Source organism: Rutilus rutilus (genome assembly GCF_951802725.1).
Source record: "Rutilus rutilus genome assembly, chromosome: 11".
NCBI classification, from domain to species: domain Eukaryota; kingdom Metazoa; phylum Chordata; class Actinopteri; order Cypriniformes; family Leuciscidae; genus Rutilus; species Rutilus rutilus.
This window is the reverse complement of record NC_140216.1, coordinates 33,617,072-33,689,160: the sequence shown is the minus strand read 5'-3', so window position 1 is coordinate 33,689,160 and position 72,089 is coordinate 33,617,072. Positions and strand designations below refer to the sequence as shown.

At 37.0% G+C, this 72,089-nt stretch overlaps 3 protein-coding genes across 6 annotated transcripts in view; all 3 read left to right on the top strand.

Moving 5' to 3' along the window:
• The window catches only part of cdk12 (cyclin dependent kinase 12), a 40,228-nt gene extending 7,264 nt beyond the window's left edge, over nucleotides 1-32,964 (top strand). The window contains exons 2-14 of the mRNA XM_084424224.1: nucleotides 307-972; nucleotides 16,383-16,583; nucleotides 17,541-17,680; nucleotides 17,930-18,100; nucleotides 18,565-18,754; nucleotides 19,638-19,694; nucleotides 19,854-19,955; nucleotides 20,051-20,128; nucleotides 20,214-20,330; nucleotides 20,963-21,094; nucleotides 21,585-21,805; nucleotides 23,772-24,176; nucleotides 32,021-32,964. Of these exons, the coding sequence (XP_084280350.1) occupies nucleotides 307-972; nucleotides 16,383-16,583; nucleotides 17,541-17,680; nucleotides 17,930-18,100; nucleotides 18,565-18,754; nucleotides 19,638-19,694; nucleotides 19,854-19,955; nucleotides 20,051-20,128; nucleotides 20,214-20,330; nucleotides 20,963-21,094; nucleotides 21,585-21,805; nucleotides 23,772-24,176; nucleotides 32,021-32,235 (2,695 nt within the window). The 3' untranslated portion in view covers nucleotides 32,236-32,964. The remainder of the gene's footprint in view (nucleotides 1-306; nucleotides 973-16,382; nucleotides 16,584-17,540; nucleotides 17,681-17,929; nucleotides 18,101-18,564; nucleotides 18,755-19,637; nucleotides 19,695-19,853; nucleotides 19,956-20,050; nucleotides 20,129-20,213; nucleotides 20,331-20,962; nucleotides 21,095-21,584; nucleotides 21,806-23,771; nucleotides 24,177-32,020) is intronic.
• A 1,407-nt stretch (nucleotides 32,965-34,371) lies between these two features.
• Nucleotides 34,372-58,183, top strand: ppp1r1b (protein phosphatase 1, regulatory (inhibitor) subunit 1B). Of its 3 annotated transcripts, none has more exons than XM_084424227.1 (5): nucleotides 34,372-34,444; nucleotides 35,931-36,499; nucleotides 51,333-51,416; nucleotides 53,316-53,391; nucleotides 56,440-58,183. In XM_084424227.1, the coding sequence occupies exons 2-5, from the start codon at nucleotides 36,386-36,388 to the stop codon at nucleotides 56,607-56,609; spliced, it is 444 nt and encodes a 147-aa protein (XP_084280353.1). In that variant the 5' UTR covers nucleotides 34,372-34,444; nucleotides 35,931-36,385; the 3' UTR covers nucleotides 56,610-58,183. The 3 variants fall into 3 exon arrangements, with proteins under 3 accessions (XP_084280353.1, XP_084280351.1, XP_084280352.1); XM_084424225.1 differs by lacking the exon at nucleotides 34,372-34,444 and adding an exon at nucleotides 54,394-54,513 and having other exon boundaries at nucleotides 36,120-36,499; XM_084424226.1 differs by lacking the exon at nucleotides 34,372-34,444 and adding an exon at nucleotides 54,394-54,572 and having other exon boundaries at nucleotides 36,122-36,499.
• Nucleotides 58,184-58,865: 682 nt separating this feature from the next.
• Nucleotides 58,866-70,446, top strand: stard3 (StAR related lipid transfer domain containing 3). 2 transcript variants are annotated; one of them, XM_084423509.1, is made up of 15 exons: nucleotides 58,866-58,996; nucleotides 60,395-60,642; nucleotides 61,068-61,145; nucleotides 61,666-61,743; nucleotides 62,559-62,612; nucleotides 63,177-63,294; nucleotides 63,970-64,071; nucleotides 64,156-64,211; nucleotides 67,042-67,134; nucleotides 67,215-67,277; nucleotides 67,371-67,466; nucleotides 68,014-68,093; nucleotides 68,269-68,373; nucleotides 68,463-68,556; nucleotides 68,866-70,446. In XM_084423509.1, exons 2-15 carry the CDS (start codon nucleotides 60,421-60,423, stop codon nucleotides 68,971-68,973), a joined length of 1,347 nt encoding a protein of 448 aa, XP_084279635.1. In that variant the 5' UTR covers nucleotides 58,866-58,996; nucleotides 60,395-60,420; the 3' UTR covers nucleotides 68,974-70,446. The 2 variants fall into 2 exon arrangements, with proteins under 2 accessions (XP_084279635.1, XP_084279636.1); XM_084423510.1 differs by having other exon boundaries at nucleotides 58,952-59,116.
• The last annotated feature ends 1,643 nt before the right edge of the window (nucleotides 70,447-72,089 follow it).

Genomic DNA, 72,089 nt, shown 5'->3' with positions numbered 1-72,089 from the left:
CATGTTGTGTGCATGAAATAGACACTGAACCATCAAAACAAAGAATTTCATCGGAGAAGCGCTAATTAAACGTCCGTCCGGTCACTGATTTCAGCCCTGCAAAACATTTCTGTTGCGTCTTCTGTATTAACCCGGTGTAATTAGACTGGTTGAGGGTCATGCTCTTAAACAGATGAATTTAGAGATGTTTGGATTCTGACTGCATCATTTGGACAAAGTTTGCATTTATTGTCTGTCGTCATGAAGTTGATTTGAGCAAGTTCACATGTCTGATTTTAAAACATTTCTCTTGTTTCTCCTCCCCAGGCCTTCTCTGCGTTCCCGGAGCCGTTCTCCTCACTACTCCTCTCGCCGCTCTTCTTCCCGTTCTCGCACTAAGAAACATTCTTTATATTCCGGAGGATCCGGCGGAGGCTCCTCCCACAGCGGTCACCCAGGCAGCCGCTCCCCTTCGTCTTCACGTTTGCCGATCACGTCCAGCCTTGGAGCCGAGCTCACGCGAAGAAAGAAAGAGCGTCAGGCGGCCGCCGCCAAGAACTCGCCCTCCCTCCGCCTGAACACTTCCAATGTGGCAAATGCACCGGTGAAAATCACTGAGCCGCCACTAGAGACGGCCCCGCCCCCTGAGCCTCAGAGACCGCCCTCCCCACCTCCAGACATTGTTACTGCGGAGGAGCCCGCTGTGGTTCCTCCACCCCCTCTCCCGTTATCCAGTCCTCCTCCGCTGCCTCTCTCATCTCCTCCTCCTCTCCCGGCGCACTCTCCTCCTCCTCTTCCTCTCTCATCCCCTCCTCCTCTTCCTCTAAACAGCCCCCCGCCAGCTCCTCCACCCTCAGCGACTGTGACGCCTGTTTCTTCTCGCTCCAAAAGCCCCACGCAGAAATCTACACAAAGTCCCGCACACGTGATGAAGACATCAACACTTCCACCTCTTCCCTTGCCGCCGGTTCTTCTGGGAGACTGCAGGGACAGGTGAGTCCTACAAATGCAGACATGCGTAATTGGCCAACACATTGCAAATGCATTATGCCATGCTCTCGCATTGCTCTGTAAACGCTACGCAATGGCAAGTGGAAATATTGGTCTAATTCAGTCATATATGTTTGAACCAGAACCTGATTCAGAAAAAGATGAAGAGAGAATTATATAGGCTCGTCTACAAGTCGATGTATCAGAAGAATGCTAATGCTTTTTCATATATCTCTCTACAATGTCGGACACATAACAGTAATTGATATGATTAGCCTTTGGCTTGACTACGTTGTCAAACAGCTAATCATTTGATGCTAATGTTACACAAACCATGATAACGTTCGCCACTCGAGTCAGTCAGCTGCCTACTAAAAATCAGCATTCTTAGAAATGCTTTGAAAATCATGTTACATGTTTGTTTTGGTGGGAAAGTGGGCGATATGACAAAAATCTTATTTCACAATATGATACATTTTATTTCACAATAAAGATATATATGACGATATAGTTATTTTTGTATTGAAAATAAGAACAAATATGTAAATTACAAACAATAGGACAAATTCAATATAACAAAATATGAATTCCTCAATTTTTCAGATACTTAATGTCAACTTAACTTCATGTTAAATTAAATCAAGTTCAATTTATTTAACATAGTTAGAAATGGAACAAAAATGGAATAATCAAATGTAAAAAATAAAATACTGCATGTATTCTTCACTATATGAATTAAATATAAATGTATTCTTATTAGAGCTACAAAAGCTCTTTTTTTCTCTTTTGTTTAGGGCTGGGTACCGAGTTCAATACTTTTTAGGTACCGACCGAATTGTCTCGATACTATCGAGTATCGAAAAATTACTTGTTGTTCGGTACCAGATTTCGCTACCTAAGGGGTTAACTCGTCAACGTCAGTGCTCAAACAAATACATATGAAATGCACAACGCAACACAATCGCTCACGCACATACACGCAAACTCTACACACGAGACGCGCGGAACTCTCCGCGCACATGCTCATACGAGACGCGCGCACACAAACTCTCCGCGCACATACTCAATGAGACGCGAGCGCACACACACACACACACACACACACACACACACAAACTCTCCGCGCACATACTCATATGAGACGCGACCACACACACACACAATACCCTAAAGATGTGGAAAAGTCGATCAAAAGTGTGGCTACATTTCTCCAGGCTCGATGCCAACAGCGCGTGATGCAGTATTTGCGGTAAAATAATTGCTGCAAAGACCGGTACCACGACAGATATGATGAAGACCTTGACAGTGCACGATAAGAGCAGAAAGTTGCTCCGTCTTCGACGGGTAAATGAAGAGATACCTTGTTGATCACTCTGACTGACAGTAATTATATTGCAATAATAACCTACTGAATGTACACTGCCGTTCATAAATGTGTTGGTTAGTCAGGATTGTTTTTTAGTAAGGATGCATTTAAGTGATCAAAAGTGACATTAAAACATGTGTAATGTTACAAAAGATTTCTGTTTCAAATAAATGCTGTTCTTTTGAAATTTTTATTCATCAAAGAATCATGAAAAAAATGTATCAGTTTCCAAAATATTAAGCAGCAAACTGTTTTCATATTTCTGAAGGATCATGTGACACTGAAGTAATGATTTTGAAAATTTAGCAATTAAATAAATTACTAAATTACATTTTAAAATATATTCAAATAAGATTTTAAATTGTAATACACAATGTTACAAGTTTTACTGTATTTTTGATCAAACAAATTCAGCTTTGGTGAGCATTTATAAAAAAAATTGTTCCTTTGTGCACTGGCTAAGGAGCATGAGTCAAACTGAAAAAATAAAACCAAAGTTTTTCTGAGGTAATGTGTTATGTAATCTTGTGAAAATGGATTTCATAAAATTGGTATCGAAAAAAGTATCGTTCAGGAACCGGTATCGAAATCAAGGTATCGGTGTCAATTTTTTGAACGATACCCAGCCCTACTTTTGTTTGATTAGACACAGACTGGTCAAATCAGGTTAATTAGGCTTCTGTCACTTTAAGACCAAACGCACAAATCCATTATGCTGATACACATCCGGTTTATACCCAACTGTTTACTTTCACCAGACATTAGGGCTGGCCGGTATATCAAGTTTGTACGACATATCGATATTTTTTTTTTTAAACGATATGGAATGAGGCAATACTGTTTATATCGATACAGTAGTTTGATACGACCACGTCTGAAAAATAGCTGAGGACGCAGTGTGAGCTCCTGCAGTGAAAGTACATGACATAAGCTTTATATTAGGGCTTCAAAATAACTGATAAGATATAGTTAACAAGTTTTAAGCAGCTTGCCCTGTCAGATGCTCTAACAGATACCGTTGCTGACTGACTGATAAATACTTGCACTGTTTAATGCGTTTGAGATGTGGTGCTTTCCTCAGAGCTTAACTTACATTTCACAGGTATATTCTCCATCTGTAAATGTTAGAGAGTCAAACAGATATGTCCATTTCACTGTCAGGAGAGGACGAGCCTTCTGCAAGTGAAGTTTACATGAATGAGCGCCAAACAGACGGAGCACAATAGAATAATAGCGCAATAATTCTGACTAAAATATACATATTGCTAAAATATTTGTTGTTGGAGACAATAAATGTGCCATATGTGGAATTTTAAACCTACAAGTATATTTTTATGAAAGTGACCATTATAATGGGGTAATCAAATGCAGGCTAATATAATTAATTTGTGCTTTTGTTTTTATTTTAATTTTTAGCTTAGCCTTTAGTCAATTTAAAATCAAAAGCATTATTTTTGTTTTTAGATTGTAATGTTACAATGTTAGAATGTAATGTGATTTTAACCACCTTTTTGCACATAATATATTGCATAGCCTACATTACATTCACTTTATTTGTTTCCATATCCTTCAATATCAACATTGTTTGTAGGATATCATTGGGCAGGATGTGAAATATATATTTTTAAAATAAATACAGATTTTCTTTATCCAAATAGAAAAACGTAGAAAGTACCGAGATATATTGTATATCGCCATTTAACCAAAAAAAATACCGAGATATGAATTTTTTGGCCATATCGCCCAGCCCTACTAGACATACATGAATACATGACTGTTGCATACATGCATACATGACTGTTACATGAATACTTCACATGATACCACATGACTGTGTATGTATTCGACCATGCAAGTGCAATAAGATTTGAAAGAGATGGTGAGAGATCGCATGCTGAGACGCTGATTTCTGTGCACGTACTTCAGCTGTGTGTCAGTCAGCGTGACCAGTGAGCACCGCATTGAGATCTTTTGCACAGTTTATTACGTTTAATAACTAACCCTTCTGCCATACATGGGTGTCTAATAGGGCTGGGACGATACACCCATCTCCCAATTCGATACTATCACAATACTTAGTTGCCAATACGATGTGTATTGCGATTTATTTATTTTTTAAAATATTTTTTTTTAAGTATTGCGATTCTATATTGCAATTTTTTTTTAACATTAGACCATCGGGAAAAGTTAAATCATACACTTATACAGACTGTACATGATGTATAAGATGATCATATTTACAAAAACAAATCATCACATCACATCACATGCTTATTTCAGAAGCATCATACAGTACTACATTCTCTTTAATAAATGATTCAATAACAAATACATTTTTTAACAGTCACTTGTTGCAACATAGTGGCGAAAACAATGTAATCGATAAATGCGTTATTTTAAGCACCAAGTTTCTATCAAAAGCTGATTTTGATCGCTATCGTAGACATCAGTGTTCATATTTGAACTTTAAACTTTTATCCAAGATTTTCTATGATAATTTGAACTATTGCATCACAGAAATAATGATACTATAAGGTTGAAAAGACTGTTTGTGAAGCTGTTTCATGACGACTCTCTCTGGGTCAGCGCCAGCGCCAACGCAGCTTTGAATGTGGCGATATGATTTTGTCAAAGGTTTAATAGACAGACAAATTGGAAGAAGATCGCATTGGATGTTTGAATGGAGATCAGTCTCTTAAAGATGAGTCGTGCAGCTCTACTGTCTTATCTCTCTCTCAGCATAGGGCGAGGGGTTTTCAGCGCTTTCAGTTGGGATATTACGTCACTCAACACTCATAGATAACGACACATTTCATCCTCTGTTGGAACGAAAGTGGCTAACTTCTGTTAGCTAACCTCATCTACAAGCAAGGACAAAAATAGTCTATTCTAAATCTATTTTAGAAATGTAAAAAAAAAAAAAAAACGCGATAGCTAGGTGATTAGATTATTTTTCTCCCAGCCCTAGTGTCTAAATGTAAAAATAATAATAGCCAAATAAAACATCTGATCTCATCTTACCATTAAATATTCATATCCAGTTGGGCTCAACTGATGGAATATGATTTTTTTTTTTTTTATTCTGACACGCCACTGCTTTGGCTCTCGGGGCCCAATATCCTCATCTTTGATGAATATTTTGTTTAGGTTTTTTTAATTTTCACTTCCAAAGTGCTACTGCTGCCCAGATGGAAAAGAGTTCCAATAAAACTATTGTCCGGACCTCAGCTGGGAAGGAAATACAGAGATCGAACCTCTCGTAGAATTTGAATTGAATACCCCCTGAATATACTGATACATATCTGGTTTTTGCCCAACTGTTTGTGTTCATTTAAGACAATGGGCATTTTAACATAAGTGTGTGCGTATTTCACCATTTAAGTGCAATAAGCCATCAAAGAGAGCTGAATTTGGGATTTGGTGCTGTCTGAAGGCCCTTTCACACTGAGCATGACACGACGAAGTTAAGCGAATCGCTGACAAACGGAGCGTTCACACTGAACATGAAATGATTGATTGCCTTCAGCTAATTCAAGCCTGCACAATAGAAGCTGACCGAGAGTGGATTTTTCCTCATGTACAGTTGTAGTCAGAATTATTGGCACCCCTGTTAAATATGATCAAAGATGGCTGTAAAAAATTCTTTCATTTTAAAAAAAAAAAAAAAAAAAAAAAACCCAAAAACCTTTTCATTGAAGTAAAATATTTAAAAGTGGGGGGTAAATTACATTATGAAATAAATGCTTTTCTCCAAAACATGTTGGCCATAATTATCACCCTTTTATTCCATACTTTTTGCGACCTCCTTTTCCCAAGATAACAGCTCTGAGTCTTCTCCTATAATGCCTGATGAGTTTGGAGAACACCCGACAAGAGATCAGAGACCATTCCTCCATACAGAATCTCTCCAGATTCCCAGATCTCATTTTCTGCAGGGTTCAGGTCTGGGGACTGGGACGGTCATGGCAGAAGCTTCATTTTATGCTCAATGACACATTTTTGTGTTGAGTTTGATGTTTGTTTTGGATTGTTGTCCTGATGGAAGATCCAAGCACGGCCCATTATAAGATTTCTTGCAGAGGCCGTCAGGTTTTGATTTTTTTTCTAATTTATTGGTATTTGCTAGAATCCATGATACCATGTATCTGAACAAGATGTCCAGGACCTCCAGCAGAAAAATAGGCCCACAACATTAAAGATCCAGTTGTATATCTATCTTTGGCCACTCGAACTTTCCTCCTCGCTGTGCATTAAGACAATATAGACACACGTCCTCTTCCTGGCAGATTCGTAACATCTTTCGTTTATTGTAACTTCTTAATTATTACCCTGATGGTGGAAATGGGAATTTTCTATTCTTTAGCTATTTTCTTACAGCCACTTTATATTTTGTAAAGCTCAATCTTTTTATGCACATCAGAACTATATTCTTTGGTTTTACTCATTGTGATGGATGATTAAGGGAATTTGGCTTTTGTGTTTCTTCATATTTATACTTCACCCTGGTGTGCTAGAAAATGTCAATATCAATGGGAATGTACTTCAGAAATATTTTGCTGATAAAAAAATCTAGGGGTGCCAATAATCGTGGCCAACGTGTTTTGGAGAACATTTGTTTTCATAATGTGTTTTTTATTTTATTTTTTACTTTCAATTCTTTTACATCAATGGAAGGTTAGATTTTTGCCAACTTTTTGAATGGAAAAAACAAAAGGATAAACAATGTAGATTCATTTTTACAGCCATCTTGGATCATATTTACCAGGGGTGTATGTATCTTGTAGTTCCCATTTGGCTTTATTCTCGTTCGCTGGGCAGACATGCATTATTTGTAGCATTTTATAATAAACTGAATGCTACACCTGCTTAGCATGTCTCATGTACACATTTCTCATTCTTTATTGTTAAAGAAATACCCAGAGCCACATGAAAAACACATACATAGCATATATCGTTGTAATCATATATTTGGCTTCATGTTTCATCTGTAGAAACGGTTCTCTCAGTTGTTTGTGCGGAAATGAACACAACGTCCTCATTTGGAAGGGCAGGAATTATAATTGCATAATATGATTGACAGCTCTAAAGCAAATGAGCTCTCTGACTCATAACAGACACGCACGGAAGAAAACAGCGCTCTGTACGCTGGTTCAAGCTCTTCAGACCGCATAATTCAGTGGAAAATGAATAGAAATGATCACCTGTATAAAAAACATGTAAGACTAAATCTGTTCTCAGACACCAATAACACCCAACATCCATTCTCTTCTCTCTTCCGGAATACTTTTCTTCAGGTTTTCAAAACAGCGCCACCACTCTCACACTTTTGTGCAACAGCAGCGGCTCGGGTAAGCTCAAATCTAATTGGACTGCTCATGTCATCAATGGGGGAAAAATTTTACACTATGGTCGAAAACAAAAATCTCGCTTTGTCGCGCTGCGATTGATCGCGCCCGGTGTGAATAGCTCCATAGGGATCTATTGTGTCTATTCAGGAATGTTATCGCAACGTACATTCGCGTTGCTTTAATGCGCTCAGTGTGAAAGGCCCTTGAGAGAGGCGGATTTCTGTGCACACACTTCATGTGTGTGAGTCAGCGTGAGTGTGCATTGAGATTTTTAATCATGGCTTATTGTGCTTAACTCTTTTTAACATCAGTCACGTCCCTCTTTTTATCTGCTACGATATAAGCTACGTTCGCAATGTACATTTTTGGGATTAACAACCTCATTTACTTACAGATCTGAGTCTCGAAATGTCCCGTTCACACAGCAACTTATAGCAGCGTCTCGAATACTTTGTATAAGCGTGCAATGAGAGTCGAGCCTATATTCTCTTACCAGTAACCATAGTGGTAAGTGTACCAGTGTAAGATCAATATCAGAGTAATATCAAAGTTGGCGACGTCCATAAAACTGGAAAGTCTTATCACTTTTGACATGACAAGAGTCCAATTGAGCCCCAAGTTTATCCGTCAAATCTTAATTAACTGACAGAAGCTTCAATGCGCAAACACGATAGCCGTACCCTTTACCGTGTTTCCGGTGGAGAAAAGTGACTGGATCTAAAACCTTCAGATGAGAAAGGTCATATCTCCATCTCTGTAAGTTACCGAAAGCAAAACCACACACAAAACCCCTTAGCAGAGCGGCTCTCTCGCCCTGTATGACGTGACGGACAACTAGTTGTCCAGTGCGGTGGCGTTCACACAGCGCGGGTTTGCTGAGAATGCGGTTGTGAGTCCTGAAAATATACGGGTGTGAGTTCGGTTATAGAATGCGGTTGTCACTCCCATAAATAACCGTGCTGTGTGTGAACGTAACCATATTAAGGATTCAAATACAGAACTGACAACCGTATTCTGCTGCTGTGTGAACGTGGCCAAATACTCTTCATATCATTGGCAAAATATATATTGTTATACCGCCCATCCCAAATTTAGCCTGCTTAAACCCGCCCCTTATTAGAAAACTTAAACTAAATAAAAAATATAAATGTTGTCTTTACAACTCACTGAAATAAGTTTAGATTTAAACATTAAAATGAACTGAAAATAAATTAAAAGCAATTCAATTTTTTTTTTAAATAAATTAAACTTAAAGGTATAGCGGAGGATCTTTCCGAATTTTAGAAAAGAACCGCCCTCTCCACTTTTTGAAAAAATGCACATGCGCAACACTCTACCTGCTCCCGAGAGGGAACGCCTATTAAACGTATGCGAGGTTCTCCTCGTGCACGCTCTGTTTACAAGTTGCTGTCGGCATCGCTCATACAAGATTACTTTCCAAAAGAAGATTTGCACTTTTTCTCCAAATAGCATGCCAAACTTTACCTGTCGAGTAGAAACTTCGCAACTGAGGCATCAGTGGGAAGCCCAACCTGTGTTTTCAGCGCACGCCATCGTGTGAAACAATCTCCCAAAAACACTCTGATCTTGTTTCTCTCTTCTGAGGCCTTTCTCTTCTTCTCATACAGTTCGTACAAACTTTTTCTCTTGCGACCCTCAGACATTTTCAAAGGACCCGGTGAAACGGCGAGCTTCAATGAATGGCTTAGCTCTAGCTCACCACACATAAACACCTGAAAGTGCGCATGCGCAGAAAGCGAAAACTAAGGGACGAGCACGTACGACGGCCTTACGTAAACATATCACCAGAATGATTGACACTTAGGTGGACCAATAGTTTACACTACCCACCCGGAAAAAGAAAATCCTCCGCTATACCTTTAACAGTAATACTAAAAGAAATGGCAAGCTCGTAACACAAATATTAAAAAAATTACTAAAATGAAATAAAAATTTAAACTAATTGTATAGATATAACCTATATAAAAACAACTTTAACTAACTTTGAACTGACCATAGTTTGCCAAGAAAAGAGTTTGTCACTTGTGGTAACAGTGATTTTACAACTGTATTTGTGTTGCAAATCTGATCATATTTGAAATGCAGTAATGCAGAAAATCAAGCTTAGTTTGGGCCTTAGACCTTTATTTGTTCACACCTGGGGTGCTGGCTTGGCCTGTTCCTCAGGTTTTGCGTCACGCAGAATATTATTAGGATTGTCATTAATCTTTCTTTTTCTATGCGTTTCACTTAGTGTGTTTGTGCTACCTTTTAAAATGAATGGCATTTGCTTTGATATTTCATTAAATGCAACATAATGTATACACTCCCAAAATTGTTTCCATTTGTACTTGAATGCTCTGTCACATGATCAAAGCATATGTGCTTGGCCATTTATATATTTTTCCCAGATGCACGTGGGCATGTTTGGGCTGTAGAGAATGTAAGCTGAGAACAAACTGTTATTTTCTGGTGGTGTCTGTTTACACTAAATGCAAATAGCTTTGTTGACTACGGCTGTTGTCGCTAACTACACCCACCATTTTGCAGACCATTCACTGTTAGCAATCATATTACTTCTATTTACATGAGGTGAATATAGTTCAAGTTCACTTTATTTGAATAGCACATTTACAACAGCCACTAGGCTGACCAAAGTGCTTTACAAAACAAGCAGATTAAAATATAGTAAGACCTGCATAACAACACATAAAACACAAATAAGAGCAGCAAAGCTAAGCGAAACCTTAAAAATGGAGTGATAAAACAGGATCAGACTCAAATATAAAATAGTAAAACAGGAGTAGCAAAGCAGTATCAGACTCAAATATAAAATAGTAAAACAGGAGTAGCAAAGCAGTATCAGACTCAAATATAGAATGTAAAAACAGGAGTGGCAAAATAGTATCAAACTCAAATATAAAATAGTAGAAACAACCATTAGAGAATAGATCAATATACTAAAGAAAACAGGTAGGTTTTTAACAGAGACTTGAAAACAGACAGAAAGTCGTTCTAATCTCAAGGGGCGGGTGTTCCAGAGCCCTGGCCCTGCCACCGCAAGTGCACGCTCCCCTCTACGCTTGAGTCTAACGCGAGGGACTACCAGCAGAGCCTGGTCGTTGGATCTTAGGCTTCTGGAAGGAGTGTAGGGATGAACAATTTCAGAGAGATAGGCAGGAGCTAAGTTATGAAGAGATTTAAAAACAGAGTAGAATTTTGAAATCTGTTCTCTGTCGAACTGGCAGCCAGTGTAGAGATTTGAGAATCGGAGAAAATGTGGTCATATGCGACACTTAAGGCCTGTTCACACCGGGACGAATTTCGCGCGCGATATTCGCCGACGTTTAACGCCTCGTGACTAAACAAAGGGCGCCAATGTGAGTGTGCACACCGACGCGAAAAACGCCACGCGTAAAAGCGTCATTTTTAAAAAAACGCCTCGGGTTCGTTTTTTTGGTTTGACGTGCCGCGTCAAAAACTATCCGACCAATGAGATTGGCGCTTTTGCTCACGTGTCTGGAGCTTCTGAAGTTACAGTAAAACACAACTTGGGGGCGCTCAAACACAAAACGGTCTTGCCGAGCACACATACAGGCGAAGAAGATAGCGTCTACACTGCTGGGAAGAAATAAGACGAGGAAGATGCAAGGCAAGATGAATGTAGAGCTGCTGGCCTCGTTGGTGTCGGAACATAAAGAACTAACGTTATATGACAAACGCGACTACAAAAATCTTGATAAAAGAGAACTGTTATGGAGTGGTATTGCAGAGTAAATGGGCCTTGATGGTGAGTTTCATTTTACTTCATTGTCTTTCATGTACATAGGCTTGTAACTTTTTCCCACGAACGTTTGACAATCGCGCCATCTAATGTCAGGGAATGAATTTACATGTTCACTCGGCTCATCGTCAGCGAAAATCGTTTGGGTGTGAACACAAAAAACGCGTTGAAAAACGCTGGCGAATAACGCGCGCCGATATTCGTCCCGGTGTGTACGGCCCTTTATGTAGAAGTCTGGCCGCAGCATTTTGGACTAACTGAAGACGAGCTGTTTGAAAACTTGATATACCGCAATATAAGCAATTGCAGTAATCGAGCCGACACGTAATAAATGCATGAACAGCCATTTCCAGAGTTTTCGGAGTGAGAAAGCCTTTGATTTTAGCCAATAGACGAAGTTGGTAGAAACTGGAACAGATTACGGATGAGATCTGTTTGTCAAATTTTAAAGGCTGGTCTACAAGAACACCTAAGTTCCACAACCCTGGGGATTCAAAAGCCGATAGACTCTCTAACTTTGGACTTATGCACTGAGAGTTTTCATTTGGGCCGTAAACAATGACCTCAGTCTTGTCTTCATTTAAGAAGAGGAAATGTTGGGCTAGCCATGCTTTACCCTCCTCTAAGCATCACAGAAGAGAATTCATCGCTGCAAGGTTGTTTCTCTTGATTAGAATATAAATTTGAGTGTAGTCCGTGTAAAAATGAAAGGATACGCCATAACTCCTTAGAATAGCGCCCAGAGGTAGCGTGTAGAGAGAAAATAGAGGAGCCGCCAAAATCGAGCCCTGTGGAAGACCACAGGTCAGCGGTGCCATAGAGCTGGAGAAATTAACCATCTTTACTCTAAACCTTCTGTCAGACAGGTATGACTGAAACCATTTCAGAACAGAAGCTTTTAGACCCACCCAAGACTCAAGTCTAGATAAAAGAGTAGGGTGGTCAGTGGTATCAAAAGCTGATGAAAGATCTAAGAGAACAAGAACCACAGTATCTCCGGAATCAGTAGAGAGATAAATATCGTTTAGCACTCTCAGGAGGGCGGACTCAGTGCTGTGAGCAGACCTAAAACCAGATTGTGTCAAATAATTGTTTATGAGGTTTTTCAAAGTGTTGGAGTTGATCCAGCACAATTTTCTCCAATTGCTTAGAAATGAAAGGCAAGACAGAGAGAGGCCGAAATGTTTTTAAAACTGAAGGATCTAGTGAAGGCTTCTTGAGTAGAGGAGTGACCGTAGCCATTGGCAGGAACAGAGCCCGTTTTGAGACACTTACAGTGCTATGCATAAGTTTAGCCTTCACCATACCTAGAGATTGGCATGGAGTACTTTCCATAAGATCATCTCTCAATGCAAATCAAACCAGCTATTAGGCTAACTGAAATAAAACCATGCCAATCTCTAGGTATGGTGAAGGCTATATGATGATGTGGGGCTATTTTAATTCCAAAGGCCAAGGGAACTTTATCAGGATGCATAGTATCCTGGATCCATGAAGTAACTGGCCTTTAAAAATAAAAATCTGCCTGCCTCTTTGGGAATTTAACATAGGGGTGTCCAGACTTATGCACCCTGTATTTTGAGGAAGAACATTTATTTATTTACGATACATTATTCATTCACAAAGAAAATTGGTGTCCTTAAAGGTTGGATTTTTCCAATTTTTTTTAATTAAGGCATTAAGTTCAATTTCCAAAAGAAGAATTTGTATTCCTCTTTTTAGTCAACTTTAGCATGGGTGTCTAAACTTATGCATAGCACTGTACCTGGCCCAACCGAATCAATGATTAATTTGAAACATCTCGGGTAAGTGATATCATTAGGACAAAATGAAGGTTTGAGCTTGACAATCACATCCTTCAGTGTCTGGAGGTTGATAGGATCAAAAACCAGAAGCAGGTGTCATTGGGGGGACAGTTAAATTAGGGCAGACACCAAGTCGTAAGTTAGTGATTTTGTTAATAAAAAATCTTTGGAAGTCTTCACATAGAGCATCTGAGGCAACAGACAGTGTGTTAACAGAAGGATTAACAACAGACTGAATGACAGACACCAGAACCTTTGGGTTAGAGTGATTGGATTCAATTAAGTTTGAGAAATAAGCAGCTTTCGCAGACTTCTGATATGATGTTAGAGTCTTTGAACATTTGGAATGACAGAAGTAGCCTGTCCCTTTTTCATCTGCGTTCTGCCATTCTACAAATTTGCCTTTGGTGACGAGTGTCGGTTTTGCCACAGTTTCGATTTAGGTTTGCACTTGTGAGGCTTAAGGGGAGCAGTATAATATAGCAGCTACAATATAATGTAGCAGAATTTTCCCTTTGTGAACAAGATGCTAGTTATTGTTGCTAGATACTTCTGCAAACTGTATCTACTATTATCTGTATCCACCATTATTGTTATTCTAAATAATATGTATTATTAGGGCTGCGCGATATGGCAAAAAAATATTTATGACAATATTCGTTTACCATTAATGGGGAAGGAAATGCTTTCCACATATTTGTTAGACCTTGAGAATAGGGATGGGACGGTATGAAAATTTCATATCACGATAATAGTGATCAAAATTATCGTGATTATCAATATTATCACGGTTTTGTTAAAACGAGATGAAAGTGTTAAAAAATAACATGATCACACTGAAAACATTTCAACAAGTTTTATATTTGAAAATCAACAAACAACAAATAAAACAAGCAGCTCTATGCACTTTTTTTAAGCAAGATTATATTCTGTGGCATTTCCTTCCTTATAACGACCGTCGTCAATAGCAACACATTATAACACAGCGCACATGCATCACAACGCACGCGCTCTCTCGTTTCATTCAAATACAACTTGCCGTCTTGCGTCTCCGTTTTCGATTGTATTGAAAATGAAATCAGAGTTGATTTATTGTTTACTGAGTTTGATAATATTTTTGTGATCATGTAAGATTTAAAACATTAATCTGCCTTCCGCTATTCCTTCTCGAATAAAAAAACAACAACATTGCGCGCTGCGCCTGCGTCGGCCTGTTGCTGGACAGGATTTACAGTGAGTTATTAAAATCGAGATAATCAAACACTGTTTTAATGATAATTCAATTTTAAACGATAATACTAACCGTCAGTACATTTTATCGTGGTTTATAGTGAAACCGGTAATCGTCCCATCCCTACTTGAGAATGAATGTAAACTTGTTTGTTTACAATTAAACTCAACAGAATCAACCTTTTAATTTCGGGACCCTTGAAATCCATTATATTTTTCCCAAAATTCAGCTTTTTCCATTTGATTTCTTTGAGATTCTGTGTTTAATGATTTAATACAAATTTATGTAAACTTTGAACAATTTTATCAAGCTTTTAAAATGTAATCAAGTTAAAACATTACATTTAATTTACAACAAAACATAGCAATTTTTATTTTTTGTCAAATAAGATGCTGCACAACAGAACTATATAAATTTAAAACATGGATCCTTAGTGGTTGAGTGATATTCCTTAGAAATAATAATAATACTATTATTATTACTTTAAGTATATTTTATATACAGTAATGATATATTGCTGTCATAATTTCTTGTCTGTACCTGATTACTGTTTTAAAGTTATTTAGATTTAGTGATTTAAGTGAAAAACATAAAGCACTGCTTATTTCATTTGTATCTTTGTTCTGTTGTATTTCTCTATGCTTGTAATTTGTTTATTATTTTGATAATAAATAATAAATGCACTCTCAGATGCACTCTCCTACAAAATTAGCCCAATCATTTTAGAATGATTAATTATTTACAAACGGAGCTATTCAAATCATCTGGTGAAATTGTTTTCATATCACAATTTATATCACAGCAAAACAAAATATCGCAATGTCAGTTCTTTCCAATATCGTGCAGTCCTAGTAGTTACTGCATTTTACAGATATTTTCTGACATTTACTACTAGTGTTATTCCGCGTTCATCTCTTACTTTCACAGTTACGTTTAGCTACAGCTATGCTTTAAGTTTTGGACCCTTTATTTTAAACTTTTTTTTTTTTTTTTTTTGCTTTAAATAAGGTTTTCTTATCGTTCAAAATGTTGATACCATTAAAAATTCATAATTCTTCAATTTAAATTTCACAAAAAAACTAACACTAGCCTATGTAAAAAAAATTATAAAAAAACTCAATCTTACTGAAGTAAATAGTCATTGATAAAATAAATAGACCTACCTGAAAAAACGTCAAGCACTAGAAATAAGAAATAGTAGCCTACATGCATCGTGTAAAGTAATCACATGTATAAAAACACTGCATATCTTCACTGTGTAAATTAAATATATATTTATTCTTATTAAAGCAAGACAAAAGTCAGTCAAGAAGAGCATTGAGAGATTTTCTTTTTTTGTTGTTTGATTAACATTACTGCTACGCATGTGTTTTCTTTCTCAGCGGTTTAAGTTAACTTAAGACTGTGTTTATGAGGATACTTGCAAAGACAGGCATTTTAATTCAAGTATGTGTATTTAACCGTTCAAGTCTAATTAGGCAGCAAAAAGAACTCCGTATTCATGCGCTCTCTGAGCGGCGGCTTCGTGTGGGCATCTCTCAGACAGCGTGCGCATGTAGCGAAATTAGTTCTCTTTCGCTGCTTATTGCGTTTCAGCAGTTTACCATCACTTGTTTTCAAACCGCAATGCAGATGATAAGCTTTTGTGACCACACAGCACACCAATGTCACGTGAGCATAACCACGATAGTCCAAAATCTCTACTGGTTGACACATTTCTACTGGTTAAGCGTGTCTACACTTATATCGCCCACCCCTAGTAACTATGGTTACTGGGATTTATTGCTCCATTTGAATGAAATAATAATGACAGACAAATGTGATTGTTTTGGCTACTGGTTGAAGGGTTTTTTTTCTTTTTTTTTCTTCTTTTTTTCAGTCCAAAGAAGAGCAGTCTTTCCCATAGGTCATCACGAAAGGACAGGGAGAAGGAGAAAGAAAAGGAAAGAGAAGGCAGGACACGCCTTCTCAGTGAGTTGCCCCTCCCTCCGGTACTTTCTGGAGGAGACCCCTCCCCCCCACAGTCCCCTGCCCGAGCTTCCCCGCCGCTTCTGCAGCCAACCTTCAAGAAGAGACCAAAGTAAGTGTCACTGTTCATCATTCATTCAGGGCATTTCTCAGGACGATTAGGGAAAATTAATATTCTGCTACTCTACCCTTCAAAAGTTTGGGGTCTGTAAGATTTAGTTTTTTTAAAGTAGTCTCTTATGCAATAGGGCTGCACGATTCAGCGAAATGAAACCGAAATCGCGTTTTGGCTTAGTGCGATTATGAAATCGCAGAGGCTGTGAAATTATAACTTTTTTTTCATTAAATAAATATATGCACAGCATGTTAGTGAAGAGCGTGGTTAATAACATTTATAAACCTGTTGTCATAATAAAGTTTTTACTCATTTTAACTAATTTCATAACGTCAGTGGAGTGTTTGAAATAACTTCCTTTTGTGAGCTGATGTAGCCTCTTATCATAGAATGAGGAAGGCAATATATTATTTTATGTTATTCTGTACAGTGATAAAGGCTATGTCGAAATAGCATTGCATTATAAATATAGTTTATTATTAGGAAAATACCCCGAGAAGGCTTGAAGAACTAGGATAAACCATATATTGTGGCAGTCGTGTGTTTATTGTCTCTATAGCGTTTTTATCTTGTTTTTGTTCAGCTACAGCGATAGCTAGATGCTTTTGTCCATATTAGAGATTTTCTGGAATGTCATAAGTATATTACTTCTGTGAGGCATATTTGGAGTTTCTGCAGGAGGGCGCCCTCTGGCTTGTGTTTAGCTCTCAGTAATGCTTACTCCTTCCTATTTTGGGTAAAAAATGGGAAAAATAATACTTCTCTAGTAAGAAAATGTACTATAATTTTATATATATAAAAATGTATGTGCATTTTGAATCACAAATAGAACCCTAATAGTTATTACTGAAGTCATGGATGCTTGAATTCTTCGTCAGGTTTTGGTAAATAGCAGAATAAGAGAAAGTGATGATCAGGGAAGGTTTTCCTCAAGACTCTGTCAAATGTGTGCAGGATTTGCTGTCCGAGATATGGAGAGAGGAAGCAGACTCAAACTGACTGGGGAAAGCGCTGTGTGGATAAGTTTGACATCATCGGCATCATTGGAGAAGGAACCTACGGTCAGGTGTACAAGGCAAAAGACAAAGACACAGGTGTGTTGTTTATCTGTAGTCTGCTTAATAGCTATGTTTCCTTCACTGTAAATGCAGAATCATTTAGTTTTGCTCTGCTTATGTTTGCCCTCTAAGTAATTACACCAATGTTTTTGCCATGGCACAAACCCAACACTGTGGGGCTTCTTTTTAAACGGGAATGCCTAAATCAACTCTCACTTCCTGTCACAGTGTTTGAAAAGAGAAGACGTGCTGAAAGCCTGCTGTTGTTTTTTTTGGTTTCTAAAGGAGAGCTGGTGGCATTGAAGAAGGTTCGATTAGATAATGAAAAGGAGGGTTTCCCCATCACTGCCATCAGAGAGATCAAGATCCTGAGACAACTGAACCATCGCAGCGTTGTCAACATGAAAGAGATCGTCACTGATAAACAAGACGCACTTGACTTTAAAAAGGACAAAGGTCTGTTTATGTGCATTTGCATGTTTACACATTTATGCATGTTTTTCAGGCTTAGTAGTGAACATGGGACGTGTTTCATAAGCCATTCCTCCTCCTCTTACAATTTGTGGCAGTAATTCCCGGTTCCACAGACAAGGTTTAAGCCTAGTCCCAGACTAAAATGCACGTTTGAGCTGTTTTAACTGAAAGTAACTTGCACTGGCATATCGTGAAATTTGTCAGTGCCATTGTTTTGTCTCAAGAATGCACATCAGTGATGTTTATTTCTAAGGCAGGTTTATAAAAGCTAATTATATATCCAAATTAAACTAAGGCATAATCCTGGTTTATTTCTGTGAAACCAGGCCAAAGAGTTTTTAATCAGACATGGGCGATAGAAAACCATCCGTTTAGACTTACCTGAAACATTTTTTGCATGCCCATATCATTTTCTAAGGCTTGACTCAGTGTCTGTTGTGTATTAGGTGCATTTTACCTGGTGTTTGAGTACATGGACCATGACCTGATGGGGCTGCTGGAATCAGGACTGGTGTCTTTCTCCCATGAGCATGTGCAGAGTTTCATGCGTCAGCTGATGGAGGGATTAGATTATTGCCACAAGAAGAACTTCCTACACAGAGACATCAAGTGTTCCAATATCCTGCTAAACAACAGGTACTAGCCTGTGTTTTTAAACATGGCACGAAGACGGTCTGTGTCCATCAGTGTCGTAGTGATTTACATGTTCTTTGTTCAGTTACACTACTGTTCAAAAGTTTGGGGTCAGCAAGAATTTTATTTAATTTTTTTAATTAAATTGATAAAAAGTGTCAGTAAGAAGATTTCTATTTCAAATAAATGCTGTTCTTTTGAACGTTTGAAGAATCTTGAAAAAATTGATCATGGTTTCCACAGAAATATTAAGCAGCATAATTGTTTCTAACATTGATAATAATAAAATAAAAAAATTCTTGAGCAGCAAATCAGCATATTAGAATGATTTCTGAAGGATCATGTGACACTGAAGACTGGAGTGATGATGCTGAAAATTCAGCTTTGCATCACAGGAATAAATTACATTTAAAAATATATTCAAATTGAAAACAGTTATTTTAAAGTGTAATCCAATTTCATAATATTACTGTTTTAATTGTAGTTTGATCTAATAAATCAATCTTTGGTGAGCATGAGAGACTTTTCAATAACAGAACAAAATTTCAAAGTGTGTGCAATGATTTCGTTCATCAATTTTGCATTCTTACCTAACCTTGCACTCTCTGAAATAAACTCACAAGTAGTGAATCTCCTTCAGTTAACTTAATCATGTGTTTTCCTTTCATAAACTCTTTTGCAGTAAATAATTAATGTTATGTACTGGCATTTAAGCAATACTTGCAAATACCTGCATCTCAAATTCTGAAATATGGCCCTGACCTCATATTTGTAGGTTTCAGTGTACAAAATAAAAATGTTTTTAAAACTTATATTATAAAAGGTTTAGGGCTTTTTGGAAATTGCAATTGTCTTACAACCGTTTTTTTTGTTTTGTTTTTTTCAGTGGTCAGATCAAGCTTGCAGATTTTGGTTTGGCTCGTCTCTATAACTCTGAGGAAAGGTAAGTCAAATGTTAGCATTTGTATTTCTCAGTCTTACTGCAGGCTGTGCCAAACAGCTTTAACTTCAACTTTAAAGTTCCACGTGATTTCAACAACAGTAAACATAATTGATACTGCAAAGCTCTGGTGAATAATTCTAACTTCATGGTTGTTCGCAGTCGGCCATACACTAATAAGGTGATCACTCTGTGGTACCGCCCACCTGAGCTGCTACTGGGGGAGGAGAGATACTCACCCGCCATTGATGTCTGGAGTTGTGGGTAAGATGTCCTGTCTGTTTTCCATCTCACTACATTTACACACCAGCTGCTGTTAATGTAATAATGCCGTGGTTTGTTTTTGTTGTTGTGTAAAGGTGTATTTTGGGAGAACTCTTCACTAAGAAACCAATTTTCCAGGCCAACCAAGAGCTTCTACAGCTTGAGCTGATCAGGTATGCTGCTCACGATCTGTGAATGTGTGTGTGTAGTGTAGCTCCAATGCCGTTACACTCCAGTGTTGTCTTTTGTTTCGGTCAGTCGTTTGTGTGGTAGTCCGTGTCCTGCTGCTTGGCCAGACGTCATTAAGCTGCCGTACTTCAATACCATGAGACCCAAGAAACAGTACAGACGACGCTTACGAGAGGAATTTTCCTTGTAAGTTCAACCTGTTTCCTCTGACAGTTTTTAATGTTTTTGAAAGAAGTCTCTCATGCTCACCTATGCTGCTTTTATTTGATCAGAAATACGGTAAAAACTGTCAAATTGTAATGTATATTATTACCATTTAAAATAACTGTTCTCTATTGAAATATATTTTAAATGGTAATTTATTCCTGTGATCAAAGCTGAATTTTCAGCATCATTACTCCGGTCTTCAGTGTCACATGATCCTTCAGAAATCATTCTAATATGATGATTTGCTGCTCAAGAAACATTTCTTATCAATGTTGAAAACAGTTGTGCTGCTTAATTATTTTTTTTTTTATCTGTAGTAAAAAGAAATTAGGATTTTTTGATGAATTGAAAGTTCACAAGAACAGCATTTATTTGAAGTAGTAAATGCATTCATGTTACAAAAGTACTTTTGATCAATTTAATGCATCTTTGCTGAATAAAAGTATTAATTTCTTTAAAAAAATGTATCTTATTGACCCCAAACTTTTGAACGGAACGCTAGTTCCTGAATATTAAAGTCTCTTTGCATAAAAACATCTGCCAAATGCATAAATGTATTTATCTTTTTCAGTAATAATTTACATAAGTATAATCCAAATGTCTCTTTCCAGTCTGCCCACGTCTGCTCTTGACCTGCTGGACCACATGTTGACGCTGGACCCCTCGAGACGCTGCACTGCTGAACAGGCCCTGGCCAGCCACTTTCTGTGTGATGTGGAGCCCAACAAGATGCCGCCACCAGAGTCAGTGCACACATAAAACCACATCTTATGTCATTGAAATCTTATTTTGTTATGTTAAAAGGAAAATGATGTTATCATTTACTCACCCTAAGTTGTTCTAAACTTGTAGAAATGACTTTGTTGTGCTGAACACAAGGGAAGATATTTTGAAGAATGTTTGTAACCAAACAGTTGTGAGGCACCATTGACTTCCATGGTATTTATATATATATTTTTCTCAATGCTATGGAAATCACTGTTTCCCCACAATTGTTTGGTTGCAAACAATCTTCCCTTGTGTTCAGATTTTTTTTTTTAATCATCCCTTTAATGACACTACACTCATAGATTGAGTAGTGAGATCACACAGACTTTTAAATGCTGCTGTAATTAAATGTTCTTAGGCTATTTAATATAAGTCTTATCAGTGGAATAATGACCGGCTGTTTGTACTTGTAATTACACATTCCTAACTGTTTTGTAATTGTGACCTTTCTGACCTTTCTTTTAGTTTGCCTCATTGGCAAGACTGTCATGAGCTCTGGAGCAAGAAGCGGCGGAGGCAGAGGCAAAGCGGAGTGTCTGAGGATGTCCCTGTTGCCAAAGTTACCCGAAAGGAACCCGCAGGAGCTTCTGCAGGGGAGAACAGCCGCCCGCCACCGAGCCCACCCCCACCACCGCCCCCATCGGCCCATCCTGCACCGGCAAACATCACAGCCACTGAGCTGGAAGGTGGGCCATGAGTTGACAGGAACCTTTGTGTTCTCTTCACCTGAGAAATACAGGCAGGTAGTTAGAGGAGCTGAACTACTCAGGTAGGTAGCGGGACAGAGTGACCAGCTTTAAACTTCAACCAGACATGGTCATGTACGACAAAATTAGGTGTTTTCTAAGGTGAATACGGCTTAATAGAGGAGCTTGGCCTCATCTGCATATTTCAGTGGTTTTCAGTTCTGGTCCTGAGGATTTACCGCTCTGCACATTTCGTATGTCTCTCTATTCTGACACAGTCAGTCGAGTTCATGGAGCTCTCACCTAATGAGCTGATGATCTGAATCAGGTGTGTTATACAAAATATGCAGAGCTGGGGGGATTATTCAGGATGAATAATGAAGATTTCTTGAACCAGAATAGTCATAATGGATTTTACACCCTCTTACTAACCCTTTTAGGCCTTGTTTATACACCAGGTATTAAGATGTGTTTTGGTCGATTGGATCACAAGTAGACTAGAGAGACGCATACCCATTTACACTTGGGGCCCTATTTTAATGATCTAAGCGCATGGTCTAAAGAGCACGTTCACTTAGGCCGTGTTCGAATCCACTTTTGCTAGTTTAATGATGGGAAAAATGGTCGGCGCGCCAGACGCATGGTCTAAATAGACGCAGTCTATTTCTGTTGCCTCAAAACAGCAATGCGCCAACAATGCTCCAGAACACACCTCGTTTTCAGACCAGCAGCCCATGGGCGCACAAATGGGCGCAAATGCATTTGCTCTTTAAACAACATGGTGCAGGACGTGAAAATGATAACTGCGTCAGGCTGAAACTAGCAGAAATTATGGACGGGTGTAAGATAGGGCCCTTGGTGTTTTAATCTGTCTCTTTTGTCCACTTTCAACCACTTCTGTCCTGATTTCTTCAAGGGGAGGGTCTATGGGCAGGGGAAATTTATGGGTTTGCATAATTTACATAGGATCACGCCCGGAGACAATGGAAAAACATACAGAGAACAGCAGCTTTAGTTTCTGACCTGGCAGCAGCAAGACCAGGCAAACGCTGTGAGTGTGTGTTAGAAATCTGGAGTGGTGAGAGAACATTGTGCTTGGTACACTTTTCGTCTTCAAACTAAATTTGGGTCTCTAGCCGACAAAGTTTAAATCCCGTCAGGCTAGCGCGCTTCCTGTAATGTTTACGCATTAGAGTAGCGTCTTTTGTGGCTGTTAATTCGACCACATTTACACTACGAAAGCGATCCGGTCTAATTAAAGTGGACAAGCTCAAAATGTTTTAGATCCCGTTTACACCTGTATTTAGCGTCGTTCACTTGCGATCCGATCGACCAAAACGCATCTTAATACCAGGTGTAAACAGAGCCTTTGCTACTTTACCATTAAGATTATGCAAATGATCGGCTCCCAGGCAAACTCTCGCCTCTGAAAGAAGTGATGATTGCTTATAGGTCGCAGTTTTATTGTTGCAGTCAGTGTTGCGTCTTCGTTTTTTTTAAATAAAAGCCTCTTTGCAAAGCCTGCAGTAGATGGACCCTTTTCACAGACTGTGATGGCTCTCCTCCAGTATAATTGCATTGTAATTGCAGTTAAATTTAACATTAACATTTAAGATTATACTTAGCTTTATCACTTTGACATTAAATTACAGAAAACTGTGTGAATGTTTATAAATCAACAGCTTTTCTTTTGCTATTGGGGTAGTTTCCCTTCACCACTATAGAAGTTCACCTAACTATGACGACTTCTGCTTCTGAGAACCCGGAAGTGTGAAAGTGTCTACTCTGTGTGACAGGTTCAATATCCTTTTCTGGTGTTTTTGGAATAATACTCTCTCCACAAGCTTTCTCATTGCTTCAAAACTGTGCAGCCCAATTAGCTGAATACTGCGATATGTAAATGGAAAGGCGAAGAACATTCTGTTTTCCGTAAATGGCAATCAAATGTAAGTGTTTCTATGCACAGGTCTGGGAGCCGCAGCGGAGCAGTTGAACCAGACTGAGCTGGCGGTGCTGCTGAACCTGCTCCAGGGCCAAACAGACAATCTGACCATCCCACAGATGGCGGAGTATCTCCGCAGCACCTCCTCTGAAGCCTCTACATCAGTGCTGTCCCGCACCCCTGAACCTGACGCCGCACAGCAGCTCGAACTGCTCAGCCAGCTCTCCACCCTAATCCAGTCCTCTAGTGTCCCGCAGCAGTCACAAGTCCCGCAGGAAGACCAGACCGGGCTGCTTGCGCTCCTGTTAGAGCAGCTGATAAAGGCCCCGGCGCCAGGGGCGGAGCGGGCAGACGAAAGCAACGGAGTGCGGTCGGACGAGGGCACGGCGCGGGCCGGCTCCGCTTCTGTCATGAGCGGCGATCGCGAGGGCAAGTGTTAGTTAAGTTTATGGGGGCGGGGCCTGAGTAGTCGAATGCTGTGATTGGCCACAGCTAAAAAGACGTGGCGTGGAATGTCTCAATAGCGTGCTGGTTATGTGGGACCCACCCGCATCAAAGAAACGCTACGCTTTTTTTGCAGAGATGTCTCTTTTTTTTGTTGTTGTTGTTTTCTTCCTAAAATCTTACAAAGGGGGAAACACTGAATTAGTTGGAAGACTGCAAGCTAACGAATAGAGAAATAAATTGTCATGCTTTTTTGAAAATCCAGATGTTTATTTTCTGTTTTCGTGAACTTCCTCTTGAGTTTTATAGTCTTGCAGTATTTAGGTTTATTTTCATAGGAGCAAAATCCCCCAGAGCACCATCTGCGTGTCATTCATTCACTCACACACACACACACACACACACACACACACACACACACACACTGCGTCGGTGCCCAGCGGACCTTATGCTCTCAGGCAATGTGGGAGCTCCTCATCTATTGGCACACACTGAGAGTCCTTGAGAGATGGTTACAGTGTTTGCGTTAAATTCTGTCACTCTTTTAAATCCAGATTAAACAGTCCTGAAATAAAGAGCCGTTTTGGACACACCTCTACTTATGTGTCTCTGTTTTAGTACACTCAGAAAACGACACTTAACCGGAGGAAGCGAAGTAACATTTTTCGACCGCTGACTTTCACGCATCATCATCATGCCCCTCATACTGAATTGGTTTAGCACGGTTGGGTGAATCTTAACATCCAAGAACTTGCCTGTGTCATATTTCACCCTAAAATTGAACATTTATATTTTGCAGTAAGAAAATATTTAAAATAATTAGGACCCTGAGGTTTTTTTTTTTTTTTTTTTTTTGTGCATTGAGACATTATTTTCATGACAATTAATTTTAATTACTGTAATAGAAAGAAAATATTCTTAATACTGTAATGCAGTAATGCAATTTATTATATATGATAAAAATTATAATAAAATAAAAACATTTAATAATAACAAATATAATAAAACATAAAATATACATAAGAATTATACAAAATAAAATTAAAATATATTATATATTATAAAAATAAAGTATAAGAAACTCAATATATAATTATATTGATTTATACTATATATATATATATATATATATATATATATATATATATATATAATTAATTGCATCTAACAAAAGTTTAACATATGTTTGTGTCAGTATGTGTGAATATCTACTGTATATACACATTATATACATGTATCTATATATGTGTATATGTACACAAAGACATGTAAACAAACTTATGTTAGATGAGATTAATCGTGATTAATTTGACAGCTCATATATATATATATATATATATATATATATATATATATATAACTTGTAGTATTACAGTAGTTTATACATCACGATAGCATTTGCTGTATCACCTTAAATTTGTTCATTTAAAACACATTTTCATTACATTTTACAGAGTGTCTCCATTGAGAAATATGGAAATGACAAAAAGAAAGTGAAACGTCAAGACGCGTTACGGTAATGAGGCAGAAAATGTGCTTATTTTTATTTATTTTTTTATAGCTATTTAAATTCAGTTTATTTGATTTTATTATGATGTCATCACATGCAATAAATCTTGTAAAAATAGACCTATTTCATGCAAAATGTAATGAATTGATTATTTGGGTGAAATATGAAGCGAACATGTTCTTGGCACATGTTTATAAGATGCATCCATTTGTGAAAGCTACTGGTGAATGCTAAGAGAGATGTTGCTTTTGCCGGTTCATGAAGTCTAATTAAGTTTAGCTGACCTTATCCTGCCAAATGAAACCCTCCAGCTCACACGCTTTTTGTCCTCACTCTCAGCTCCTCATTGGTCGTTTTCTTTTGTCTCTGCCCTCTTCCTCTATCACATGGTCTTTGGGTTTTAATCTGTGAACACACAGGAATACACACTGTAATAAAAGCCTTATTGTGAGTGTCAAATAAATTATAGCTATACTGCATATTTTGTCCTCACCCTTATCAATCCTGTGTTCATTCATGGAGAAGGAGCTTTGTTTTGGGACTTTTTTTAATTTAATTTTAGTTTCTGTATCAGGTCAGATCTCTCCAACACATTGATGAAAGTGTCCAAACTGTTGTAGTTATTTATTGTGTGTGTATGTGAACTTAATGCTCACTGGTGCAGAGGGAACACATGTAGCATGACATAGTTTGTAATAATAATATTAGGCAGACTCAAATTTAGACAAACTACAACATCACATGCACACCCAGTTTTAATAAATTACATTTTAGTATTTCTTGGTGTAAAAGGGCATTTTGCGCAAGCTAATTCACTTCCACAAACCCATATGTCATGCATCTTTAGGTTTAAACTCTCCTATCGCGATTTTATAGACCGTTTCTTCTCTCGCCTTGACCGTACAAACTGATTTCAGGTGTCTAGGATTTGGTTAATCAGTGTCGTATTGGAGCACAGATTTCTCCAGCACTGGGCATAAACAATTGCCTTATTTTAGTTTATGAATAAAGTTTGCTGAGATTAACTACACTGGTCAGATTTGCAGGTGCATGTGTTGTTGTTTTTTTTTTTTGTTGTTTTTTATGGATGACACTGACATCGCTCAGCTATCTAATTGTTTTTTTTTAATAGTAATATTATTTTAATATTTTTGTCATAGCCAGCGAATAACCTTATTAAAAACGTCTCAAATATATAGTGATGGCCCCTTTATCTTTTAGATTAACAACTTGGATGTTTAAAAACTAAAAAGCGTCACCGTCTACAGTCAGTCAGGTCTAAATACTTAAAGGGATAGTTCACCCATAAATAAAAAATGAAGTCATCACTTACTTTCCCTCAAGTTGTTCCAAACCTGTATGAGTTTCATTCCTCAATTGAACACACACACAAAAGAGGATATTTTCAATAATGTTGGTAAAGCAGCCATTGATTTCCTAACGTCAACTGTTTAATTACCGACATTCTTTCAAATATTTGTGTGTGTGTGTGTGTGTGTTCAGCAGAAGAGAGAAACTCATACAGGTTTGGAACAACTTGAGGGTGAGTGTGATGACTTAATTTTCATTTTAGGGTGAACTATCCCTTTAAGGCAAAGAAAACTAAATTCTATATAATTACACAAAGTCTAAAATTAGAATAAAATTAAAAACCTTTCCCACTTTCCTTAAAACCGAGGCGTTTGTTAGATCAGAATCTTGTTTAACGTTTGAAATGTATGGATTATAATAAGGCTATTAATACCATAACCAAAATATTAATGAATTTAGAAAATTCGTGAATAAGACGCGTGGATGTCCCATAAACAACCCCACAAAAGAAATATGCAATCTGACCATTCAAGTTTCGGACAGTGCTGCAAATGAAGTTCACCATTCCTGTCGTGAATGTACTATTAGTATCATTAGAGATATTTAAATATGATGCAAGATTTATTATTATTATTAGGCAAAATTATCAAACATTTGTAATGTATTTTTTTAAATTTAGTTTTAAAAACCACTTTCAGTGACTGTAGGTCAATGCGTTTATTGAAAAGCAGTGTGGAGGAGGTTTATCCCACATCTCCTGCAGGACTGCCTCATTGTCAAGCATGGATTCATTTTAGGATGACTTCTCTATTAGCTTAGAGACAGTCCAACTGCTCATAAAGTCATTTTAGCCACACAGACGTGGGTGTTTGCTCATCATATTAGTGCATTTCTTAACTCAGCTGGAGGCCATTGAAAGAGATGCAGATCAAAACTCAACTTTACTCAGGGATGATAAATCATGAATGCCTTACTGACTAATAAAAGCAAATGACATCCATTTAAAGTTGACACAGACATCACACTCCCTGTATCAAGTTTACAGTAAATAAATGAAAAACAACTGAAGCATTAGACGTATAATCCGGTGAACAGTCACATAATGCTGTATTAATCTCTGAACACCAATTATAACCACTGTAAAGCAGCTAATTTACTATGCTAATTTTACTATTATTATTTGCTATTAATATTACTAATTATATACTTATTAAAATAACACTTACAATGTATTAAATAAAAGGTTATATCTGTACACTTTAAATTTGACCGTAAAGATTTAAAATATTTTCAGAAATACTTTCAAACATTTTTTAAACATATTTAACAGAATTACTTTAGAAATTTAACCATAAAGATTTAAAATACTTTAAAATGTTGCACATATTTAACAGAATTACATAAAATAAAATGTGCTAAGAGGAAATAAAGCTGATATTTGCTTGTTGTGAGTGAAAAATAACTCCTCCATGCAAATTCATAGTTTGATATGCGTTTAATAATGCTCCAGAATTAGAATTCTAAGATTTTTTTAATTTTATTTTTAAGTACAGCCGTGGCCAAAAGTATTGGCAGTGACAAATTTTGTTTTGCAAAGTTTGCTTCATTATTTTTAGATGATTTTTTCACGTTTCTGTGGTACAGTGGAAAACAGTGATAAGCATTTTATATGTTTTAAATTGGCAGAAACATTCAAAATATGCAAAAGTAGATATTTACAGCGTTGAGGTTTCTTCTTCATAACCTGTTCAATTCTCTCTGGTATGCTGGATATCAGCTTCTGGGCCTTATTAGTGCTCGGAGTTTCACAATTTGTGGACTTCTGCTTGTCCACTCGCCTTTTGAGGACTGACCACAGGTTCTTTATGGGATTAAGATCAGGGGAGTTGCCTGGTCACGGATCCAAAATTTCAATGTAATGATATCCGAGCCACTTCATTATCACTCTTGCCTTGTGACATGGTGCTCCATCATGCTGGAAATGCACGGATCATCACCAAATTTCTCCTGGGTCGTTGGAAGAAGTTCCTCTTTCAGGGCGTTTTGATACCATTCTCTATTCATGGCAGTGTTTAGGGCAGAATTGTGAGAGAGTTCACTGTTTTGGATGAAAAGCAACCCCACACATGAATGTTCTCAGGATGCTTCGCTGTTGGCACGACACAGGACTCACCATTTCTCCTCCGGACAATCGATTTCCCAGATATCCCAAACAGTCGTAAGCGAGCGTCATCAGAGAAAATACCTTTGCACCAGTCTTCAGCTGTCCAATCCTTGTACTTGCTGCAGAATTTCAGTCTGTCCTTGATGTTTTCCTTGGAGAGACGTGGCTTCCTTGCTTCCCTTCTTGACACCGGGCCGTTTTCCAAAAGTCTGGGCCTCACTGTGTGCGCAGATGTACTCGCATCATGTGCTGCCAATATTGAGCAGCACAGGAGACGGTCCTGGCGCTTGCCAGACACTCCGGGATGTCCTGAAGCCTTCTGCAGTTGAACCTCGCTCCTTGAAGGTCTTGATCCAGTAAATTATACTTTATGTGCAATATTCTTTGCAGCAATTTCCTTAGAAGCGAGGCCATTTTGATGCAAAGTGTTGATCGCTGCATATCTTTCTTTGGAGGCAACAATTGCTAACACAAGAACACAATAGGAAGCGCTTCTTCCCTCCTTTCATAGCAATCAGTCTGCTCTTATAATCCAATCAGTATAAAGAGTGAATTCACCTGACTAGTCCTTGATCACATTTCCCATGTGCTGATGATGGTTTTTGTGATGAAGTAAAAAAAAAAAATTGGCCAATGAAGCTTTTTGCAATTATTTAAATTCAGGGCTGTCAAAATTAACGTTAACACATTCGATCATTTGTTTTAGTTTAACGCATCATTTTTTTTACGGCAATTAAAGGGTTAGTTCACCCAAAACCTGCAAGACTTTCATTCATCTTCAGAAACACAAATGAAGATCTTTTTGATGTAATCTGAGAGATTTCCGTCCCTCCATTAACAGCTACGCAACTGACACTTTAATGCTTCAAAAAGCTCATAAAGATTGTAAAACTAATCCATATGAATCAAGCGGTTTAGTCCAACATTTTCTGAAGAGACTCGATCGCTTTATACGATGAACAGACTGAATTTACTTTTATTCACATATAGAATATTTGGACTAAACCGCTCAATTCATACGGATTAGTTTTACTATTAGCTTTCAGTGGAGGGATAGAAATCTCTCGGATTTAATCAAAAAGATATTTATTTTTGTACCGAAGATGAACGAAAGTCTTACGTGTTTGGAACGACATGAGGGTGAGTAATTAATGACAGAATTAAAATTTTGGGTGAACTAACCCTTTAACGCTGCGTCATCCTTTAGCTAGCGTTACTTTATATCAAGCTCTTACTCATGCAAATGATTTTAAATCATTCAAGTGCGATAAGACACAAACTCAGTGCGTTACTAGCACGCGTCTGTCGATCTCATTCGTACAGAAAGCTGCTTCAGGTCAGGTCTTAAAGTGACAGCAGCCTAATACACCTGCTGCTGTCTGTGTCAATGTTAATCACAGAACAAAAGAAAAAGAGAAAATCACTCATTGCTCTTGACTAAATCACTTTTGTTGCTTTATGTTTAGTGTTTATTCAATTTCTGTATAGATCAAATATATAAAATATAGTCTGTTTTTTCTACATTAATTTGGAGATTAAATGTGAAATTACAATATAAAAATATATATTGAAAACTTTAATGTTAGGTGCGAGTAATTACAGAAAGATGTTTGGTTAATTGTTTTAAATGACTGACAGCATGTTTTGGAATGCATCTGATCACTCTCTGCACGACAAAACCGTGTGAATCAACACCACAACAACTAAAGCAGCAAACTTTGAAACAAAATTTGTCACTGCCAACACTTTTGTCCACGGCAGTACATTTTAGTCCTTTTAAAAATTAATAGTTTTATATTAATAATCTTAAGTTGTTTATCACATGAAATTGTATGATTTTGCTTTCTCAATATTTCAAGTTAAGTGTAATTAAAGGTAGGGTAGGCAATTTTAGGAGCTGCTAGCAATAGCGAGCTAGCTTTGAGAGCATAAGATCCCACCCTCCCTTCAGAGCGTCTCCAAAGCCATGCCTCCTTCAGAACACATGAACACACACAGCAGGGAGCAAAACAAAAGCGTCATGAGAGATGGCATTAAACTACCTCAAAACATAACATTACAATAATAATGAACATAAGCTCTGACCTGTACCACCTGACTGCTGCAGATTCATTTCGGAGTTGATAGTTTTGCCATTGCAATGCGTAAATTCAAGTCGCGAACCGCTCCGAGTTTAATGTCACAGGTTTCCATCTCTTACAAATTACAGTAGTTATGGTGTGAACGCAGCATAAGCTGGTTGTTTTGGTTCAGGAGGAACTGTAAAAGGTGGCTGCTGTTTCTGTTGTGGCGCTCAGTGACTGACGTCTGTCTAACCCTGCATAGCATAAAACACGCTGATGATGTGTGACGTCTGCGTGAGCAGGGTGCGGAAGTATGAAAATACATACGTTGACAGGCAGGTAGGACATCGTATCATTGGATTCGGACCTAATGCAATGATTGGACGAACATTGTATGGGTCCTATATGCCTTCCACAGACGAGATATATACATATAAATTCATTTAGACCACTTAGTGAATGCTATCAGGATGTGAAGAGACTTTCAACCAGCATAACAAAAAACGTTTCTGGAACAAATCACCTACCCTGCCTTTAACACTCCTTTGTAGTTTAAGGTCTAAAGTTCTACTTAATATTAGAGTTAAAAATAAGTTTGTAATTACCTCAAATTTGAGTCATGCTTACTTGTTAAGGTTTACGATTTACTAATATTATTTATTGCTTAATAGTAGTATTAATATTGACTTATTGCTGTAGCTCATGTGTCTGTGCTTGAAATGCTGTGAATTTGTTGATTGACCATAATAGTGTCTTGTGTCTGTCTTTTTGTCCTGCACAGATGCTGCAAAACACGCTCACGGTGTTACTTCAGACGTAGCGGCGACCCTTCTCCAGCTCATCTCCCATCAGGCCTCGGACAGCAGACGTGCTCCCTCCTCTCCTCTGAGCGCCACCCCCCCGCCAGCCCCCTCGCCCGCCGCTGCTACGGAAACTCAGTTCACCCAGGACCAAGACCTGCGGTACACCCTGGGAGGAGCCGCTGGCCCTTCCTGAAACGTTGCTCTGAACTTTATCTTTTGGTTGTTGTCTTTTTTTTTTTTACTCAATGTGCTTTACCCATTTACTACTCATTAATGTGTTTCTTTCTTCCGTTAAAGGAAAAAGTGAATGTTAAAGGAACTGTTCTTGAATGCGAATGGATGATGTTCATCCCTCCCAGCGATGTACAGCATTATTTGAGGGCCGTCTTTTCGCACGTCTCTGACTGCAACAGTCTGTGAGTTTTAGCCAAGTGTGATTTTCTTTAGGACTGCGTAAGTGTGTCTAAATCAATCTACTTTCCCTGAAAGACGTCTCTTCCTTTAGTGCTGATATGAAGCAAGGGATTCGATCCGGCTTGCGCTACTTGTCATTCTTTCCGATTCAGTACAAAGGCAGAAGGAAAACTAGGAGAAGTAATTTGCAGTACTTGAGTGAGGCCTTAGTTTTCAACTCTTCATATAAGCTTGTGCAAAAGACATGTTTTTATTTAGATTTTTGGTGGGGGAAAGCGTGTGTCCTTATCCAAATATTGTCGTCAGGACCACATGGTTGAGTAAAGTTCGTTTAATTCAAAGGCATCTTCGGAAAGACACTGAACTGAATAAAATTTTAGCAGCAGAATTGCCCTTTTGATTTGACACCGCCAAATGTACATGTTGTAAAATGATAATAAATGAAAAATGTGGCTGAGTAAAGTGTGCCTGCTACATTTTATGTAAATGTTATAAATATATGCATGCCAGTGTTGTCGTTCACTTGTACTATTACATTATGTACATTTCTGAAGTACAAGCTCATGCAAAACATGCTGCCATAATACTTGCCATAAGACATGGTTTGAAGCACAGCGAAAGGAAAAATTTAAGGTAAATTTTAAGAATTGCTTTTTTCTTTTGCAAGTTTTTGTAGTTTCTATGTAAATCTTAACAGCTATAAAGGTAAATAAAAATACTTTAATGAATCAAAGTTAGAGGTAAATCTAACCTGTTTACTGTTGAGTATTTTATAATAAAGTAACAATCATTTTTACTTGCCACTAAAAGAGTAAAACCATTAATTTTTATTTCAAAGTTAAATCTAAGGAGTTTGTTTTAATCAAAAAGGTTATTTTCCTGTTCTTTCAGGCTGTTTCCCATGGATGCCAAATGGAGATTTAGGACTCTGGCATTAAGTGCATGGCTCAAATGGTCGCGGGGATTTAGGAAGGTCGAGACGTGCACTTGTCAGATTGCATCTGTGAGCTAATGCTGACAGATGCATAAATATGTGAGTGAGAAAATGTGAGTGTTAAACCATCTGCAGAATGTGGCATTAAAAAAACAAGCTCAGTCTGAGTGATCCACAGCTGCTGACAAGGCCATTAGAATTCATACTGAATTTTTGGCTTGATTCCCACCGAACTTCAGGATTTGGGGAAGAAATTAAGTAGGAGAGCAAGGTATATATGTAACATGTAGTTTTTTTGGTTTTTTTTTTTTTAGTCCGAAAATATTGAGGGCAAAGCTTTGAAATTTATTTTGTTAGTTAAATTAGAATTGACTGAAAAACTGAACTGAATCTAACTTTTGTGGTGAGTTAGATTTTATTTTATTTTTTTAAGTTTTTAAAAGACGGAGAACATTATGAATTGTGATCGTATTAAACAGCTTCAAAAGGTAAATAGAAATGCCTAAGTAAATATAATTGTATATTTCAAAACTTTATTTTATTCAGAGTAGCTTTTTCTTTTAGCAGAAATAACAAACCGAATCCATGTGAAGCTTCTGTTCATGTTTAAGTGTTTATATATCTGAAATGTAGCAGTTTCACTCGTATCCTTTGGTCTCAGTAAAGAGAGATTAGAAGCAGGCCTAAAGTTGCGATGCCAGTTTGATTAAAGCCATTTTTAGTCACTATTTTTGGTGCTCCGAGTAAATTTCAACTCTTAAATGAACAGTCATGCTGAGATAAACCAGATGAGCAGGCAGTGAGGAGATAAAAAAAAATCATAAAATGTATAAAAGCTTGATTGGGGATTGAAAAGTTTGGAAAGTTTCACATTTATTTGATCAATGTCTGAGCACTAAATAAGGTTAGGTTTATGTTTTATTATTTTTTCCATCCGTAGTTGTACTCTAAAGTAAACCGTGTTTTTTTTTTTTCCACTAGGTGTCGCTAGTGAGTTTCTGTGCGGTGTACCTGTTTGTCATTGCAGTGTGAGAAGATCATCTTCTGCAGGACGGTTTGTATAACTTTTGGACGTACAGTATGACTTGCAAAGGGTTGTTTTGCAATTATTATTTTGAAAAGAAATACTTCAGGGACAGGCTACATAAACTGCTAAGACTAGTCTCACAAGTTAGTCATCTATTTTTTTCTTTTCTTTTAGAAGTCAGTTACATAAAAATGTAGATTTGTCAAATTTAACTTTTTATTAAGACTGGCTAACTGCTAGTTGGTTGCACTAGTTGTTAAAAACAGTCTTAAAGGTGCAGTAAGCAATTACACTGTTGATATTTGAAATCAACCCACACACACACACACACACACATCCCTCCCTTCATTGCTCCACCCCCTAAATACACAAACACACAATGCAAGCGTGGATGTCTCTTTATCATATCAAAATAAAGCGAAGATGTTGAATGAACCGTAAGGAAAAACAAAAAATGAGCATACATTACACAAGAGTATATACACGCAAGAGATGGTTGTCCGTTGTCAGCAACTCCAGACAAAAAATATCACTCAAAACTGTCCTGTTACTATAGTTAACATCACAACAACAGCATATCTTGATTCTGTGAAACAGAAAAACAGCAAAAACAATGCTACTTCCGTATGGACCAGAAGCAATGCAAACCTCTGTGTCTGCATCCGTTTTCAGGGCTTCCCGCTCAGGTCTCTTCAGCGCTGGAAAGCTTTTCTAATATTTACGTTGGTCCTAAAACTCTTGCCTGATCATTACCTTTCTTTTTCCAGTGATATTCCTCTGACCTTTTCTCTTTTGTAATGTCTCTCAGCTATCTCTCTTTCTACAGTCTTTCTTCAAATCTCCCCCTTGCTCACTCTCTTTCCTCCTCCATCATGAGTGGACACGCCCCCTACTGCTGATTGGCTCACACTCTCTCCTCCCCCATCATGACTGGACACGCCCCCTGCTGCTGACTGGCTGATCCACTTTCAACAGCATTTCTCAGAAATTACTTTCTGCACCTTTAATGTCTGTGTTTGAGCAGCTGGCCCAAGATGTGCATCTACATCACAAATCATTCATGTGTTGCTTCTGATGCTTGATGCCCTGTGTTATTTAGTGCTATTTATAGACTATTATAGTATTTATTTATATTTTGAATTCCAGTTCATTTTAATTTTAAAGTATTTAGACACAAAAGCTACATTTAAAAAAATAAATCTGATTGGCATCATATTAGATACAATTATAAAACCAATTTATCTTCTTGAAGAAAGAGAGAAAGTCATAGAGGTTTGGAACGACATGAGGGTGAGTAAATAAATGACAGGATTTTTATTTTTGGGTGAACTATCTCTTTAAGTTGGGGTCACTGTAGTTGTGTTTGATGTTTTACTAAGCTTCAAATGAGTGTCACTCCTGATTATTTTCAACATCAACACAGCTATTCAGATGTGGAAAACTGAAGTATGCATTGAAATAGGTAGCTGACATGAATTATTTGCCCTCTCTATATATTTCTCTTTCTCTCTAGTAATCTCCTATTCACAAATAGAGGCCAAAAGAGGCTCAGCCAGCTGGATGAGATTATCTTTTTTTTCTGATTAGAAATCAACGTCAGCACACCCCCTAAAACACGCAAGTGTACCATCCTCTCTCTGAGCTCCGCCTCTCTCTCTCTCCTTCCCTACGGCTGATATAAGGACGCCCACACCGACTCCAAACACTCTGAGAGGGAGAAAACCAGAGGTCACTGATAAGAGAAGGCAGAAAACAGGCCACCGGCATATCTGAGAGGCTCAGCAGAGAGACAAATCAGAGAAGACTACTATCAGTCAAGGAGAGTGGAGACAACACCACGAGCATTGAAGAAAGCTGTCTGGAGGACGCCACGTGTGTGTGTGTGTGTGTGTGTGCATATGTATGTTGAGACAGGCATAGGTAGATTCCAGGGATATTTGTGAGACTGACAGAGGACACAAGCAGATCATGGATCCCTCGAGTCCCTCAGAGGGCCCCGTGGAACCCAAAGAAAGAAGGAAAATCCAGTTCGCCGTCCAAGCAACAGAACCGACCCAGCTGGACCCTCGGCAGGTTGAGATGGTACGACTTTCACACACACACGCACACACACACAGATACTGACTGGTAGCAAAGACCCTTCTGAGGTACTTTATCCTGATGACGCTGTTTAAAGTGACTTTAAAGTGTTAGTTTGTGTGATGGAGACTTTTGAAAATTATTATTTAATTATTATTATTATTATCTTGAACCTGTCAACAACATTTCCGGGTCATTTTTCAAGCCAAAATCAGATGAAAAAAAAATAAGAAATTAGGTTGTACTTTTTTTTTTTTTTTTTTAATGAAGCTTACTTTTTGTCTTTACGTTTTTGTTTTTTTTTATACATTGTGACGTTAGTTTTCTTGCTCTCATGACGTTAATGCAAAAATGTTTACTGCTGTGATGTGAAAGAAATTATATAGTATTTAATTAGGGCAGTGACTATTTGCACTAAGTGAAATTAGCGATAGATTCTATTTATCCTATGTAAAAATAGCAGTGTTTTTTATTTGCAATAAGTGAAAAATGTAGTGGCAGATACTATTTGCTCCCCAGTGTTGTTGTACATTAAATGATATGCAATAATATTTATATTAAATGGATGCCGGAAAATAAAGCCCTCTCTACCTAACCCTAACCCTACCTGATAAATACTAAATTATTAAACACTAGTTAGAAACTTTATTTCCACTTTCCAATTATTTTCTTCATTTTTATTGAAAATAAATCCCTTTCCGATCTGATATGTGATGGGGGGGGGGGGAAGAAGTAGAGCGAGTTCGGCAAAAGGCGGATTCGAACTCGGGACGATTTGCATCAAAACTTTCTGCCAAGCGTCTTACCTCTACACTATTTCTACTGTTCACAATCCAGCGTCTTCTGTAATTTTGTCTGGCCCAACCAGACGTCAGTGGGCGGAGTTAGTGTAAATAGCCTCTGCCAACAAGGCTGATTACAAGGCCATTACATTTTAGAAGAGTTTTAGAAGAATAATTTAATTTGAAATATATTTAGTTTTTCAGTGTTTTTTATTTATTTATGCCATTTAAATTTAAAAAAAGCAACAAACAAAAAATGTAAAACATGATATGATGATAAAATACTTTTTAAAAACAAATTAAAATGAATAAAAAAGTGTTAAAGTAATGAGAATCTTATGATAATAATGGAAATGACAAAAAAAATTAACACAAATACAGAAGAAATCTGTTACTTATTTTTTAAAGTAAAATGATAAATAGAAAAAACTTATTTTACAGGAATGAGAAACTGAGCTTATTAAAACAATGTCCAGATGCAAACCAATCTTAATGGTAAAAAAAATAGGCTTCATTTTCTTCATGTAAAATTAAAATTTTGCGGTCAAATGTGACCTGGAGACATGTTTGCCCTACACACTTCACTGAGCATGCTCATTAAATGTGAAGTTTTAAGGCTATAAATTTGTCCTGGAAATGGTAAACAGTGTGTGACCTGGACTGGGGTGAGTTGATGTTCTGGATACCATGACGTGGTTTTATTGCCTCTGCATGCACTGGGTAAATTGCACTGTGGTCATGTGCATGTTTCTAAGTCCGCTATTGATTTTAGCCTTCAGTTGTGTTGCACATACATTTTTTAGATAAAGAGGTGAAACGATGGCTGTGAATTCGTCTTTTTCTGGATCTCTGATGTGTGTGTGTGTGTGTCTCGTCCTGGACCAGTTCCCCGTCCTGTTGGTGTTGTAATTTTAGTCTTAACAAAGTGGGTCGAGGAGCTGTTCTGTACTGCGCTGCAGCAGAGATAGGCCAGCGATTCTTCCTCAGGAGACACGAGTTAAAAAAAGTGAGAGTGAGGAAGAGAAAGACTGACGCTTCTGTGCTTCATAGCTGTTCACAAACATTTATGAACATGTTTAGATGGCAAAGGTATCGACTGTACAAAAATGAAGATTCCTTCATCATTCACTCACCCTCACTGCGATTTATTCCAAACAAATGTGACTTTCTGTCTTCTGTGAAACACAAGAAGTTAAAAAGAAAAATGTCCTGGCCACTTCAATCTTCAATCCACTCCGACTGCTAAAAACGACTTGCTGTGCTATATTCTTTCAGCAAAACAGATGAGAAGTTGTCATTAAAATCATATGAATGTTCTTTTGAGTCTGTTGATCATCTTCACAAAATTGGCCTGAATGATTTGTTTACAAACTGGACTGTTCATACGAGTTTGAAAATTATGACGTTCACATTTTTGCAGACTCGTTCAGTAATATAACACAATAACTCCATTTATTGTGCACTTTGATACTTTGCAGACCTTTTACATTCACATACAGCTAATTACACACTACATGAAAGGCAATATTGGGAAAAGGATAATAGGGGCACTTTAACTGGACTAGCATGTGTTGTGCCTGTTGGTGTCAGACTGAATGGATGGGTTGTATTTGGTTCTAGTCCTGGCAGGATATAGATCCATCTGATCATTTTGTCTTCTCCATTTTTAATCATATTTTGTAGCGAATGGAAACAGCCCAGCAGCGTCTGTGGGAACAGCTTTTTGTTCTGGCTCTCTTCTAACTGAATCTTCTGGCAATGTTTCGAATATATCATTCATAGTTAATCAGATGGTCTCTATATTTTCTGTTTTGATCAAAAGTGATTCCATGTCAAACAATAGTGACAGTTAAGACAAAAGAATCACTTTCAAATAAATGCTGTTCTTTTGAACTTTTGAAGAATCTTGAAAAAATACATCATGGTTTCCACAGAAATATGAAGCAGCACAACTGTTTTCAACATGAATAATAATAAATGTTTATTGAGCAGTAAATCAGCATATGAGAATGATTTCTGAAGGATCATGTGACACTGAAGACTGGAGTAATGATGCTGAAAATTCAGCTTTGAATCACAGGCATAAATTACATTTTAAAATATTAAAATAGAATACGGTTATTTTAAATTGTATACTGTTTTTGCTGTATTTTGATCAATACATGCTGCCTTGGTGAGACTTCAAAACACACATATACACACACACACACACACACACACACATATATATACACTCACCTAAAGGATTATTAGGAACACCTGTTCAATTTCTCATTAATGCAATTATCTAATCAACCAATCACATGGCAGTTGCTTCAATGCATTTAGGGGTGTGGTCCTGGTCAAGACAATCTCCTGAACTCCAAACTGAATGTCAGAATGGGAAAGAAAGGTGATTTAAGCAATTTTGAGCGTGGCATGGTTGTTGGTGCCAGACGGGCCGGTCTGAGTATTTCACAATCTGCTCAGTTACTGGGATTTTCACGCACAACCATTTCTAGGGTTTACAAAGAATGGTGTGAAAAGGGAAAAACATCCAGTATGCGGCAGTCCTGTGGGCGAAAATGCCTTGTTGATGCTAGAGGTCAGAGGAGAATGGGCCGACTGATTCAAGCTGATAGAAGAGCAACTTTGACTGAAATAACCACTCGTTACAACCGAGCATACCTGTCAACCCTCCCGTTTTTCCCGGGATTCTCCCGTATTTTACATTGCTATCCCGCTATCATCCCATTTAAATATTTTCCCGTATTTCTCCCGTATTTTTAATCTTTCTATAAAAAGATATATATCCCAATGGGCGCAAACCAGTTAAGCGGAAATCCCGCCCTGCAGCTAATTTCATTGGTTAAGGTTACAATGACGGGTAGGTTTAGGGATCAGTGTTTGGTGTAGGCAATCAGTACTGTGATTCACATGACCAATAAAATCTTTAGAATCGGCTGCAGGGCGGGATTTCCACTGAAGTAGTTAGGGGGGGGAAATCGCGTGAAGAAAAACAGCAGCATCGAGGATGGACGAACATGAGAGAGATGGGATTAACACACGCAATTATGTCAAAATGTCCGTTTTGTCGAGTATCCTCATAAGAGCAGTCTGAGCAGTCTTAAATTAGTTAAATAAAGTTGTAAATGAAAGCAAAGAGTTGTGAGAGAATAAGACGAGTGTGAAATCCGTGTCTCTGTCAGCGGCTGGTTTTAAAGAGACAGTAGCCAATAAAGCTTTCTGTCAGTAAAGTTAATCAAACAAAGGTAACAGAAAAACTGCTCTTGACTATAGATTATTTTTTTTTTTTTACTTTAATAAGGATTAATCTATGTACAATTTTGATGCAGTACAAAAACTGTATGCAGTACAAACTGTTTGATAACTTTAATTTCTGTATATTTTTCCTACCTGTTAGACAAATATTTATTGTTTTTCTACATTAATTTGGAGATTAATTGTGAAATTATTACATTATAATATGTTAAAAAGTATGTGTTTTTTTTTAACGGCGATTAATCGTGATTAATTAATGTAGTTAATACATTGCAATCGATAAAAATAAATAAAGAAACATGAATAAGTCTTATGTTTATTTTAATTGAATATTATGTAGGCTATTTATTTATGTTAATATCTGCGCAATTAATGTGTATTTAGCCTGCCTGCCTCTGCCATCCCCCACCCCCACCCCACCCCCTTCAGATTTCCCGTATTTTGGTATCCAAATGTTGACAGGTATGCAACCGAGGCATGCAGCAAAGCATTTGTGAAGCCACAACACGCACAACCTTGAGGCGGATGGGCTACAACAGCAGAAGACCCCACCGGGTACCACTCATCTCCACTACAAATAGGAAAAAGAGGCTACAATTTGCACAAGCTCACCAAAATTGGACAGTTGAAGACTGGAAAAATGTTGCCTGGTCTGATGAGTCTCGATTTCTGTTGAGACATTCAGATGGTAGAGTCAGAATTTGGCGTAAACAGAATGAGAACATGGATCCATCATGCCTTGTTACCACTGTGCAGGCTGGTGGTGGTGGTGTAATGGTGTGGGGGATGTTTTCTTGGCACACTTTAGGCCCCTTAGTGCCAATTGGGCATCGTTTAAATGCCACGGCCTACCTGAGCATTGTTTCTGACCATGTCCATCCCTTTATGACCACCATGTACCCATCCTCTGATGGCTACTTCCAGCAGGACAATGCACCATGTCACAAAGCTCGAATCATTTCAAATTGGTTTCTTGAACATGACAATGAGTTCACTGTACTAAAATGGCCCCCACAGTCACCAGATCTCAACCCAATAGAGCATCTTTGGGATGTGGTGGAACGGGAGCTTCGTGCCCTGGATGTGCATCCCACAAATCTCCATCAACTGCAAGATGCTATCCTATCAATATGGGCCAACATTTCTAAAGAATGCTTTCAGCACCTTGTTGAATCAATGCCACGTAGAATTAAGGCAGTTCTGAAGGCGAAAGGGGGTCAAACACAGTATTAGTATGGTGTTCCTAATAATCCTTTAGGTGAGTGTGTGTGTATATATATATATATATATATATATATATATATATATAAACAGTCTATAAACTTTATAAACTTAATTCAAGATATATTCTCTGAAAATAAGTTTTCTTATGTTTCACATTTTTTCTTTCAAAGTAAATTTATCTTTTTAAAATGTTTTTAACAATGGTTAAAAACTAGAAGAATACTTCAAGTGATTGTATTTCCATGGCAGATGAAACCATATTTCTGAAACCATACTCCATATGGCTGCATTTACACAAATTTTTCTCAGATTTTTTTTGTTTCTGACGACCAGTTTACATCATCATTTAAAAGTGACTCATATCCGATATCTGCATTTACACTATACGTTTGGCAAAACAACCCAAGGTAGACGTACTGACCCGGGAAAATTTAGGCCGAAAAGGAAGTAAAAACGGCGTGATTTGCAATGGACCCAGACGAAATGATAATAGAAGCTTTAAAGACCAGCAAAACATTGGGTTGAGCCTTTGTCCTCCATTGCGCCATTAAAAAGAGTCATGTGATCGTGATTGGTGTCCACTGTCGCTTTCTCAATGACGTACGACTCGCATTGATGGGAATATCTGATCTGTCCGCTTACATGGCAGGCGCAAATGCACGTATCCGATTCATATCAGATTTATTTCCACGAATGAATGAGGCCTGAAACTAATCTGATCTGAGAATATTGGATTGAGCTTTTATCCCACTTACACATTCGTGGGTCAAATTGGAGGAAAAAATCAGAATTGGGTCACTTGAACCATGTAATGTAAATGCAGCCTATGAGGACACCACAAAGGACTTGGGCAGGGTTACGTGCCACTTCTTATCTTCGTATATTAACAGAAATCAGGGTTGCTACTTCACCGTCCTAGTTTTTATAATTGCCTTCGAACCTTATGCTACTTTAGCGGTCCCCATTACAAAAGAACAGAGATCATTGAAGACATCAAGATGTGAACTAGTGACCCGCTTCAGTACTTTATAAACACCCGCAGTTACATCTAACTTTATCTTTACCAAGATACACAGTAGATGAAGTAGGCCTGATGCTGATCCAAACTATGTCCTCTATACACGGCAGCACAGTTTAACTTTAGACGTCCCAAAGGGGATAAAACACCCAGGGATCTTCATCAGCCTAGATCTGAAGTTCATTATGAGGCTGAAATGAACCTCTGTTACTCAAAATGAAAAACATTTAGATAAATGGAAAAATTGATACCTAGTTTAGAGTAGCATTAGTGTAAAAAATGGATATTGCATCCTAGTTTACTACTAATTCAATGATGCCATGAGGACCAGTACTGTTTCTTGGGGTTTTTTTGGCGATGGGGAGACGGCGGGAATTGTCATACAGTATAACAACTTACTATATATACTGTGACAAAATACCCCGCCATTGGATTAAACTTGTTTAAAGGTGCATTGCGCAACATTTCATGTTAAAAATACCCGTTTTTCTAACCCATACATGCTTAAACAATTGCCTGATGGGCCGAATGAGCCCTTCTATGATCACTGCGATTGCCTCTATAATCCTGTACAGTAAAATAAATAAGAGGGATTCGGGACGGAATCGTCTGGGCGTGACGTCATGCGCGTTCACGCTCACCTGGCAATGTCTGGCAGGTTTGTGTATTCGCCGCCATTATCCGCATCAGCGAAGACAACTCAAGCGACTTTTGCAAAAGTAGAAGATGGATTCAAAGAGACCGGCTTCTAGTTCATCCCAAACCCCAACGCAAACTCCACGTAACCGCGTGCACAACTCTGGTTGCAGTTTCGCGTGTCGCCAGAAGGGGGCATAGTTCTGCAAAAACTCAGAGACTTGCGCAATGCACCTTTAATGAAGTGTACTTTTCCTGGTCAATAATGGTGAAAATGTTCAATTGTGGTCAAGACTTTGGGTTTTGTCTCTATATAGAAACTAAGTAATTGAAATAAAAAGTGTGACAACTAGACCCAATCTCCGCCCTGTTTACACCTGGTATTAAGATGCGTTTTGGTCGATCGGATCACAAGTGGACGGGACTAAATACAGGTCTAAAACGTTTTGAGCTTGTCCACTTTCGAACACTTCCAGAGGTTAACTTTTTTTTTTTCTTTTTTTTTTGGAATACCGTGATGTCATATTATTATTATAATAATAATAATAATAATAATAATATATTTAAGCCAAGGATTCTGGAAAGAATGACCACAAGATTATTGTTTCTCTTGTGATTAATCTCTCCAAAGGTAAATGTCACTATCTCATTGTGCGATAAAGACAGGCTGTTCTCTAATCCTGTGCTTCAAAATAAAGAGATGTTAGTGTACAGTAGACACTTGCATCATGGGATGCATCTGTGATGGATTTAGTGTATGATACACGATTGTCATTTCCCTCAGTAGAGGGACTGTAGATTGCTGTCAGACATTCATCTGATTGAGAATTGTTTTGCTCACAGGAGAAGAGTATTTATAATGACCTACTTATATGTTGACATTAGGGACATTTTGAGATTTATTGATCACTGGCTCTTTACCTATGACCTGACATCACCAGAGCCACTAGACAAGATTTGAAAGACACCGAGGTATTGATCGAGGAACGTTCTGGATTTAGTACAACTCAAGCTTAGTTGACAGAATCTGTGGCATGTTGAGTTCCACAAACAGACATTTCATTTTTAGACGGTTGCACGCATGTGGATGCATTTTAATATTTGTGATTTATTCATTTAAATTTACATTTTTTGTTAGTTTTGAGTTTGTTGGCAAACCCTTGACCTCAGGTCGCTTCAGTGGGATTGTCCCTATAGTAAGTGGAATGCAAGTAAGCATCTGCAAATTGAGTAACATCTCTGAGAAAACAGCTTGATCCCGCAAAATACACGAGACTTGTAGATTGTTTCTTGATAAAAAAAATTATAATTCAGTTTTATTTTATAATAGACTGGATGTAGATTTTATTTTATAGGTGATATTGTATTTTAGATTGTATAATAGATCATAATATATTATTATAGGAATTTATAATACAATGAATGAAGAATTTTAATGCAGTTTTGACTGAATGTATATTTTATATTGTTGTTTTTTTTATAATAGATTAGATGTAGATTTGAGAGAGAATGTAGATTTTTAGATTTTATAATACATTATAATATATCATCTTAATTTATAATAGAACAAAGATTTTAATGTAGTTTTGACAATTTATATTTTATTAATTTATAGTAGAGTTGATGCAGATTTTATTTTGTTTAATAATAGACAATGTAGATAATTTTTTTTAGATTGTATTATAAATGATCATATATTTTATCTTAATTTATAATAGATCAAAGATTTTAAAGTAGTTTTTTAATTATTTTAATATTTAATATTTTATTTTCTTAATTTATAGTAGAATTTATGTCGATTTTATTTTGTTTTATTTTATATTAGACTGAATGTTGATTTTATTTTAGATTGTATAATAGATTATTCTCTTAATTTATAGTAGAATGGATGTACATTTTAATTTTATTAATAATTTTTTTAATAATAGATTGGATGTAGGTTTTATTTTATATTAGAATGAATGCAGATTTTACTGGATATACTTTTTTATATATAAGTTTTTAAAGCATAATATCATAACCATAAAATCATAATTTATAATGTTGACAAAAATACAATTTGAATTTGAAAAATATGAATTTGAGATTGTCTTGGTACTTGGCGTGACTCATTTTGCATTAATGACAGCAGCAATGGAGTACAAAAGGATTTGAGAATGATTTGACAAAAAGATCATATTAGTGACCTAGAAATAGTTCAGACATATTATTTATTCATTTTATAACTTACCTCCAGTAACCTTCAGTTACTTCCGGATTTAAACGTTATTGTAAATCTCAGATTTCCAGCTTGGTCTCAGACCCTAAATACAGTTTGAAGCTAAAAGCGAAAGGGCACATTATATATTACATAAGAAGACATGGCAAGCGCTTATATTATAAAGAGGTGATGACAGCGTCAGAGATTGAGATTATGTAATTTGAGCTGCACGAAACAGTCATTGAACTCTCACAATGGTCAAGATACGCTTCGGAGCCACTGACTGGAAATCTGCTGAAGTATTCCAGAAAAATATGGCCTTCTGGGACACGGGTGTAAAACGCTGCGTAAAAAGTTGCAAGACTCTGGATTTTACAGTTAATCCGCTATCTACACACAGAGACTCATTGACGTCGCAAGGTGACCTTTGGTGTGGTGTGTGTTTGTGGGTAAACAGAAATGTGATTTTTATACTCGCAGTTCATACACACCATCAGATTCACTGCTGAATTCAGGCTGAAGTGCATGTCCAGGTTCATTTAGCAGACCCCTGCAAAAACATACTATGGTGCTATCGTGGTACTTTGTACAGCTTATATAATTCATGCCATGGTAATCAATTATTAGCATGTTTTGTTTGTGATTTGTGAAGAGGAAAAGGGGAACTTTATGAGAGCAATTTAATAAAACCTAGCTGACCGGTGTTAGACTTGAATTTCTAACCTCGATATGATATCTTGAAAAATATTGATATTTGACACCATTTTTGATACCATGGAGAAAGCTGCCATATATACCGCCATACAAATCATTTGTTATTATCTCATAATTTTTTTACAATTTGGGTAATTTTGTTGTAATAGCTTACACACAGCTCAGGGAGGAATAGTTCAACTACATTAACAAACAAAAAAAGACAAGTAAACAGTCAGTAATAAAATAAGAACAAATTGCAAATGATAGCACAAATAAATACAATAGAATAGAGACTAAATAAATAAACATGGCTTTAAGTTTTACAGCTGGGTCTAACAGTAGTATTCAGGTAAGAAATACTACAGAAATTAAATAATCAAGTAAAAATATGTCAATTTGTCTTTTGTTCTTTGATTTACATGACAGACAGCATCAGGTTTATTAGGCTGCTGTCACTTTAAGAGCTAACGCACTAATCCAATATACTGTTACACAACATGCAATTTATTTTTCAACCATTTACCTTCCAAAACTGACTGTATTTACCCGAATACTCGGCAAGATGGGCATTTTGACAACATTTTGTATGTATTTGACTGTTTAAGTGCAATAAGCCACAAATTTTATAAGAGCGCCACTTATATAGATCAGTGGTGCGCACGCTTTTGGTGTAAGTGTGAAACCTGCGGGAATGACAAAAATTTGGGGCAATACAAGCACTATTCAAGCAAATGAGCAAATAAATTGAGCCACAAAACCTATTTTTGTTTAAATAAATGTGTGGCTTAATTTACTGTAATCATAATGCACATCATGAGCAGCTAGGTTGTTGCTTGCTTTTGGTTTCTTGAAATCAGCCTACAAACCGTGAGTGTTTCTAGTCTGCAATGCTCAAAATGTTGGAACGGTTTATGTAAAACATAAAACACAAATTTTTACAGAACCTGAGGGAAAGAGGGACTCGTAATATCATAAAAGCAAATACATCTGGGAAACTTTGCATTGAAAATGCTGCTACCTGTCATTATCACAACTGTTTTGAATTTTTTTTATTTTTTTTATTTTATGTGTACAAAGATGTGGCCGATATTGTCCTCTGGGGTATTTTTGGTCTTTTCTTTAGTATAATGATGTCTTGTGACTTTACAAATAATACTTAAATGATTAAATGACCGCATCAACCCCAAAACAACTTAAGTTTACAGACAAAACATCAACTGTCAGCCATCAAACTGCCAGACAAAACATCAGGAGTTCAAAGAATGAAATGAACTAGATGTTTGGTGTGAATGGTCGCCTCTGTGTTACTATGCAGTCACTACATTCTGTGTGGTTTTTACTGTTGCTAGGTGTTTGCTAAGGCAGTGCTTGCTGACCTTATTCTGCGAGTAGTTGCATTTTTCAAAGGACTCATGACAACAGCTGATGCACATTAGGTTCTTACAAAAAACAAAACAAAAATCATGAATATCTAGTTTACTTGCTTGCCTCAAATAAAACTTTGTCAAATACAGTTATTTATATCCTCCTCTAAAGAGCTTGTTTTATCAACCCAGGACCTTATAAATATGACCTTGTCTCCAGGCAAACTGATACTCTTGGAATTTATGTAAAGTCACCCGGCCTGATTAGAATTTAGTCTGTAATATGCAATAGAGAGAGAGTCAATGAACAGACAGACTGTGGACTGTCATCTGAGGCTGAGACTACAGGAACTATTGAATAGTGCATCAGGGACACACGCATGCCAGTTTTGTTATGAGAACATAATACCGACACAGCCAATTAGGTCAAATGCAAATGAACATCCACCAATGAAAAAGGCTGGAGATGGAAAAGTTTACAAATTGCACAACTTATTTTTCAGTGTGAAATGGGAGACTATCTTTTATGTTGGTTGGCAACAGTGTTGGGGAAAGTTACTTTTAAAAGTAATGCGTATACAATAACTCTAACTTTCCAAAAAAAAAAAAAAAAGTTACTTTTTATGGAAAGTAATGCGTTACATTACTTTGGTGTTGCTTTTTCTAATCTCGGCTGGGCTTGCTTGTTTTGTTTTCTGACAACAACAAAGTTTTATTTTTGGCAAATGTAAGGGACCTAAAGTGAAATGAATAAACCTCAGTTTGGAATAGAATGAATGAATGAATGAAAGGCATTTATATAGCGCTTCCATATGTACTACTGTACACCCAAAGCGCTTTACAATCATATCAGGGGATCTCTCCTCAACCACCACCAGTGTGCAGCATCCACTTAGATGATGTGACGGCAGCCACAGTACAATGGCGCCAGTGCGCTCACCACACACCAGCTATAGGTGGAGAGAGGAGAGAGAGTGATAGAGCCAATTCAATGTAAGGGGATTATTAGGAGGCCATGATTGGTAAGGGCCAATGGGTGGAATGTGGCCAGGACACCGGGGTTACACCCCTACTCTTTACGAGAAATGCCATGGGATTTTTAATGACCACAGAGAGTCAGGACCTCGGTTTAACGTCTCATCCGAAGGACGGTGCTCTTTGACAGTGTAGTGTCCCCGTCACTACACTGGGGCGTTAGGACCCACACAGACCACAGGGTGAGCCCCTACTGGCCTCACTAACACCTCTTCCAGCAGCAACCTGGTTTTCTCAGGAGGTCTCCCATCCTCAGCCCTGCTTAGCTTCAGTGGGCAACCAGTCTTGGGCTACAGGGTGATATGGCTGACTGGAGGAAATGCAAATTCATGCCTGGACAGTAGAGGCGCAGCTCAAACAAACTTTTCAGCTGTGCTGCCATTCTGCATTGCAGTAGTATAGGACGCAGGAGAAGAAAGTTCAATACTTCAAAAAATTATGATGTGATGTTTATCTAAAGTCATTTTTTTTGCTTTGAATGGTTGATTTGGATCAATGTAGAACAGCAGCAAAGACATTGGTTAATAAAGTGATATTAAATACATAAAGTATATTTGTGTAATTTTACACATTTATTGCAGGTTTCCCTAATATTCTGAGTCAGCATTTTACTGTTTTTATTCATTTTGAGGAATACTGCAAGTGAGATAAATAAATGCATGCTCACATTTAGTCTAAAACTACAATAACCATCATCTTTCTACACAGCGCACACAACGCCTCTGCAACTTACTTTGAGTTCTCCCAACATGGGGACAGGAGCGCTGTCAGTCAATAAATGGAAGAACAAAGTAACTTAAGTTACTTATTTGAAAAAGAACCTCAGAAATGGTCTTGTAAATTTAAAAGTAATGCATTACTTTACTAGTGACTTGAAAAAAGTAATCTGATTACGTAACTCACATTACTTGAAATGCATTACCCCAACACTGGTTGGCAATTACATATATATATATATATATATGGGATATGTAATGGGAAAACATGGTAAAAAAAAAAAAAGTGCTATGATGTTAAATATTCATATAACTTTACCTAGACTACATACAGTTCTGAGAAAAACTTTAATAAGACATTATCTGGATTTCTGCATGATTGGTGCCAATATTGTACTTTTCATCAAATTTGTTTGTAGCAAACAACACAAAAGACGTTTGATAGTGTTTCTGTTTCACCCTTACAGTCCCACACTTCACTGAACAAATGTTCATTTTTGCGAAGGCCGTCAAGCTTCACATTGCAGAGGAAGATTTGCCACGGAACACTTTGTTTTCTCCAGAGCACTGTGAACTCCGCTCTAGTACATCCAGGTAGTCTTTTGGAAAGTTCAAATGGACGGCTTTCTAGTCCTTTGTTTGGAGAGCTTGTTGGTAACATTCAAAACTTAACTCTTATTCAGAGTTTTTCATTATGTAGTCTCTTTAACATATACCAGTATGTAGTGCAAAATAAGCCAGTAGAACTTTATATGTTTCTACACTCTTAAAAATAAAGGTTCCGATTAGAACTGAGAAAAAAAGGTCAAATTCTACTGGAGAATCTTTTTAAGGTCTACAAAGAACATTTTGTTCTTTAGTTCATCAGAAACCATTTATGCTATGCAAATAAAAAAGAAAAAAAAAGAAGAAAGACATATTGACGTAGGTGGTTCCAAGAAGATCCATGGAGCCTTTCCATTGAACAAAAAGGTTCTTTATAGTGTAAAAGGTTCATTTGATTTTTAAAGTTTTCTTTACATTAAGAAAAATGGTTCTTCACTGTAAGTTTTTTGGGGAATCCAGAATGGTTATATTCTGTGGCATCGCTGTGTAAACTCCCAAGACATTGTCAAAAAATTCTTAAATGAAAATGGTTCTTGATGAAAAGAGCCTAAGGTGTTGAAAAGAACCACTGAATAATCTGTTTTTTTAGGGTGAAAGTTGCACTCTCCTGTTCTCTTTTGGTGAACTATTGCTTATAATTTAAGTTAGGAATTGGTAGGTTTTAGTCAAGATTTTGCCATGATGTGGGTTGTTTACCTGGCAGAGTTCCTAGAAGACTAATAGATTAGTCGAGGAAGAGTTCTTTTCTTGAGATCATTATTCAGTCAGTTCTCTGTGTATTTTTGAGCTTTGTTGTACTGTAGACTCACTTTTTCCATTTGTGTCCTGCACTATTTGGCAGATTTGTATGAAGTAGTGTTGAGTAGAGGAAATCGAAAGGGTTTGAGTGGAGGGAGGCAGCAGACAGATGCAGTTCTCCGAATCTCTTCTTTTTTTCTTTTTTTTTTGGCCAAGATGTCACACAATGTGAAATAGGTTGTGATGGAAATGAATTACAAATAAATGCAAATAAAATACAATAAATAGTAATGTAACATGTATTATCTTAAAAATAAATTAATGCGAAAAGGTTAATTTAATAGTAACAAGATTTGACAAATAGCACAAAAATATACATCACAAGTTAATATGAATCGATGTTGACAAATGAATTATAATGTAGCAGGGAGGCTGGCCCTGTTATAATTTTACTGTTAATCACTGTGGATAAAACAGACTACTCACTCATACTTGTGCAAAATGTGATTTCGTTTTATTTTCTATTTTTCTTTAACAATTCTCTGCTGCTTGTCTTTCAGATTCGCCGAAGAAGACCCACACCTGCCACGTTGTTCAAAGTAGCAGACCAAACATCTCCTGAGGATGACATCTCCAGCCATCAGGTACCACAGTGCCACCTCAGTTCTGGAGGTTAAACTGCATTCATACATTGAATGAAAAATGCAGAATCGAGCTTTGTTGTATGCATAATATTCTCGGCAATAACTTCCCTTACAAAATACTGTGGATAAGTGATGATATTGTAGTAATACAGTGGTATCTCCATTTTACATGATAAATAATACCATTGTAAAATATGGAGCCCCTAAAAGCACAGTGATGGAAAATATATATAGTTCTTGCTGCTTTATTCTTGCTGTTGTTTATGCATTTACAATATTTAAAAAAAATTATAATTAAATGTTCATCTTCAGCTTAATAATAATTAACCATAATTTAATTTAAATGATGAATTATTATAGCAAATATTAATTATAAAACTATATACATACAGTATAATCATTTAATAATAAAACAATAATAATTATATATTTATTTTTAATGATTTTGCATTTTGTTTGACCTACAGTTGTAATCTAAATTATTCAACCCCCATTGCAAATCAGGTTTATTGGCAAAATGTAAATACTTTCAGCTGTTTGCAATAAATCTTTAGTACTTAGTAGAACACCCTTTTGCTGTTATGACCTGCAGCAAACGAGATGTATAACCAGACACCAGCTTCTGGCTGCATTTCAGAGGAACCTTAGCTCATTCCTCCTGAGCAATGGCCTTCAGTTCAGTAATATTCTTGGGTTTGCGTGCTGCAACCGCCGCCTTCAAATCCCACCAGAGATTTTCTACGGGGTTCAAGTCAGGTGACTGTGATGGCCACTGAAGAATCTTCCAGGACTTCTTCTGCAACCAAGCCTTGGTGGAATTTGAGGTATGCTTGGGATCATTGTCCTGTTGGAAATTCCAATGACGCCCAAGATTCAGCTTCCTCACTGACGGCATGAAGTTTTCTCCTAGGATTTCCTGATTTTTCAATGAATCCATCTTGCCTTCCACACGCTGCCGGTTTCCAGTGCCAGAGGATGCAAAGCAGCCCCAGAGCATCACCGAGCCCCACCATACTTAACTGTTGGCAGAGTGTTCTTTTCAGGATATGCTTCATTCTTCCTCCAGACATACCGCTGATCCATAGGGTCTGAAAAGTTCCAATCCCAAAACTTCTTTGGCTTATTTAGATGATTTTGAGCACTTTTCTTGTGCTTTTGGGTCAGTAGTGTGGAGTTCTAGCATCTGTATGCGCCTTACTGTGCAAGCTGAAACCTGTTGAGAAGTCTTGCTGCAGTCACTCGAGGGTTTTTCTGCCTTCTAAAAAAATCAGGTTGCAGCCATTGACAGCTTCCTTTTTCTGTCCCGTCCAGGTGGTGTAACCACTGTTCCTTTAACATTGAACTTGTGAACTTGTGAACTTGTGATGCTTCCAACGGTGTCTCTAGGAACATTTAGTGCCTTCACTATCTTTTTGTATCCTGTTCCTTGTTTGTGAAGGGCGACGATATCTTCTCTTAACCTTTTGGACAATTCTTTTGACTTAGCCATATTTCTAACATGCAGTCAAACGTGACACTCAACAAACCTAGCCAGTTCAGATATTTCATGTTCTAGCTCAAGCACACCTGGTGCAACTAATGAAGCCCTATAGTAGTTGCATCAGGGGTGTTCGAGACAACACCTGTTTTGCAGATCTGTGCTGTTGCGAGGGATTCTGTTCAGGGGGTTGAATGATTTTGAGACTGCAAAAGTCATTAAAAGTTGCATTTTCAGTTAAATTTGGGTAAACCACTTTTGTTGTTTTGAGACGTTACTTTTGTTTGATGTGTTCATTGCAAACAGCTGAAAGTCTGTATATTTTGCCAATTAACCTTATTTGCAATAGGGGTTGAATAATTTAGATTACAAATACTGTATGTGTTGATACTGTAATTTATTGACATTGAAACTATCTTCAGTGGGTTGTAGGAGAAAATGGAGTCCTCAAGCCAAAACGAATCAACCCAAATATCTACCAGCCACCATCATTAAAAGGTAAAAGCCTGTAGTTTTGCTTGTGATCTGTGCCTACTGTATTGTGTATATTCCGTAGATATATATATATATATATATATATAATTGTTCCAAAGACTTTCCTGCACTGTTCCGGATCTGGGTTTAAAAACTCTCCCAAGCTGCAAGTCTGTTTTTCCCATTTTACCGTGTGTGTGTGTAAGATTAGAGATGGTGACAGCTGTGATGGGTGTGAGTCTGTGCTGCTCTGGATCATCCTGGATTACAGCAGATAGCATACAGCTGCAAACACACACACACACAGTTTTAGAGGACAGACGTCCATCAGAAACATTTGCCATCAGATCAGTGCACTACAAAGATTGTGACCCACTGAGGACTGAGGACAATCTCGATTACTAGATTATGTCAACATAACGGTGCTGCTGTTTTCGTCTTTGGCTTTGTTTAGAACTATTTTCATTGACGGAGCAAAAATAAAATCACTGCGTATTTTGTCTAAATTGTCAGTAAGTGATATGAACTCATTGTTTATAGCAAAATCTATTTGAAATTCAAGGCAGTATTAAGTTTGACAGCACTCCTTGTCTAATATTGCTTAATTGTCTCATTTGATCCAATATTTTTCACTTATGAAATTCTATGAAAAACATCAAAAGTGTTAAAATGTAAACATTCTGCAAAAAAAAAAAAAATTTGTTCTATTTCAATGTATTGAAAAAAAGGGAAGCAAAGATAGCAATGCATTACTGTAATATTGTCTCTGAATGTCTGTTTTGTGAAACGTCTATTTGCAGAAAGACAGGCAGGTGGCTTATCCCTGTCCATACATGTCCTGTCATTGCAGCATAAATGAAACCCTTTCCAGTCGGCATGGTGCAGAAGTCTTGTTAAAATAACAGAGACCCTGCCCTTTTTTCCTGTGTGTGTTTTTGCATGTGCCTGCATTTTCCCATTGTGATTTGGTGGTCCCTGATTTGTGTGTTTCCCCCTGTATGTGTGTTTGTGGTTGTGTGTTTATAGCTGTGCAGCAGATGGCTGAAGCTCAAATGCAGAAATTAGGTGTGTATCCTCATGTAGAGGAGGAAGGGGAGGAGCCTATTCAGAGAGAGAGGGAGGAGCTATCCTCATCCTGCACACCTGGTAATCTTAATATCACATCACAGAGGAACCTTCTGCATGTGCATGTGGTCTGTACTAAGGTCATTATCATCAGGATATATAGGCCATCCTCACGCAACAGTGACATTTATATGATATGATATATATATATATACGCACACACACAATCATGGTCAGAATTATTGGCACCCTTGGTAAATATGAACAAAGAAGCCTGTAATTATAAATCTGCATTGTTTATCCTTTTGATCTTTAATTTAAAAAAATCAAACCTTTCATTGAAGTAAAAAATGTGAAAATGCGGGCAAAATCTCTGTATGAAATAAATGTTTTTCTCCAATACACGTTGGCCACAATTAATGGCATCCTTTTATTCAATACTTTTTGCGACGTCCTTTTCCCAAGATAACAGCTTTGAGTTTTCTCCTATAATGCCTGATGAGTTTAAAGAACACCTGACAAGAGATCAGAGACCATTCCAGTTCCAGTTCACCCCACTCATTTTCAATAGGGTTCAGGTCAGGGAACTGGGATTGTCATGGTTTCGTTTTGTGCTCAGTGACACAATTTTGTTGATTTTGATGTTTGTGGTGGATCATTGTCCTGATGGAAGATCCAACTATGGCCCATCATAAGATTTTCCGGCAGAAAAATAGGCCCACAATATTAAAGATCCAGCTGTATATTTAACAGTGGGCATGGGGTACTTTTTTTATCCCTGTTTGCACCAAATACATCAAGTGGGTTAGCTGCCAGAAAGCTCTTTTTTTTTTTTTATCTGACCACAGAAGCAGGTCCTGTTTGAAGTTCCACTCGTGTCTGACAACTGAATATACAGGAGTTTGTTTTTTGATGAAAGCAGAGGATTTTTTTTATTAGGCTGAACCCAAGACTCAAGTAATCTCTGCAATTCTCCATCTGTGATCCTTGAAGAGTCTTTGGCCACTCAAACTTTCCTCCTCGCTGTGCATTAAGACAATACAGACACGCGTCCTCTTCCAGGCAGATTCGTAACATCTTTAGTTTATTGGAACTTCTTAATTATTACCCTGATGGTGGAAATGGGAATTTTCAATTCTTTAGCTATGTTCTTACAGCCACTTTATATTTTGTAAAGCTCAACAATCTTTTGCTGCACATATTTTGTAACTATAACTATATTCTATTAGAATGTATTCTATAACTATATACATATAACTATATTCTTTGGTTTTACTCATTTTGATGGATGATTAAGGGATTTGGCCTTTGATTTTCTTCATATTTAAAACATTTATTTCATAAGGTGTGATTTCCCCCCAATTTCAATCGGTTTACTTCAGTGAAAGTTTAGAGTTTTGCGATGTTTTTGAATGAAAGATCAAAGGGATAAACAATGCATCTTTATATTCACAGCAATATTTTATCATATTTACCAAGGGTGGCAATAATTCTGATCATGTATGTATGTATGCGTGTGTGTATATATATATATATATATATATATATATATTAGAGCTGGAGGTGGACTTTGGATTAATGGGTTTTTAAGATTTTTTGAGTTAGTACAGTCTGTCATTGTGCATCTCAGCTTTTTCCTCTAAATTTCAGTGAAATTTTTTTAAATCCATTTTATGTATGTATGCATTACTTGCATGTATGCATTGATAAAGTATATTTGGACTTTGTGTCATTTTAAAACATCATTGTTTCCTTATGTTATACTACTCTTGTATCAGTACTAAAATATTTCAGGAAAAAAAATCAAGATTAGAAAATCAACAAACATGGTCACATTTGCATGTCTCTCTTCTAGCATTCAGAGATGAGATTATCTGTTGACTATATATAATATATATATATGTGTGTATATGTGTATATATATATATATATATATATATATATATATATATATATATATAAAAAAATTTACTTTCATTTTTTTTTAAATAAATACTCCTTTTTAAGATTCACAGGAGCAAAGGGGCATGGCAGAACACCAGTCTGGCATAAGACAGTCAGGAGCCACAGCACCTACTGAGGAGGAAGAGGAGGAGGAGGAGGAGGAGGAGGAGGAGGAGGAGGATGTAGAAGCAGCAGACAATATGGCAGTGGAGGAGAGCAGAAATGTGGACTGATAGAGCAAAAGTTTGAGGAACTTTAGACATTTTTTCATAATGCAGAATTTTATTTTGAAATCAGAATTGTTTATTGTCACTGATTCCATCATTTGATAACAGCTGTCTGTTTGTATTTTGAAAGAAAACGAGACTTAAAAAACTCTGAAAGACTGACGTTTTGGAGTGGTCAAACAACCTGAAAAGATTCATTCACCCTGACATTGCAATGAAATAGAGATATGCAGCTGTGCTCAAGCGTTTACATACCCCTTGCAGAATCTGCAAAATGTGAATTATTTTAACAAAATAAGAGGTATCATACAAAATGCATGCTAATCAAGGGTACGTAAACCTTTGAATGGGGTCATTTTAATAAATTCAGCTATTTTTTGTCTTGTGGACTACATCTTTTATGTCAAATATCTTATTCAGGCAGTACTAAATAAAAAAAATAACATGCATTTTGTTAAAATAATTCACATTTTGCGGATTCTGCAAGGGGTGTGTAAACTTTTGAGCACGACTGTATAAGGTAAAATCAATCAGCAGTCACATATTATATCATCCCAGCATATGCATTTCATACAGTCAAACAAACAGGTAAAGTACAAATATTTAGATCTATGAGCAGCATGGTGTGAATGTAAAGTATCGAGATATGTCAGTGTTCATTTCATGTCATGTTTTATGGTCCGTTCATTATGTGTGTGTTTGAGTTGCAGTATGTTTTGCGATTGGTGAATTTCTGTGGACATACAATGCCATCTAGTGTACAGACAATTGTTATACTGAATCCCATAACATCATTTGTCAAGAGCAATAATCCTGGAGCACATGGAAAGGCTCACTAAGTATTTAGCAGCATTTTTGTTTAGCATTATTTGTTAAACCACTAACCATCATCCTGGCGGCTGGGCTGCATATGCAGTAACAAAACAGCCGAATCTGTTAGTTGGCTTTATCTCAGTAACTCAGTGCTGTGGGGGAAATTAATCATGGCTCACTGTGAATAATGCATTCCTACAGTGTTGTCTTTGTGATTCATTTGTGGTTTGTCAATGACATTGTGATCAAAGCTGCTATAAACATCATATTTGCGTACTGCATAGAATTTGCATCTCTTGATATGACTATTTGGTTACACATAACAAAAACTCCAAATTCAGTGCCTCGGCTCAGTGCTCATGTGCATCAGAAATATGCAAATCATTTCATTTTATTCGTTTACGGTAGTTAACAATTTGCATTAATATTAGCTGGGTAACTTATAACTTAGTTTTTTTTTAGTTTCTTCCATAGCAAAATCTTTTAAGGGAAAACTGTTGAACTATTTGTAAAAAATTAATAATGATTTAAAATGATGAACCAAAAGCCACTTATTGCTTTTTTTTTAAAGAAATTACACTGCTTTATATTGAATATAATCATATTTGTATGCATATATAATCCTCCAAATCTCATGCAGGTACATGTTGTTGATTTTGATTAACATAGTGAATCTGAGAAAATGTACCAAATAAGTAAATGCATCCATACGAACTATGGAAATGTTTTAGGTTAAAGTCTGTATCAATAAATATATTTGCACTGAACTAGTGTTCTAGAATCTTTTTTCATATTTTAAGATTTTAACTGGCTAACTATATATTATTTCTTGACATCTGACCTCTGTCAAAGTGCTGTTACTTTACATTTGGAAATAAAGATTTTTATTACTCATAACCAATGAAAATGATTTCAAAAATCATCAAACAGGCATATTTTCAGTTTGATGTCGCTGAGTCAGCTATAGGGATCAGTGTTTTATGGTAAGTTATGAGAGCATGATGTGACAGACAAGAGGAAATGAAACACAGTGGTATTATGCTCTGCCACTGCAACTGTGGGAAATTCTAAAACTAGATCACACCAATAACATATTTAAGAAAAAAACTACAAAGTTTACAGACACCGCCTCGTGTTGTTGTGGGAAATGAGGCCATCCATTCAGCAGAAATCATAACCGACAGAACTGAAACTGAAAGTACAAAAGTCCTTAAGATTCATTATCATTTATTTAAAAGTATGTATTAAATCTCATATATATATATATATATATATATAGAATAAAAAATAAAAAAAAGGTAATTGCGACTTTTAGGTAGTCTGATTCTGACGTTTATTATCAGGTTGCGAGTTCATATCTCGCATGACTTTATAACACGCAATTTGAAAGCAGTATGTATATATAACAAATGCGCATATACAAAATACTGCATCACCTACTACTTCACCGACCATCTCTGGCTTCACTCTTCAAGCACGTACCACAGTGGCGATCAGCTGGCGGATGTGACGTTCTCTCACATCCGGTTGTAATCGCGGAAGAGCAGCAGGCTGATAATGAGAGTGATGCGCTGATTTTGGTGAGTTTCGCTCTGTCTCTCTCCGCTGTTTTTTTTTAGTAACAGCGGTTTTGGTGCTTATAACTGACTTATACAAACTTTTTTCCAACTGTTAACTAAACGCCGAGTTGCATTAGAGAGGTCAGTAAGTTAAGTATTTAAGTTTAGAGCTACAAGCTTGTTTATGCTCCGCTATTCGTGCTATTCACTATAAGTGTGAATATACTCATGAATATTAATTACGTCTTTTCTGAATATCGAGTATTTGTTAACAAATGGTTGTTTATTGGGGGACAGATTTTTACAGTGGAAATATGTTTTAAAGCTTGTTTGTTATTCACATTGGCACAAACAGGGGGGGGGGGGCTGCTTTCATGTTGGCAGTGCAGAATCAATGATGATATGATGCTTTTACTTCCCAGATACCTGTTTATGGCTTAATATATTTATTCAATCTTTAGACAAACAGGGAAGATAGTGCTATCTAGTGCTGAAAGTTAAAAGGTCTCAGTTTAATCACCTTACCTGCAGTCATATTGTAAATTAAGTATGTAGCCTAAGTATAAAATGGATATCAAAAGTATGGCAGAGAGATCAGGTTAGATTGTAATGACTGAGCTATAATTATCTTTAGAGTTGCCATGCCAGCCTTTTCACTTATTTTACAACAAATGTTATATTTTTAGTATGTTTAAACAATTTTATTAAAAATGGAACATAAACATAAAATTTGATTAAGGGATACACGATATATCGGTATTCATTTTTAATGTTTTCGTTATCGGCCCAATAATAAAATGTGGCCGATATATATTAAAGCCGATAAATAATGGATTATTTATTTATTTCCTTAAGCTGAGACACTTCAGATACGCACTGTTCGCCATGATGGTTTTGAATTGCTTGAAATATGATCGAATCAACTTTAAAAAAGAAAATACAGTTCAGTGCAACCTTTGCAGCGCAAGTTTGTCAAATACGCTACATAAAATTATAATCAGATCATTCAAATTGTGTGCTTGGGACATGGATTTATTAGTGAGACTTTTGTTTTTGTAATCAGGCTCTCAAAAATGTGGATTTAGATTTATCGGCCAATATATCGGTTATCGGCTTTCAAATAGAAAGAGTTATCAGTATCGGCCAAAATTTTCATATCGGTGCATCCTTAATTTGATTGACACACAAATACAAAATGTAAGCATATATGTAGTACATTTACAGACTATTTTTTGCTAGGCCATGACTTTAGCCCAGCTCTAAAAGTGGTCAAAGGCTGCTTGATTAGATCATTTATTCCTGCGTGTTGTTTGATCACTGTTCTTTCAGTTTGAGTATAATGGCAGTATGTTGCATGAAAGCCAGATAAGGCATGTCTCTTTGTTGGACTGTTCGGTTATCTTTTCTTCTCTGGTTCAGGTGATGCGCTCCAACTGCATGTAGGTATGCGGAGCGGCGTGGGCTACAGCGAGCTGGAGGGAAGTCTTCCAGCCATTGCTTCTTTGAACGCCTCGTATTCCCAGGCGTCCCTCTCCCTTCCCTCCCCTTACTACCCCCCGCTGCCCCCGGGAGAGAGGAAAGCCTTCTCAGACGTCCGCCGAACCTTCTGCCTCTTTGTTACGTTTGACCTCCTCTTCATCACTCTGCTCTGGATCATTGAATTAAATGTAAGTTTTTATTTTGTGCTTCCAAATTGTCTTCTTGCCCAGCGCTAATCGTCTTTTCTCTGTCATGCAGTTTGTACTTCCTTTTTCTACTTTGTCTGTTATAATTTGGGTTCATATTTACGGTTGATTGTACGTGCCTGTTTCACTTCCTCTGATGAAAAGAGTCGTGCAAAATTTGCATATTATTTTTAACCATATTTAGCTAAGTAAATAGAGATGTGTGTAAATGTGTATTCATTTGTATAACATGTATGAAAATATTTATTTCAATATTTTATTCAATAAATGGAAAACCTTGTATATATTAAAATGTTTTTACTAATTTTAAATGTATCTTTGGCGTGTGATATATAAAATAGTACATCATGTGCAGTTTTTATTTGAACATGGTAAGTTTGATCTGTTTTTCTGCCTGTGTCTCTCAGACAAGAGCGAGCATATGGACCAGTCTTGAGAATGAGGTCGTTCACTACAACTTCAAGTCATCTTTCTTTGATATATTTGTAAGTATAAAATGTGGTATATTTTTGTATTGGCTTTAAACTGAGTTCTCTTCACTGTTGATCTGATATATTTCTCTTTCATGCTATTCAGTTCAGTCTAACATAAGCACACAAACAAACACTTAACTGTACAAAATGTGTCCATATTCATATGTGTGTTTTTTAAAGTGTTACTGTTTACTTAAAGCTTGTAGAGCAGGAGGTGTGAGAAATTGAGATTCCTACAGGTACTTTCTTGCTACTGTCACTTTCTTTAGCATGTGACATCAATAGATTGTACTTTAAAAAGTGCTCGTCCCTTATAGCATGTACAAAGGCCTTTTTATGCATTGAAGCTGTTCTCATATCTGCAAAAAAAAATTGTCTGCAAAAAAGTGATGGCATCCTAGAAAAATGTCAAAACTCTGATATTTACTACCTTTCTAAAGGATCAGCACTGAACAGTCACTGTTAAATCCTTAGTTATTACTTTATATAGCAATAATCTCTCTCTTTTTCTCCTTTGCTTGTTCCCGCTCAGCTTTTAGCTTTGTTTAGATTTCTGTGTTTGCAGCTTGGATATGCTGCATTTCAGTTGAGACACTGGTGGGTCATTGCGGTAAGAAAGACCAACCTCAGCCTATAAACATCTCAGTATTTGCATTTTTTTATGTAATATAATATATTTATTATATATATTTGTAATGTATATAATTACCCATTTCTATTTATTTATAATTTTTTTATAATGTATAAAATATATATGTGTGTGTGTGTAAATATTTTTGGAATTATGACTTTTAGTCTTAGATATGGTGATTTATCATTTGATGTTAGCATATAAGTCAAAACTCACCTTGAGAGTGTGTGTATATACAGTACTGGGCAAAAGTTTGGAAACATTACTTTTTTGAATGTTTTTGAAAGAAGTCTCTTCTGCTCATCAAACCTGCAATTATTTGATCAAAAGACAGTAAACACAATAATATTGTGAAATATTATTACAATTTAAAATAATGATGTTCTATTTTAATAGATTAGAATGATTTCTGAAGGATCATGTGACACTGAAGACTGGAGTAATGGCTGATGAAAATTCAGCTTTGCTTCGCAGAAATAAATTATATTTTAAAGTATATTCAAATAGAAAACCATTATTTTAAATTGTAATAATATTTCACAATATTACAGTTTTCTTTCTGTATTTTTGTTCAAATATATGCAGCCTTGATGAGCAGAAGAGACTTTTTTCAAAAACATTCAAAATAGTAATGTTTCCAAATTGTTTTTTATATATATATATATATATATATATATATATATATATATATATATATATATATATATATATATATATATATTCACATAAACACACACAGACATTTTAAACTTTTAAAGGTTTAGATATGATCATTGTTCTTTCTCTGATCTCAGATCACTACTCTGGTGACCAGCGCCTTCCTCATTGCCAAAGTCATCATATCAGATGTAAGATAGTTAATGTTTTATCTTCCTAGCCAATCTATTTCAATGCTTAAATTATATGAAGTGAAGTCACATATCTGCTTTGTTCCTCAAATGGAGGACGTCCTTCGGCTGAGACGTTAAACCGAGGTCCTGACTCTCTGTGGTCATTAAAAATCCCATGGCACTTCTCGTAAAGAGTAGGGGTGTAACCCCGGTGTCCTTGGCCCTTACCAATCATGGCCTCCTAATAATCCCCTTCCATTGAATTGGCTCTATCACTCTCTCTCCTCTCTCCACCTATAGCTGGTGTGTGGTGAGCGCACTGGCGCCGTTGTACTGTGGCTGCCGTCACATCATCCAAGTGGATGCTGCACACTGGTGGTGGTTGAGGAGAGATCCCCTGATATGATTGTAAAGCGCTTTGGGTGTACAGTAGTACATATTAAAGTGCTATATAAATGCCTCATTCTATTCTATTCTAAATGAACCATTAACAGCTCTCTGAAATCTTTATATTTGTTTTTTTACATTGCTGTAATAATAGAAATAGATGTAGGAGGTCATAGTTGTCTCTTGTTTTCTCAGTTGCTCAATCAGACTGCTTTTGGCTATGTTCTTCCCATCACCTCGTTTGTGTTGGCGTGGTTGGAAACCTGGTTCCTGGATTTCAAAGTGCTCACGCAGGAAGCAGAGGACGAGAGAGGTGAGAGAATTTTTAATACAAATATTCAGGACTGTATTGAATATACACACCTTTGTTTATTCATGTTGGTCATAAAAGCGTCCTTTTAAGTTGAAATATGCCATTTTTTAAATAGCGGACAGTGGATGGCTGATCCTGCATTTTTCTCCTGATCCTACATCTATTTTATTTCAGGCAAACCCCCCTAAAGGCTTCATTATAGTTTTTTTTCATGATCATTTTCCACTCTCTCTAAGGCTGTTAGAAATAAGCAGTCTGAAGTCAAATCTTTTTGCATATGTAACTTTAAGACGTATAAATTGCATAATATTATGATTGGCTGACCTTTGCCAAATTAAATTAGTAAAAATGTCCGAGACGTGTAATAATGCACATAGTCGTGATTTGGCTTATTAGTTGTGGGTGGACTGGGGAACTTTGCATTGTCAGAATTTGAGTGCCTACGTAGTGCAAGGCCTTTCAAAAGAGGAAGAAAGAACCTTTTTCCTGTGATTTGTCATTTTTATAGTCATGTGGTCACTTAAACAGTCACATTACTTTAAGATTTGGGAAGGGAAACATGCTTCTACTTTGTTCTGTAGATGCACACTAAGACTGTCGCTGATGTGTGGGAAAGTCCTTGTAGGATAGGTAGAGCGCTACATTGATGATCTGTCATTTCCTCGTCTCCTGCAGTGTATCTGGCAGCAGTAAATGCGGCGTGTGAGCCGGCCCCTCTGATCACTCCTAGAGCCGTGTCTGACGGACAGTTTTACTCCCCGCCAGAGTCCCTGGCAGGTATAGAGCCATTCGCTTTCATTCTAATGTGACTGTGTCTGTTTTTGCTTTATTTCCTGCCTAATGTTTGTGTTTGTCCTGTAGGTTCTGAGGATGATCTTGATGAAGAGGGTCTCGGCAGAAGAGCAGTAACTGAACAAGTATACACATGATTGATTGTTTTCTTTTCATTATGTTTGCATGCAAGAAATATCTCAAAATGACCCAATTTCTGTCTTTCCAAAAGTAATAAGAACCACTTATTTCATAAGCAAAGCTGGGTTGGTAAGCAAAGTAAGGTTGTTCCTGAAAGCATCGTAAGTCAACTGTGCTCGCAAGTTCCATCGTTACAAGGGCTGGTTCGAATACCATTTTTTGAGCTTCGAAGTTTCGGTAGTAATGAATATCGAATATTCGAAGCTTCGGAGAGAGGGGGCTGAACGTATTCTTCTCTCTAGAAGAATCTATATGTGTCTGTCTGCCCGTTTGCATTTTGATTATTTCGAGAACCGTTCATCCAATCGACTTCACAAGGGAGTGCAGTGTCGCATTTGGTGCAATATAGATAGACACGCGAGATGCGACACATTTAGAATCAATAAACTTGTAATAAACTACAGAACAACGCGAGCGGGAAGCGGCACACCTCACACGGGCAGGGCTTATATGCTCCGAGAACGGACACTGCACTAGTGATATTAAACACATCTTCCCCATGAACAACACAAAGTAAATACACTCGCACGTAACACACACACACAGGTCTGTTAACTTAAGCAATACTTTTAATAAGGTAGTCTAATATTTTTCTGACTAACAAATTACTGACACAGTAAACGCCAGAGGAGAACTGGCCCCCGACTGAGCCTGGGTTCTCCCAAGGTTTTTTTTTTCTCCATTAGGTCACCTGATGGAGTTTTAGGACACCATTAGGTCACTTGATGGAGTTTTTCGCTTCCTTGCCACTGTTGCCTTTGGCTTGCTCAGTTGGGGATATTTAATTAGATTTTATCAATCAATAAATTCCACTAGAAACAAACCTTGTTGTATTATTTTAATTTAATACTGTGAAGCTGCTTTGATACAATCTGTATTGTGAAAAGCGCTATACAAATATACTTGACTTGACTTAAAGGGTAGATTTAAATAAAGAAAAACTAAATTTAAATAAATAAAAAATGAAATTTAAATAAATTTTAAAAAAAATTAAATAAAGAAAAAAAAAAATTAAATAAAGAAAAACAAAATTAAGTTAAATTAAAACCGAGATTAATTTAGATTGATAATAACGGGTAAAACGCTTAATACATTTTTTTTTTTTTTTCTATTATTCTGTTTTCCACAATGTCAAAGCAACGCAGCTTAACCCAAAACACAAGCTCAGGCATGCACTTCTGTCCACACACACTCTGCTGTTCTGCGCTCTAGCCAGAGAATAGGGACACTTTGCAGGAACGTTGCAGGAACACTTTAGTAGGCCAAGAAGAACGAATATTCGAATGTCAAATTTTCAAATCGAATACCAACCCACCGAACGAATATTCGGGTCCAGCCCTAATCGTTACAAGCATAATTCAACGATTTGCCATTTCACCAAACCATAGTTCCAATGAATATTCGCAAACAGCGTCCCAAACTTGAATGGTTGGATCTACAGTTCTCGAGCTATTATTAAAAGCATAGTTTCTTATTTAATTACATGTGGACTTGAACAGATCATGCTCTTGGGCAAAATAGGCCTCTATCACACTTTTGTGTTTGAAACAACTAGGAGCATAAAAATATTTTTTAATATATATTTGCATATTAATCTATATAATTTATCTTGTCAACAATCAGCGCCTTTTTTGAAGAGTGCGCATGTGTGTAAATTCGCAAGGGAACCAAAGAGTATAGAAGTACCAAGAGGCGAAACTCAATAGAACGTTCCATTGCAACAAACGCACCCATGCGCAGAGCTGCAGCTCCGCCATCTTGGACTGAACGCAACACAGCTGTCATAGGATTGAACGATACCGGTTCCAATTCAAAAGCGGTCAAGGGAACTAAATAGTAGTTTCTAGTTTTTAATATCTAGCAGACATCCCAAGTCTCCCGGAAGTTCCCGGAGTCTCCCGCTTATTGATAGCGGCTCCCTGATGCCCGCAAAATTAGCTAAAATCTCCCGGAATCTAGAGCGAGCGAGCAAGAGCACGCAGCTCCAAACCGACAGTTAAAGGGTTAATTTAGCGATAACAATGAATTAATAAAGCGGTCATTTGCCAAGTTAGGTGTTCATATATCTCTGAAAATATGCCATTTAAAAAGCCCATTTCGAGTCTTTGACTCAACTTCGACCAAATACATAACATTAGCAAACTGTTACTGCGGTTATGGGATAGCTTACATTAACGTTACAGCACCTGTTATCGTTGACGTTAGCTCACTTTTTAACGTTAATAAAAACCTTTTCTACTTTACCTCTCTGGATCTTTGGGGAATCTATGAAATGCTAGTTGATTGGTTGTGCACTGGTAGTTGATGGCAGAACACTGTTTTCTTTGTTTCCAATTATTTCCAGACATAATGTTTAATGCTGTATATACGGTAGTTGTGCTAAAGGTAAAGCCATTGGTTCAGTCCAAAATGGCGACAGCAGCGCCATCTAGCGATTGTTGTCAAAACTGCAACGGATTTTCGCCTCTTGGTACTTCTATTCTCTTTGAGGGAACACTGGATTATGACGTATAAGTGAATGAATCAAACATCAATTAAAGCAAAAATGACATGGAACAAAAGCAGTTAAGTAGTCCACCTGCAAATTAACAACATATTGTTGAGCCAATGTGGTTCAAACGACAGAGGTGCGACCATGTTACTACAGTGTCGGGAAACATTTGTTACTAGTTGGTTAGATTTCTCCAATGATGCAGCGTACTATGGTAGTTAACCAGTGAATTACATTGTTGTACGGGAGACACCCCAGTTAATTCTGTATTCACTTGTTTTTAGGACAAAGAGTTTGTACGACAGGGACGGGAGGCCATGGCAGTGGTGGAACAGATACTGACACAAGAAGAAAACTGGAAGTTTGAGAAGACTAATGTATGTACACGTCCATGCTTGCAGTATTTATTTGCTAATGGTTTTGTGATTGGCTTAATATGAAACTTTTTCATTCTTAGGAACAAGGAGATGCAGTATATACACTTGAAATCCCATTCCATGGGAAGACGTTTATTTTAAAGGTACGATGCCTATATATTATGAGCCTTCATTCTTACTCCATGTTTCTACATATAAACAGAATCAGTTACGTACCTGTGTTTGGCGTGTTTTAGGCACTCCTGCAGTGTTCTGCAGAGCTGGTGTATCAGGAGGTCATTTTGCAGCCAGAGAAGATGGTGCAGTGGAACAGAACCGTGTCTGTTTGTCAGGTACACGTACACTCACAGACTCCTCCGTTAAAGACAGCTGAAACACATGTTGGGTGTGAGGCATGTGTTAATAGTGAAAAGACACATGTACACATCAAAATGTACAAAAAAAAACATTAGGTCACTACCGTTCAAAGGGTTTGGGGTTGGTAAGACCTTTTATTGTTTCTGAAAGCAGTCTCACCAAAGCTGCATTTATTTGTTACAGTGTAATGTAATATTTTCAAATGTAATTTATTCCAGTGATGGCAAAGCCCAAATTATGCTGATCCAATCTCATGTGTTGTCCGATCAAATGATGATTTGTTAGTCGCTGGATGTCACTGCATAATGGACAACTAAATGGATATGTAAAATTGGTGTTCATGTCAGAGATGTGACCTTGCTTCAACAGGGTGATATTTAAATGGATGACATGGATTTTACTATCATCTGACCATCCCTGCTCATTATAAAGACAAAACTCTAAGAAGCTACAAAAAAAATGTTTATGTTGAATGGATTGAGATTACAATCAACCCTGTTCCCTCCTCTGATCTGCCCATAGATTTTACAGAGGGTGGATGACAACACATTGGTGTCATATGATGTATCTGCAGGAGCTGCTGGAGGTGTCGTGTCTCCCAGGTGGCTGTTTTTGCTTCTCAATGTGTGTCAAATAGAAGCTTAGGCCTGTTTTACATGCCCTCCATATTAACAGGCTGCAGTATTCACACTGCGATGGAGAGTTTCCATTTAGAACGTAGGCTATATATTTTCAATACATAGTCATGTGATCATTTATACATTTTTTGACATTCAGGGACTTTATAAATGTTCGTCGGGTGGAGCGCAGGCGAGACTGCTACGTTTCTGCAGGAATGGCAACCAATTACATCAACAAACCTCCTCAGAGTCGCTACGTCAGGTCTGTTGTGTCCTCAGCCTATTAAAATACAGAATATATTTAAGCTGTAAACCAAACTCTCTCTCTCTTTCTCTCTCTCTCTCTCTCAGAGGGGAAAATGGTCCTGGTGGATTTGTTGTGTTGAAATCCAACAGTAATCCTTCAATTTGCACCTTCATCTGGGTTCTCAATACAGACCTTAAGGTAAGAGCTTCATGTACCACCAGTTTGTACATTTAAGCCATTTAAACGTATTCAAATAATGTATCTTTTTAATTATGTGTTTGCAAATGCAAGCATCACTATTAGTGTTGTGCATATTTGATGTTAAGGGGCTGTTTAGATCTCTGACCCCAAGTCATTGTGCAACTCGTCCTGCACCAGATATGAATTATGCCTCAAATCATGCAACTTGTTGAGGAGATGTGCACTATAACATTTTGAAGCATTCAGATTTATTGCAGATGTTAAAATGGATGAAAAAAATATGATCAATGTATTTTCTTCTTACAGGGTCGCCTCCCACGTTACCTCATCCACCAGTCACTGGCCGCCACCATGTTTGAGTTCATGTCTCATCTCAGGCAGCGTATAAATGATGTCCACGTCTCCTACCGGTGATCTCCGGCTTTGACTCTTTATCCAGCCACAGTTTACGTTGTGGCAACGTCAAATTACACTGCGCCATATTCATTCTCCTGTAAACTACAGTTGTCACGAGGAGATACAGCATTACATTTGACTGGTGTAAGGTTGTTACGGGCGGTCTGAGTGTTTGGCTGCACTTTATACTGAAGTTAAAGCTGATATAGATGTACTACTACAGCACATGGACATGAGGCCGAACTCATACTGTCAAATCACACACGAGCTAGAAACATGCACAGGAAGTTGTGTGGTGTGTAAGGGGAAATGTATGTGTTATTCAGCTGTGCCTAAAACCACTGTTGTCCCCCTAGTGAACATGACTGAAGGCTAGGATGGTTTCTATACAATATTCTGAGCCAAATCCGCTGCGGTTTCTCATTCTGCTTTTACTTGTGCCTTAATCGTTCATCACACACACACATTCATACTAATATTAATTATTGTTTGAGGTCTTATTATGGTTTTAAATGGGCTCTTGTGGCCAAACATTGCTGTGTTAGATTATTAAATGTATTCATCTGTAGTGTAGCTCAGCGGTCTGCTATGTATATTATCATTTTGTCTAATTATGCATACAGTTATGTCTTAAATCAACATTAACCGGTTACCAAAACGCTTGTGGCATGCATAAAAAATTCTGCTGCTACAACAACAACAACAAAAAATATTGAAGCGAACATTTGTGCTTGGTTATATTCTATAAAATCAATCTGAAATTAATGTAATGGTCCTTTTATTGAAATTTGCATTTATTTCTCTTCTTTCTGTGTTGTATGTCAGTTTATTTTCACACAAAGCATAATTATCAGCTTTTTATTGGTTATACACTCATGTTTACCACATTTATACAGGGCATAGCATTTTATAAACATTTGAAACCGGAAATGAATCATAGTCACCAGTTGTTTGATTGGTATTGCCACTAATATGAATGCCGCTTATAAAATGAGAATGTGACCTTCATGAATAGTTGCCTTGAAGCAAGCAAAATACTTTTTGCTTTTAATGGAGAGAAAAGACACTCTTACAGGGTACTGGGTTTCCTTTTTAGGGACGGCATGTTTAGGTCAGTTTATCAGTGATGTTGTGAATGATGTTGATCTTTTTAAACAGTCTTGTTCTTGTTTTGCAGCCGTATTGGTTTGTACTTGTGTGCCTTTGTTACCGTTTCCCTCACTGAAATCACTTGTCAGGATTGCCTACGTTATTTAGATTTATTTTGTATCTGTACATCTTTTTTGGCATCTACAGACTGTAACCACATTTATTTGTCCAGAGCCTTTTGCAGTTCACTTGAATTCGTTCAATTCAGGTTCTGTGTGAATGTTATTTTTATACTGATTTACAGTAATATGAAGGAATACAGAATTTTGTCATGTAATTCAAAAATCAAGAGTTTCTGCTGAATTCAATAATCAACATTTAATAAAACTAACAAACAGTTTATACATGATGTCTGTTATTTCATGTCTGTTTCAGATTTATGGTTAATTACAACCCAAAATTGCATGAATGTTTAACACTTGTAAAAGTCTGAATGTCATTGAATTAGATAATACTAATTTGTTTGTTTTTGGATGCCCCAGTTGGGCAAGTCATTCAAGTTTCCACTGGCACCACCAAAAACATTTGTAGTAGCACTGTTACCAAAAATTTGGTAACTTTATTACATTTAGAGCTATCAAAAACTTCCATTACAACAGTCAAGGTTGTTGCCGAAACATTGGTTCAATACACTTTTAAGCAAGTGTGCAGTTAAATTCTTTTAGAATATAAATAAATATAAATATAAAATTAATTATATATATATATATATATATATATATATAACTTTTATAAAAAAAATTACATAAATATTATAAAAAATGCTTTTAGAAATATAAGCTACGGCTGTAATGGAACTCTTTGGCAGCTCTAAATAAAAAAAAAAGTTATATTGACAAATGATGGCATACAGTGCACAACACTTTTTTTCACTATATATCTGATATTTTATCATATAAAACCTAAATATTTTGTGAAATGTTTTGCTTGAACACTGTTCTCGTGCCATCTTTATTTGAAATAAATGCCATTTGTTCGTATATTTTATCTAATGCAATGACATTCAGACCTTTGAAAGTGTAGCTTTAAGAGTCCAAAAGGTTTAGAATTACATTGATTCATTTAATTGACACTTTTATCCAAGTGACAAAATAAGGAAACGCGGTTAATAATCATAAATATGCTAGAAATAATAGCTATAACTCTGTAGTAATTATATTTTCTCTTCTCTTTCTTTAAAAACACCCTGACATAATCACAATGATGATTATTTGTATTATGTCTTTTCAGCCTCTGGCAGAGTAAGTTGTGCTCAGTCCACCATGTGATAGCACACAGCCTATGAGCCTCTCACATGAGTGTCTTACATCAAACACTTCTCTATTTCCCTCTTTCTCTCTCATAAATTCTGAGGTTTGGAATTTTGTTTATTCATGTGATCCTTGTACACATTTGGAGGATTTTCTCACTTGGAATTTGACAAAAATCCACATTTGAGAAGAAAACTTGCCACACTGATCAAACCAAAAAGAAGCAATAGGGGATGTGAAGTGTTTGTTAGTCCTCAAGGACTGTAAAATTAAATTACACATCTTGAACATCCATAGCAAAACACATAAGTGTCTGTTTAGTTCTGGACTTTTGTGACTAGGCTCCCAACCTGCAACTGAAATACCCAACATTTTTACGATAAATGACATCTGACAAAACAAACATTTGTACATTTAGTATTTGTCTTGTATTTCTAAAGATACGTCATGCCAAACCTTGATGCTGACAACACAATTTTTGCACTATCTTTGTTGTGCATTTAAGCAGGGCAGACTAAAAATCTGAACTGGCAGACTGGGCCAGTAGAGAAAAACCTTAGCATTGAGCCCTGATATATTAACTGTGAGTGACATTGATTACAATAGGTTTATGTGAAGATTGTTTGAAGTTCACTTAAATTAAAAGTTGTTATATTTTTTAAAGCCTATTAAATGTTAAAATTGATAGCTTTCAATAATGTTGAATGGCAATAATTAATGGCTAAAATTGAGAAA

What these genes read in the sequence shown, in the direction of transcription:
- ppp1r1b (XM_084424225.1), top strand. Translation starts at nt 36,386, where the DNA reads ATGGATCCCTCGAGTCCCTCAGAGGGCCCCGTGGAACCCAAAGAAAGA. An exon ending in ACCCTCGGCAGGTTGAGATG is followed by an intron (nt 36,500 to 51,332) that starts GTACGACTTTCA and finishes CTTGTCTTTCAG; the next exon opens with ATTCGCCGAAGAAGACCCAC. An exon ending in ATCCTCATCCTGCACACCTG is followed by an intron (nt 54,514 to 56,439) that starts GTAATCTTAATA and finishes CTCCTTTTTAAG; the next exon opens with ATTCACAGGAGCAAAGGGGC.
- stard3 (XM_084423509.1), top strand. Translation starts at nt 60,421, where the DNA reads ATGCGGAGCGGCGTGGGCTACAGCGAGCTGGAGGGAAGTCTTCCAGCC. An exon ending in CATCTTTCTTTGATATATTT is followed by an intron (nt 61,146 to 61,665) that starts GTAAGTATAAAA and finishes GTTCCCGCTCAG; the next exon opens with CTTTTAGCTTTGTTTAGATT. An exon ending in GAAGAGCAGTAACTGAACAA is followed by an intron (nt 64,212 to 67,041) that starts GTATACACATGA and finishes ACTTGTTTTTAG; the next exon opens with GACAAAGAGTTTGTACGACA.